Genomic DNA, 72089 nt, shown 5'->3' on the forward strand with positions numbered 1-72089 from the left:
CAACGCAGTAATAACCACAATATACTACCACCAAAATATAAAATATTACTTCAATCGACATATAAAATCTCCTTACAAAAACTGCTTTATCATACAAATACTAAAATAAGATAAACAAAAGCTTTTCGCCTTCACATATCTGTAAGTGGTAGAGATGATCAAAAACTTTGAGCCAGATATGAGGGAGCACAAGTTCAAGTATTGTGTAAACGAAGAATAATAGTACCAAGATCAACAAAGGGTATTGAAAAAATTAAACAACCCTCATATTGAAACTCAAATTTCCAAACTACAAAAGTCCTTCTTCAACTCACAAAATCAGAGAACTTTTGAGAAAGTTCAAGGTAAATATTTCACTTTTAGATTCCATTAAACAAGTATCCAGATATATTAAAATTTTAAAAGAATTATGCATTTTTAAAGAGAAATTAGAAGGTAGTTGAAATAGTGCCCGTTAGATCATGACGAATTCAAACCAATGTCTTCTCCTATGAGCACTTCACAAACCATTGGAGCCCTTCAATATGTCACTTCAAGAGATCACCTTTGTTGTGAACAAAGTGTGTAAGTTCAAGCACGCACCAACTGAAAACTATTGGTCTGCAGTAAAACAATTCTACAATATTTGAAGGGCATGCCAAAATTTGGTCTCTTTATCCGTCATAACCCTGGATCCTCGCTTCAAGCTTTCATAGATGCATCTTGGCAAACACAAGGTTTCCCTTGTTGAAGCCTACTCTGATGTTGATTGGGCACGGGGTCCAAATGACCATCGGTCCATCGATGGATATGTTATGTATTTTGGCTCTAATCTTATCTCATGGACCACAAGAAAACAACATATTGTTTCTCGATCTTCTACTGAATCAGAGTACAAGGCTCTTGTTGATATTGTTCCAGAACCCGTGTGGCTTGAAGTTCTTCTCAATGAAATCGGCATCTCTATCAAGGCAACCCCTGCACTTTGGTATGATAACTTAGGTGCTACAAATCTTATTGCAAAGGTTTATGTTTCTACGGTCCAAGCTGTAGGTCATTTCCCGTTCTCTGCTTGCGGGGGAATGTTAGACTATCAATTATATTTAGGTTAAGTTTAGTGTACTTAAGTGTAATATCAATCTCTCTCTCTCTCTCTCTCTCTCTCTCTATATATATATATATATATATATATATATATATATATATATATATATATAGTATCCTATACCATATTTTATAATTAGAAGCAATTACAATCTTCTTTTGTAATTTTTTGGAAGGTATGGACTATTTTGTAATTTTTCTGTTAGGTAGACTATTTTTAATTTTTTAAACACATTGGCATTTCTTTTTTTTAAAAAAAAGTCGCATAAGGACTTGTTAAATTACAGGGACAATTTTCGTAAACTATTTTTTATAGATGGATCAAACCTATCACATACAAAAATCTTAAATATATTGACTGTTTTTATATTTAAAAAAAATAGAAAAATAAAAATAAAAACCCTTATAGGGACCTTTTCTATATATTACAAAATTATAGGGGCTAAATCTACTAAATTTCAAAACTTTTGTGGCAAAACTAAAAAACTAAAAAAATATACTATTTATGAAGGACCAAAATTGTCAACTTTTAAAATTATCGTGGCGAAACTCCAAAACACCCGAAGATTATTATTCCTAACACTATACAGTTTATTATATTCTTCGTAATAACACATAGAGATGTTATAAGGAGGATCCATTAATATGACATTTATAACAGTTATTGAAAAGATGGTAACGTTAATTTCTTATGAATAACCAACTACAATATGTGAATAATTTATAATGGTTGCATGAAGAAGACGAAAATATAAATTTATCGCGCATAAAAACCGTAGTCTTTGATTGGATAGACCAGTGGCAGAGTCAGGTTCAAAGCAAAGGGGTATCCCGATTTTTTTTCCTGAGTATCACCATAACGGCTGAGCATGGGACGGGTCGGGTTAGTTTTTTCTAAAACCAAACCTAAAACCGACAGCCTCAGTTTTGAAAATTTAAACCAAACTGAACCCAATACTATTGGTTTTGTTTTTCGGTTTTCAATTTGTATTTGGGTTTCCTGGTTTGGTTTTCGTTTTAAACCCAAATCTTAATCGAATCGTTAGCTAACTTCAAGTATTGTTATATAAACATGAAGTTGAAGTATATTTTGAGACTTCAATCGATGTGGACTTAAAGTAGATATCAAATAAAGCATCTAGATAACAAGCTTATATAATAAATGAAAATAACTAATGTGTTTGGTGATGTGGAATAGAATAGTTGGGAAAATAAAAGAATAAAATAGTTGGAAAAATAAAAGATACGTAAACAAGGGATTTGTAAGGACCAACCTGAGACATTTATTTTATTAAGCCAACACCTTAACCAGTAGACTAACTATTTTTTTGTGCTTATAGGTGAATGGATGCGTATATATACACTACATAAAACGATTTTCTTTTTTACACTACCGAATTTTTTTTGAGGGGTATCCCTTGCTACCCCCGGATACCCCTTGGATCTGCCCCTGAGATAGACGATAGTGATAGAACATTACTAAGACATTGATAATAGTTGCATGCAAAAAGATGGTAATTGCTTCCTCACGAATAACAACTGCCGTCATCGAGTACATGGATATGATCTTTACTACACATCCAAAACAGAATTCCTCACGAATATGAATATAGTGTCGGTAGATACATAGGTCCCAATACTATGACATTTACAGTTGCTGCATTGATAGACTTTTTTTTAATGGCAAAACTAAGTCTAACCACAATATTCCAATGATAACCCATGATATAAACTTTTTTACAGGGCAAACCCAACCTATATATAAATGATTTCCAATGAAAACTTTTCATATATAGGATATAATTACAAGAGGTAAATTTAACAGGTTCACAAACTTGAACTCTTAACCTCAAGCACATATGAATATCAAACCCGATGTGTCAGTCCAACCAGAGCTGATCCTGAAGAATTAAATATCCTCAAAGGCCCAGAACGAATAAGAAAAAATGGCTATTGTCGTTATTATAAGTTGTTATTCTTAAATAAAAATATATAATAAAAAAATTGGTCCTATGCAGCTGCTCATTTTACCCTCTCTCAACGCCCCTATGAATCCAACTAGAAATAGTTGCACAGAAAGATGGTAATATAAATTCTTCATTGATAACTATAATTCGCGAGTAGACAACGACGGTTCTTTAATATGACATTTATAACGGTTGCATGCGAGATATATTGATATTATTTCCTTGCGAAAGATATAAGTACTTATGAAAATACTTCGGTTTTGCTTTTGTTTGACAACATACTAGATTATAGCCCGCGTTAAACGCGGGAAACGCATAAAAAATCATATAATCGTTTATAGATATTGTATAATGATTATAAAAAAATATATGGTTATTGGTATTATTGAAATATGTAGAAAATACATTGAAAACGATATATATATATATATATATATATATATATATATATATATATATATATAATCATTGAAAGATCTCTTTGTAGACATCATTTTTTGTTTTATTAGTTGAACGATTTTCCTCGTCTTATATAGTTATGATATTTATATATTTATAAGCATTTTAATTAGACGTTCATTGCATAATAATGTTACCTAATTTAAACATATATTGACAATCAATATACCGTTTTTTCTATTGCATTAAATATTAACAACTATTTCATTTATTCAAATAAAGTTATGTAATATAATTTATAAAATGTTAAATGTTATATAGGTTTAATTTTAGTATATCATCAATGGAGATTCTTTTATAAATCATGATTGATTTATTTTAAATAGATTATAAATATAAATGCTAGCTTTTATGTTTGTTCTTATTTATTTAGTATTCACAAAAATTTTGCATTAGTTTTGGTGCAACTTTGAATAATTTTAGTATATCAATTTAATTTGATATATCTGTCAATTATATGAAATATCAAATAATGACATTTCATTACTATTATGATAATTTAGTTTATATATTGTATTTTCACTAATCTTAACAGTCTTATTTTTTCTAATAACCGTAACGCTTTTACTAAATGTACTTTTTACAAATCTCCTAATATCTTATAATTTCAATCCTACTTTATAATTTTTCATAACTATGTTATTTTCAAGATTGACTGCTTTAATAGTGTTTTTTTTTTCAGTCTATTCAATTTTATATTTCATTGTACAACATTATCGTTTGTATGTATTCTGAAATTTCACTTTAAAAATGTTTAATGTTTACACCTTGATGTTAATTTTTTTAATAAACTCATGTAATAATTATAGAATATATATCTCATTTTAATTAACATTCACTTCCTTTATTATATCAAATTTCTCATTAAACGGATATACTTTTGGAAAATAATAATTATAATAGGGCAACATTATCTAAAACGTAAATGTTTGATATACTTTTGGAGAAAAAAAAGCAGGATCATTAAAAAAAAATTATATAAAGAAAATACAAATTTAAATTTGTTGAAATTATGGATGAATTTACTGACGAAAATTTATTTTGGAAGCAGTTGTATTTTGTAAGGTATAATAATATTACAAAATTTGAAATATCTATATTTGTTGTGTAAATTAATAAATTTTATTGTTACTATACGAAGATAAAAAAGTAGGTTGATATGATATATAAAAACATAATAATTTCAATGATATTTTAAAATCATGCCAAAATTAACCAGATTCTTATGACATAAAAATTAAAAAAAAAATCATAATCATCTCTAATATATAAAAGTAACATTTTCGTAATTAATATCAGTTACCAGGATAGTTAATTTTTGTTTTGTTAAAGGTACCTAATACCTTTTCATGTTTGTTTGAAAAGTTTCAGAAAAGTAGTTAACTGATTTCATGTAATTTGTGACAAAGAAAATCGAAATATATGAATACATACATTTGATATAGGAACAAAAAATGATCGAAAAATATATAAAAAGCGAAAGAAGCTACTGACCTTCTAGCACATAAGAGCGAATGTTGATAGCAGAGAATGATGATGGAAATTATAAGCAATATTAACGATGTTGTAGGAGAATGTTTGAAGAAAAGAAATTATTGAAAATAAATGTGAGTCGCGGATTCAATGATGAATCGTATATCTATGTGATAATTTGAATATGATTTTTCGGTATTAATGATTTCCTAATAAAAAAAGATTTTATATTACTGGTTTACTAATATAAACAGATTTATATTAATGGTTGATATTAAGGCCTTGATTGAAATGATTTGTTAGTAATATATTTTTAAAATTAATCATATTAAAATCTTCATAACTGAAAATTCAAGATGTAAAATATGGAAAGCTTTTGTTGAAATTAAATACATTCCATTTCACCGAATGTAAGTTATTGATTGATGATTGGAAATCATTTATGGAATTAAATACATTCCATAACAGAAGATTATGTCAGCAATTTGATCTAAGGGTGGAAAAAATGAGATTGAAATACAATCAATGGTCCAAATTATTTAAGATGATGTCATAAAGTTTCTCTTTTAGTAATATTTAAGATTCGCAAATGAATGAGCAAAAGTTCGGAGCCAATTTGTTAAAATCCAAAAATATATGGTACCACTTGTTATGGTAGAATAACTATTATATCTCAAAACAACCAATTAAGATTTTGGTTTAGCTGTAAGGAGTCATCCTATCCTCTCAATTGAGACGAGTTTTTTTTTTTTTTTTTTTTTTTTTTTTTTTTTTTTTTTTTGTAAAAGTAGGGCTGTTTGCAAAACCTTTTGTAAAAATAGGGTTCTTTTAAAATATTAGTAAAAATGGTTTTTTTTTTATTTTTAATATTTGGGTCCCACCAAACATATATAAGTGATTTCATTAATTTCAAAAAGGACCTTCAGTTATCGTTTTTTTTTTTAATCGTTTTTTATTTGTTTCTTTTAATTTTAATTTAGCACTTTAATAAGAATAAAATATAGTATCTTAAAAATAAAATTTTATATCAAATTAAATACAACAGAAAATATTATTTTAGTTTAAAGTTTAGTATTGTATTTTACACAAATTGTTTTTACACCAAATTTGATTTTAATTTATATTGTATTTTCCACCATTTTTTTGTTTACTAACATATAAATGTGCTTGAATTTGGATCGTTTCAAATATATTATAAAATCCATTAATTATTTTCAATAAGATATATTGTGAAGTAGATTGTTTTTTAATGATAGATATACTATACCTAAACTACTTTTAATATAAGGGACTTAAACTCTCGATATAACTATACCTAAACTACTTTTAATATAAGGGACTTAAACTCTCTGATATAAAAGATTGTCATCTTTTTTTTATATAAATATTCACAAGTACATTGTTATTTCTGTCGATCTTATCTACAATTTTATTGGATAAAACCTACTACACGAAAGGAATTATGACGACTAGAAAAGTGAGAAGGTGAACTAGATGATGCCCAATTAGTCTTGATGACGAACTTAATGATGTCATGACAGATCCTTAGAAAGAACCAGCTCCTATGTTTCATTCTATTATATACCATTATAAATTTTGGTTACATTGGGTGGATATTGTATCATCGATGAAGCCTATTTTATTTTTGGCGAATAATGCATTTACCATCTCACCTTTTTAGTCATTTTTCGTTGCAAAATATCCATGAAGGTTTTATTACTTGTAAAATACAAAAAATTATGTATGAACATTTATATCCAATGTTAATTAAGATGACAAGTCTTGGTATTTGATCATAACTAAAACAATTTTACTTAATAGCACACATGTAAATAATGATCTCAACATTTTATTTAATAATATAACTTATTAAAAAAATTAATGCATCTTATAGTTTATTTTGAGAACACATACATCTTATTAAATAAAATTTGGTGTAAAGTTTGAAATTAAATTAAAATCAAATTTGGCGTAAAAAGTAAGTTGAGTAAACTACAAATACTAAACTTTAAACATAAATAATAATTAATTGTATTTAACATTATAAAAAGATTATGATACTATATTCTATTATTATTAAGATGCAAAATAAATTTTAAAAGAAAAAAAAAATCTAAATTAAATGTTAAAAAAGTGAAAGTTAAAAGACTGTTTTGAAACTTATTAAATCAGTTATATATGTTTGGAGGGATTAAAATAAAAAAGACCCCATTTTTACCAAACATTTTAAAACAACCCTATTTTTACAAAGGTTCTCTCAAACTACCCTATTTAAAAAAAAAAAAAAAAAAAAAAAAAAAAACCCCTCCAATTGAGAGGGGTATAGGTGGTAGACCATTCATTTATTTGTTTAATAAATAAAAAAATAAATAATTAGAAAAATAAATAAAAAGAAATTAGAAAAAATAAAATATTCATTTTATGTCGCTCAACCAAAGAAATTGAAAAAACAAATAGTAAAATAGTAAAAATATAAAAATTAAAAAGAACTAAAAATGAAACAATACAGTGACAATCCGAATTAATTTTTAAATTATCTTCTAAACATAAAATTTAACAATTAAATCAAAGAATAACCAATATATAATTTTCAAAGTAATCCATTATTCTAGAAAATTCATAACTTTAATTAAAATAATTGATGTATAAGAAATTAATAAGTATTTTTTTTCTCTATTATACTTGAATTTTAAGATTTGATGGTGATTTTGCGATTAGTTCAATTCAAATCTTCTCATAAAACCAAACAAATCTTCTTATAAAACCAAACAACATGCTTGAAAAACTTGTCATATAAACAAAATCAATCAACAATTCTACTAGTTTCTTTTCTATTTCTTTGTATCTTTATTATTATCAAACAAAACATTTATTAATTCTCTCTAATTTCCTATCAATCTCTCAACTTCTTCTCTCCTCTCCACAACTACAAAGTACAAACCCACCCTCCTCTCTCTTTCTTCCTACCCCTCCACCTCCACATCAGCCTCAACTGCCTCTGCCCGTTTGTCCACAACCACCACATAAAACCCCTTCGTCCTAATAAACAACACCAAAGATACAAACATCCCGAAAACACAAACCACAGCAAACACAAAAAACGAATCCCTAAAGCAATGAATCCCATTGCAGGAACCCCCTCCTTTTGCTTCTTTATCATAAACTAGATTATAGCCCGCGTTAAACGCGGGAAACGCATAAAAAACATATAATCGTTTGTAGATATTGTATAATGATTATAAAAAAATATATATATGGTTATTGGTATTATTGAAATATGTAGAAAATACATTGAAAACGATAAATATATATAATCATTGAAAGATCTCTTTGTAGATATTATTTTTTGTTTTATTAGTTGAACGATTTTCCTCGTCTTATATAGTTATGATATTTATATATTTATAAGCATTTTAATTAGACGTTCATTGCATAATAATGTTACCTAATTTAAACATATATTGACAATCAATATAATTAGACGTTCATTGCATAATAATGTTACCTAATTTAAACATATATTGACAATCAATATACCGTTTTTTCTATTGCATTAAATATTAACAACTATTTTATTTATTCAAATAAAGTTATGTAATATAATTTATAAAATGTTAAATGTTATATAGATTTAATTTTAGTATATCATCAATGAAGATTCTTTTCTAAATCATGATTGGTTTATTTTAAATTGATTATAAATATAAATGCTAGCTTTTATGTTTGTTCTTATTTATTTAGTATTCGCAAAAATTTTGCATTAGTTTTGGTGCAACTTTGAATAATTTTAGTATATCAATTTAATTTGATATATCTGTCAATTATATGAAATATCAAATAATGACATTTCATTACTATTATGATAATTTAGTTTATATATTGTATTTTCACTAATCTTAACAGTCTTATTTTTTCTAATAACCGTAACGCTTTTACTAAATGTACTTTTTACAAATCTCCTAATATCTTATAATTTCAATCCTACTTTATAATTTTTCATAACTATGTTATTTTCAAGATTGACTGCTTTAATAGTGTTTTTTATTTCAGTCTATTCAATTTTATATTTCATTGTACAACATTATCGTTTGTATGTATTCTGAAATTTCACTTTAAAAATGTTTAATATTTACACATTGATATTAATTTTTTTAATAAATTCATGTAATAATTATGGAATATATATCTCATTTTAATTAACATTCACTTCCTTTATTATATCAAATTCCTCATTAAATGGATATATTTTTGGAAAATAATAATTATAATAGGACAGCATTATCTAAAACGTAAATGTTTGATATACTTTTGGAGAAAAAAAATCAGGATCATTAAAAAAATATATATATATATATATATATATATATATATATATATATATATATATATATATATATATATATATATATATAAAGAAAATACAAATTTAAATTTGTTGAAATTATGGATGAAATTACTGACGAAAATTTATTTTGGAAGGAGTTGTATTTTGTAAGATATAATAATATTACAAAATTTGAAATATTTATATTTGTTGTGTAAATTAATAAATTTTATTGTTACTATACGAAGATGATAAAAAAAAAAAAAAAAAAAAAAAAAAAAAAAAAAAAAAAAAAGTAGGTTGATATGATATATAAAAACATAATAATTTCAATGATATTTTAAAATCATGCCAAAATTAACCGGATTCTTATGATATAAAAATTAAAAAAAAATCATAATCATCTCTAATATATAAAAGTAACATTTTCGTAATTAATGTCAGTTCCCAGGATAGTTAATTTTTGTTTTGTTAAAGGTACCTAATACCTTTTCATGTTTATTTGAAAAGTTTCAGAAAAGTAGTTAACTGATTTTATGTAATTTGTGACAAAGAAAATCAAAATATATGAATACATACATTTGATATAGGAACAAAAAATGATCGAAAAAAATATAAAAAGCGAAAGAAGGTACTAACCTTCTAGTGCACAACAGTGAATGTTGATAGCAGAGAATGATGATGGAAGCTATAAGCAATATTAACGATGTTGTAGGAGAATGTTTGAAGAAAAGAAACGATTGAAAATGTGAGTCGCGGATTCAATGATGAATCGTATATGTATGTGATAATTTGAATATGATTTTTCGGTATTAATGATTTCCTAATAAAAAAAGATTTTATATTACTGGTTTACTAATATAAACGGATTTATATTAATGGTTGATATTAAGACCTTGATTGAAATGATTTGTTAGTAATATATTTTTAAAATTGATCATATTAAAATCTTCATAACTGAAAATTCAAGATGTAAAATATGGAAAGCTTTTATTGGAATTAAATACATTCAATTTCAACGAATGTAAGTTATTGATTGATGATTGGAAAGCATTTATTGGAATTAAATACATTCCATATGGGGAAGATGATGTCAGCAATTTGATCTAAGGGTGGAAAAAATAAGATTGAAATACAATCAATGGTCCAGATTATTTAAGATGATGTCATAAAGTTTCTCTTTTAGTAATATTTAAGATGCTTCCAAGCACTCTCACAGACAATATATACGATCCAACAGGATTAGCTGCAGCTATCGTATTGAAAATTGTCCCCATATGCTTCACCCCAAAAATTTCAGAAGTAATCGTAGGCATTAAAAAACCACTGTGATCCATAACATATGCCGATAACCGCTGTACCAAAGAGCAAATTCCCACCATAAGCGATCCAAAGATGGCCGACGACCATCGCCAAAAGTGTTATCGAGATCGATGAACATCGGTCTCCCCAGCCCCACTCGTGTAAAGAGAAATCAGACAGATATCCACCACTGAATCTTCCTAGAAAGTTCCAGATACTCCATAGAGACAAAATTCTGATGATTTTGGTTGTTGAGTAATTAAGAGACTGACCTATTTGAGTTACGTTGTTGATGGTGGCGAGACCAGAACCCATCGCACACACCATGGATGCCAAAAGGAGCCAGAAGTTGACGATGGTCATTGCTTGTAGCAGATTCATTTCAACCGCCGGTGAACCACCGTGACTCGCCACCACCTGACTCTCTGAAGCTACAATCAATGCTTCTCTAGCCTCTTGCTGTTCGTTGGTTTGAGTTGTGCATGCGATTAGAAGAAAAGGATTAGAATACCAAGAATGATGGTTGTAATGACGTGAGCCCGTGATGAGAAGACGATTTTGTTTTGAAGGTAGAGTGTGATGGTTAGATATCCGGCTATGGTGACTTCGTTGTGTTTGAGGGGTTTTCGTGAATGAGAAACATGAGAATGAGGGAGACGAGAGATGGAACCACGACAAGCATTAGTATGAATTTGGTTGGTTTGCCGTCGAAGAACGTCATGTAGATTTGTATTAGTATCGCTCCGCTTAGACCGAGAAAGCCCTGAGTAAATGAAAATTACGAAATTCTGTTATAACAGAGCATATTCATAAGATCATACATTCATACAGTTAATCAATGGCATGAAGCTGGAAAAATTGAATTAATGGATGTTAGGATAATAGGATGTATGAAGCTTTTGTTGATCTTAGCCAGCGTTCATGAAAATTCGTAAATTGAGAATGTAGTAGTACCGTATGAAAGTTACAGCGTATGGTACAACTTTCCAATGCATTTGATTCAAATGTTTTGTATGAGTATATGATTCACGCGGCGGTTTTACGTTCACCTTAATCTCTAACTTTTGATTTCACCGATCATCGGAATGTAGAATCAAACGAAAAACTGATGGATCGGAACAAACTGTAAACATGCCGATATGTAAAAATGCACAACCTGATTGATAATTGTATGAATTACCTTCATAATGCCGATGGTTGTTCCACCGTAATCTGGAAAATTCCTGACGGCGACCACGATATTTGCGGTATTGAAGAATGTCTGAGCATGTGACGCCATGAACATGAAGATGCACATGAGCAGGACGCTCGGCTTGTAAATGCGTCTGGTGATGGACAACCACATAAGGAAGTAACCGAAGAAGCACTGAGCCACTCCAAACAAGTAGACGATCGGAAGTCCGCATTTGAAACGAGAAGACGACGACGTTGAATCGCGGTGGTTATTAGTGACGGCGTGATAGAGGAGACTGGCTAAAACTCCGATATTAGCGCCGATGTCCTTGAAGACGGAGACGGTGTCGAGAGTCGATTGGTCGTAACCTTGGCTAGATTTGAGGGCGGCAGAGTAGATTCCGAAGGCGTAGGAGGCACCGCCGGTGCACTGGATCCATATGCTCGCCACTGTAGCTATCAATTTACTGTTTTCTATTTTTTTAATTTTCAGAAGTAGATTGTATGTATTTGAGATCATTTCCATTAATGCGTGTCTGTATCGATGAACAATATTCTGGATGTATGTTTATAATGGAAGACGGAACTACACGGGTCGAGAGTGCGTGGTCAAAACGCGCCACCGCTGATATGTTTGGGAATTATTTGGAGGGGCCCATACGTCATATGCCGTTAGTATGCGTGGACACATTAGAAACTCGTGGGTTTACATGATGTATAAACAATGGATATTTTCATTGTCATTTATAAGATACTAGGTTATAACCTGTGTACACCACGGATGAAATTTTAATATTAGAAAAATTAATCATATTATAACTTAATTATCGAGCAATGATAAAATCATGAGTTTGTATGATCTACGGAAAGGAAGTCAAAGAGAGAATGTACTCTTAATATGTTAGAACAAATTAAAACAATGTACTTTGCTTGGTTTGTTTATCGTAACAAATTAAAACAATGTACTTTGCTTGGTTTGTTTATCGTAAAATATGTATTTAAATATTGGATGTTTATTGTTTATTGAAAATCATGAGCATATTTTTATATTAGAAGATTATATATACATAAATATGATTCTGTTTATTATAAAGCATATTTTTTTTAAAGTTTTTTTTAGTTTCATTGCATGTAATTCCGGCTTTTTTATTTCTAAAGGGGTCAACTTTTATTCCATGTAATAGTAAGCTTTTAGATAATATACAACATTAAAAAGAGCAAATAAACTTGATGTTGAACAAAATTACAAGAACTTAGACAATTTCCACATTGACACATGGACTATAACTATAATTTATATAGGGACCATAACTTGACAATTTCTACATTGACACAGGAACCATACCTGTAATTTATAGAGGGATCATAACTGTAATTTACATTGGGACCATTTTTGTAATTTACACACGATCATTGAAGCTTTATCTCTTGTTTTATACACATTTATTTCAATCCCATTCATCAAGTACATCCGCATTGTTTTATAAATTTGATTGCTATTTCTTGCACATGTTACAACTTACAGGTAAGATCACTACAAAATCCATTTATTATGTAAAGATCACTACAAAATCCATTTTCATCTAATAAAATCTTGATAACCTGCTATCATCCAAAAGAAAATAGATAACCAAGCAAAAAGTAAGTAATAATGGTATGTGTTACGACTTATGTGGGTGGGTGTGGAAGAGGGGGGGGGGGGGGGGGGTGGTTCTAGAAAACAGATAATCATATAGGAAAAAAGGGGGAGATAATGAAGCTACATAGGTACAATCTTCATCACCAAATGCCAATAAGAAAAGTTGTTTGAGATTCATGAATAACCAAATGATATAATATTATTATTTGTCTTAGGCATTTCATCAAACACCTATTAGGTATCATCATAAAACATCAATTTCTTAACCACTTTTATCATTTACCTACTACAAGCATAAAACAATAAAGTTGAACACAACATTTGACCAAAATTTATATGATTTATCATAAAAAAAATCTTTTTTGATGAGCATATACTAGTAACAAAAAACCGAACAACAATAATAAGAAGCAACAAAATTTAAATCAATTAGATTTTTTACAAACCTGCTTCAGCTAGGAGATTGATGTGGCATATTTGGCCAAGATTGTTGATTTATGCATGCAACATGTAAGTAAATCTTTAAGAAAACATGTTTATTTTCTATGAGAATTAGGGTTCGAGAGGCAGCCAGATGGAGAGGAAAAGAATTTGGATTGCCCCGATTAGAACAAACAAAAAGGTAGAACATAATGCAAATCTGAACTTTTTTGAGGACGAAGGATCATTACACCAGGTTAATTGGTCTTTTCTACCTCTTAACACATCGTCGATGATGGAATGGAGATGAAAAACAAAAAAATTTAAAATTGCAGACGGCACACATTAAAAAAAAAAAAAGTCGTATATTAGGAGAGATACGCGGAAGGAAAATTGATTGTTGATTTCTTGCAAATTAAATTGGTGAATTGTAATTTAAACTGAATTCCTGATTAGTAGGAGGTGATGATGTAGAATTTACAGCAGAAGGAATGGGCGGGAAAAACAGGGAAAGGAAAGCCGCAGTAGTGACACGTGGCAAGTAAGAGGAGCAAAAGGATGACACGTGTAGTTTAAGGGAGTCTTTTATTAAGATTAAGATAAGATTAAGATTTTATTTAATTACCTTTATAAATGTATCAATTAAACTTTTTAAATGGTTTTTCCGTTGGGAAATCTGCGAAAAAGTCCCAATATTTTAGGTCAGTTTACGATTTAGTCCCAAATTAAATTTTGTTTACAAAAAAGGACAGATTACCGACTAAAACTTCGGATTAACCCTTCGTGGCCGGTTTCACAGATTTAGCCGGTATCTCGTCTTTTTTCGTTAATTAATCAAAATTTTGGGGCTTTTTCATTAATTAATCAAAATTTTAGGGCTTTTTCATTATTTATTACCAATAAACCAAAATATTTGGACTTTTCTGAAGGTTACCTTTAAACTAATATATATTATGTGATCTAATTTAATATGTACTATTCCATGTCTTCTTTCTTATGCTCTTCTAGGCTCTCTGTGTGTTTTTATCGGTGTCGTCAAACCCAACAACAAAAATCTCACTCACAAGTCTTGTTAACTCCATCGATTTTCCAAAATTATCCATTCACAACTCTATGATCATCTTTCAATCTCCAAATAAAGAACGGAGAAAATCGTTGTTGATTACGTGGATGTCCCTATTACCTAACCATGACTTAAACCGTGGTTCCAACACTTGGATGTTCCTATTACCTAACCATGACTTGAACCCATACACTAATGGCGTTGTCCATAGTGTTGTTAACAATAGAAGACGAATCTCACATGTTCAACCACTGATACATTGGCTCAAGTCTTACTTGGCCCTAGTTTCCTTACAACACTATAGAAGCCTCGACATAAGATAAATCCCACATGGTTCATCATTTATTGGTTTTTTTTTGTCAAAAAGTAAAGCATTTTAGAAGCCCCAAATAGACTAAAACGTAATAATGACAATTATTGTAATATTACAATAATTGTCATTATTACGTTTTAGTTTATTTGGGGCTTCCAGAATGCATTAGTTTTTGGCAAGACACAAACCTTGAAAATTAGGTTTTTCACACTCAGCTCCTACTCGTTGAGTTGGGGTCCTCCAACTCGTCGAGTAGACTCTAGAAATTACGCGACCATTAACACTCTCTACTCGGCGAGTTGGGGCCTCCAACTCGTCAAGTTGATCAGACAACAAGAATATAACTTAATTAAATATTATACCTGGGAGTCGGGATGTTACACCTATTGTAAGGAAACAAGGGTCAAGTAAGACTTGAGCCAAGGTATCAGTGGTTAAACCCTGTGGGATTTGTATTTTGTTGTTAACAAAACTATGGCCAATGCCGTTAGTGTATGGGTTCAAAATAAGGTTCGAGTCATGGTTAGGTAATAGGAACATCCGAGTGTTGGAACCGTAGCTCGTAGGTATACCAAATTAATATTTTAATAGTTTATGATGGATAGCTTGTTGACATTTTTTTTTTTACAATTAGAGTTAACATTCTTCATGGTTTTCAATACATCATATCGAGTTGATTTTTTTTACATATGTTGAGTTTTTTAAGATTAATGGTTCATTCTTCATGGTTTTCAAGCCCTATTATAAGGAAACAAGGATCATGTAAGACTTGAGCCAAGGTATCAGTGGTTAAACCATGTGGGATTCGTATTTTGTTGTGAACAACACTATGGACAATGCGACTAGTGTATGGGTTCGAAATAGGATTCAAGTCATGGTTAGGTAATAGGAACATCCAAGTGTTGGAACCACATTTGAAGTCATGGTTAGGTAATATGGGCATCCACGTAATCAATAAGGATTTTCTCCGTTCTTTATTTGGAGATTGAAAGATGATCATAGAGTTGTGAATGGATAATTTTGGAAAATCAATGGAGTTAACGAGGCTTGTGAGTAATATTTTTGTTGTTGGGTTTGACGACACTGATAAAAACACACAGTGAGCCTAGAAGAGCATAAGAAAAAAGACATGGAATAGTACATATTAAATTAGATCATATAATATATATTAGTTTAAAGGTAATCTTCAGAAAAGTCCAAATATTTTGGTTTATTGGTAATAAATAATGAAAAAGCCCTAAAATTTTGATTAATTAATGAAAAAGCCTTAAATTTTTGATTAATTAACTAAAAAAGACGAGATACCGGCTAAATCTGTGAAACCGGCCACGAAGGGTTAATCCGAAGTTTTAGCCGGTAATCTGTCCTTTTTTGTAAACAAAATTTAATTTAGGACTAAAATGAGTTCTAAAGGTTAATCCGAAGTTTTAGTAGTAAAGTTTTAGCCGGTAAACTGACCTAAAATATTGGGACTTTTTCGCAGATTTCCCTTTTTCTGTTAGGAGGAATATTTTTTATATGTACTTTGTTAAAAATCAAAATATCACATTTTTCCAATCAAAAATTAAAATATCATATTTATAATTCATAACCTTTCAAAATCGTTTTTATCTTAATAAACTTTCAAATGTCTTATTGTTCATAGACATCAAATTATATATTTGTTCAAAATCTTATTTTAAACCTTTAAAAAGTATATATATATATATATATATATATATATATATATATATATATATATATATATATATATATATATATATATATATATATATATATATATACATATATACTCTTAAGGGTATATAAGCTTAGGTGCCCAAACTCAACATACTTTATTGTTTTGTATCATATATGTACATTGTAATTGTTCAATGTTCTTATAATTTAACTTCTAACTTGATTTACTTCTAAGATTTTTATAAATTTCACATTTATCTTCTTCTTACATAATTTTCATTTTCAACTCTAATATATATAACCTAATAGGTGTTCGGCAAAAAGAAGTGATATAAGAGGAAAACAATAGTGAAATTTCAAAAATCTTCAAAGTAAATCAAGTTAAGGTTGAAGTTTAATAACATTATAATAAATATATCAAACAAAACGACTAATTATAGTGAGTTTGGGTACCTAAGCTTATATACCCTTAAGGGTATATTCACTTTTCCTATATATATATATATATATATATATATATATATATATATATATATATATATATATATATATATATATATATATATATATATATATATATATATATAATTTTTCTAAATCGATATATTTATCAATTTACTATTCTAACCAATGTTTTAAATAATGTGAGGCGTGACTTGACGGCAATGTCAAGTCTCAAGTTTTTTTGAGACATGGCGAGCCATATCGTTTGTAAAACGTGACTTAAGGTGACAATTTTGTATATAATTAATAATTTCATATGTATTTTCTACTATTATTTATTTTTATATACGTATGTGACTTAAGACAACATTTTGTCAAAGCTTGGTAGCAAGTACAAGTTTTGGAGTCATGATGTTTCATAGCGGAGCCATAGCGAAACATTGATTCTAACTTTAAATACTCATCTAAAAAAATGCTTGTTGAAGTGATTTTTGAAAAAGGAATAGTGATTTTTCTTTGTTTGAGATTTTTGCATATAGCATCAACGATTTTGATAGGACTTTGATTGTAATGGAGAAATTTTAAAATGCCTTTAAAATTGAATTATGTAAGACTTTAACAAGTAGTCGATTTTATGAATGATTTGAAAAAAAAGATTAAATTCACTGGACATTTAATTTATTACCTTTTAGTGGGATTTAATGTTGTCAAAATTCAAAACAAGAGAGTTGCATATATAATTTTGATTACTCAGATTCACCAATTCATGGAGCATGATTGGTTTTGTTCTAAAAATATATGTCAATTTTTTAGATGAGATTTTGAAGATCAATCAACGAGTTGATGTTGTGGAATTTCTAAAGACAATAATACTCTATTAAAAAAGTTTTTTTTTAGGGAAATATGACATTTGAAGTTTATAAAGGGTAAATATGATATTTATATTTTTGGTTGCGTAAATATAAAATTTAAATATTAGGTTAGGTAAATATAATTTTTTGATGTTTAACAAGGATATATATAAAATTATCCCTTTTTGTTAGAACGAGTCGGAAAAAATTATAATTTATGGGAAAAACTAATGTAATTACCCTATGTTCGAAATTAGATGTGACAATTTTATCTCATTCACTTATTCACACTAAAACGACTAGTGATGAACATCAAGTTGTACCAGACCGAGTACCGAAGAACTGAGAACCGATTTAGTGACAAATAAAGAACTGAAATTTGTATTGAATATCCTGGTTTCGGTTCGGTTCTACAAGGAAGTGTGATTTTTAGGGATGTTCAGTTTCAGACCCGCTCGAAACTAGACTAAGAACTATAGGACCACAAATCAACTTATTGCAAAATGGAGAATAAAGAACCAAACCGAGTCCCTCGGCTCTAATTATTTTCGATATGATCCAGCCCACCGGGCCAAATGCTCATTCCCTAAAAGGATCGTGTGAAACATTCCAAAAATACAAGCCAAAAATTTCATTTTAACTCTTTAATAAAACCATAATTATCTTTCAACATATAAAAATCGTAAACTGTGTATCTCAAGACTAACAAAACATCTATCAAATATATCATGGTATAAACATCCCAGGCTGAACAAATGGTGTGTGTAATGCAATCTTCCCGAGCTCCTCTTTTGAAAACTGAAGCACCTGAAACCAAAAACTGAAACTGTAAGCACGAAGCTTAGTGAGTTCCCCCAAACTATCACATACCATGCAATAACATATAAAGCACATACTAAAACTTGCCCACTGCATCAGAATGAAGTCCGAAACTGACTAGTGCCTCGCCCTCTGCATCGGACCGGAGTCCGGAACTAACTAGGGCCTTGCCCACTGCATTGGACCAAAGTAGAGACTAACTAGGGCCTTGCCCCCTACATCGGACCAAAGTCCGGAACTGACTAGGGCCTCACCCTCTGCATCGGACTGGAGTCCGGAACTAACTAGGGCCTCACCCTCTGCATCGAACTGAAGTCCAGAACTGACTGAACATAACATAACATAATCATAACATATAACAATAACACATATACAACATACTGCATCAGATTGCAGCTCAGAACACATAACACATAGACATGCCTGAATCACAAAGACATCAAGCATACTGAACTACTGCCATCTAAACAGGCCGACATTGTGGTCGTAGACCCATTCCTAATGGAAGGAAACTCACCTTGCACTGTTGAAACCTTGATGGTACACTTCTGGATGTTATCTAACAATCCCCGCACTGCTGCTCCTCTAGCTCCCCGAACTATCAATACCACAATAATACTTAGCCTAATACAATAATCCTCCATAGGGTAGAATGACCATTCTACCCCTCCTAGTCCAACTTGATACATATTCCAAGTCCAACACTGGGTAAGCTTCCCAAGCCCACTAGTGACCCACTAATGGCCCAATTTGCTACATTGGGCCCAATCCTTTAATGGGCCTTACCCTAAGCCCAATTATATATATTCATTGGTCCATATTAACTGAACCTGATGGCCCACTATGGCCCAAAGGACCAAAATCCAAAACACATCCCACACCGAGGCCCAATACGCATACAGCCCAAATCTGTTGAGTACGATGGGCATACTCCAATGTACGTTAAGCGTACTGGCCTGCTAGTGAGTACGTTGGGCTTACCTTCACGTACGCTCAGCGTAATCCTCCTATTAAGACACTTTTCCATTAAGTGCTTCATACTCCACTCTAGAGGCTACTAACTCATATCCAGGTCCTTACTGATGTCTTAAACCATAAAGTCACTAACTTGGTGACTTGCAATCCACCAAACAAGTCCAAACTCAAAAGGTGACAACATGATTTCATTCCAAGGGCTAGATCTCATGCATAGACATAAATGAGTTCTAAAGGTTGAAACTTTACTACTTATGGGACTCATATGACACTAAGGGTGGCAACCTTGGACCTAGAAGACGAGTTGTGACATAAACGTCAAATCTTGGAATCAAAAAGACCCAAAACTTCCATTAACATAGATCCAAGCATACATAAGGAAAGTTTCAGACTTGATACCTCACAATGGTCTAAAATGGAACCAAAATCTCATATCTACAGCTTCCTTTTCAATCGACCACCTTGCTAAACTCTTCTCTTGTTTTGAAATGGGTTCACAACACCCAAATACTCACTTAATGGCTACCAAAGCTTCAATAACACTCAAGGAGGGTTAGGGTTTCGTGGAGAGTGCTTAAGGATGAGATGGGGTTGGCCCCTTTAAGCATGATGTTCCTTTTATAGTGCCACAACCCCAAATTAGGGTTTTAGGAAAGCTGAGTGTACGCCTCCGCGCACCCGCGACCATGCACCGTATTATGCTGGGCATACCCACGTGTCTCTTTTATGCATACATGGCTCGTCTTGCCAACTTTCCCCATTAAGGGACCATTAATGTCAACAACTTCAAATCATCATAATTCCTTTGTTCTACGTCTGTTTCTGACGGACCTTATATCCACGAATAGGTGACGAGAAGCCATACGCTTCTAGCGACACATCCCGACCCAAAACCTCTTGAATAAAAACTTAAAACCCATAAATGACCAAAACGCCCCTAGCCTTGGCCTTCGAAATCCATAAACGTATATTTTCAGAACAGGGTGTTACAACTCTCCCCCCACTTAAACTAGATTTCGTCCTCAAAGTCCACCATGACCAACTATCCTACAATCTGCTCTCAACATTCCTGTCCCATGCACACATCACCTGCCGGATCCGATCCCCGAAGAACCTCAAAAGCACTTCTAATCACCAACAATCCTGAGAGCACGACTCTTACCCAACCGACAATCCTTTTGGTACTCCTTGAGTACTTATGTTGGACATCCTATGGGTTCACCCCTTTTCTCTTGCGCAATCATTGGCCTACCCAAGGCAAATTCTAAAAAAAACAATCCTTCCTTTCTCTGTGACGGACGTAGCCTTCACTGTATATACTTCTCCAGCCACTCCCAGTGCTGGTCACTTCACTGACACTTAGTGAGTGTTCTCTCTTGCTATATCTTGATGCTGAAAACCCCTCCCAGCAAATGGGTCAGATAATCCTTGATATTGCCATATTTATACATATTTTTAGGCAATATTTAATTACATTTCTATTGATATTTTGGTTATTTTCATAGAATAATGGTACTGATGAGTTTAAATTGTTATTTTGCAGCCAAATAGAAGCATCTTCGAAGATAGGGACAGAAATTGACAAGATGTGGAATTTTGGAGGATTGAAGAAAAGAAGAACGGAAAATCACCCAAAAGACATATTCACGACGTGAACAAGTCATGGTTGACGACATGAGTAGAGAGTTCTAGAAGATATGCATGCGGGTGGAAGAGTCCTTGCTGAACACGTTTATCTCATATTCACAACGTGAATCCTTATGGTTCATGACGTGAACTCGGGAAATCAGAAATCTATAAATTCCCTTGACCATTACGACTTGAGGACTTTTTGGCTGATTAAAGGGTTTCCAGAAGACGATTTTCATCAGAGGAGAAGTTCCAGAAAAAGGTTTTCAACACCAAGGGAGCAGAGGTTCATAATTTAGTTTACTTAGTTGATACTTATGAACATGTTTGTCTATTTAGTTTGTGTTTGCTTGTTAGTTGCTATTTGATGTGACATCCCCAAATTCACGGCCAGAAAAGACCGATTTGTTTATGCTTTATTTGAAAATCATAGTATATTTTTAAAGAAATATAATGCGAAATTTGTCCCAAAAATAATATGAAAAAGAATTTATCAAAGCATTTCCGTAGAAATGTATTATATTAAAAACTTTGGGATATCATTGTTAATACAGATCAAAGGCATAAACATAAACAGCATAGACATTATAATATCTATTTATTCTAGTAGCCTATAATCGATTGATCTCTCATTAGATCATCACTCCCGTGCTCTCTTTCCACTACCTGTATATGAGAAAACTGAGTGGGTCAGGCTTGGGAGCCTGGTGAGCACATAGAGCTTTCAACCCGTAATAAATAAGTTTATTAATTTCATTAACCAACAATAACCCGATTACCCATTCCCGTTATCCTCACTTTATATCCCTAAAACACCTATCGTAAGGGATCTAGCCTAAGGATTATCATCGGGATGGACACTACTGCTAAGGGGTTTCCTCAACAATGAATGTCTGTAAGGCAACCATGAGGGGGATAGAGTACACCAGTGAACATATCGTTCACAAACACCTACAGGTTGCAGGCCTGCTAGCGTTCCACTTGACTGTCTAGAATAGTCCGTGGTTGTCATCTATACTCTGCTAGATGACTAGATCAACAACAACATCGAGGCCTCTTGTCATTTTATTTCATCACACACCAACTATTTCATCTACCCATGTTTTACCCAAACATATTTGTAGATATAAAATACATATACAGTTTAAATCATTTAAAACATGTATAATAGTGTTCGTCTAACATAGATAACAAGTATACAAACAATATGCACACATAGCATGTAATTTATATAAAATACTTCATATCTATGAGTAAGATGAAAATAAATACGCACTTACTTTGGTAGCGGGAGTAGATAGAATCTAAAAACAGTCAACGGCTTGTGATCGTCGGGCTCGGGACGCGGAACGACTTTAGAAATCAAGAGAGAAAAGGAAGATTTGGTGTAAGAATAGAATGAGGTCGAACTTGCTATTCATAGGCTGATTTCGGCCCATTCACGTCGTGAGAATTCATTGCTCACGTCGTGAGCTTTTGAGTTATCGTTTCCATAGACTTCTAGCTTCGAAATGTGGCGTTTTGACTCCTCACGTCGTGAGAAAAGAGGCTTACATCGTGAGTCCAGTCAAATTAGGGTTTCTGACACGTGTCATGCTCTTAGACAGTTGTATCTTCGGAAGGTCATAAATTTTCCATACGAACTCCGTTTTTGACGTTCTTTATATCTACGCGTACGTGGAGACATACTCTACAAATTTCATTTAGACCCCTAAGGATAAAAAGTAGTTTACCATAAACTCAGTTTTTACTATTCCTAGTGTCGTGCCGGTTTTGATGCGAAACTTCGACAGGTCGTATCTTCTTCGTTATAACTCGGATTTCGACGTTCTTTATATCTCCGGAATCATTGTCCCGAACACTATAACTTTCTTCATAGATATTGGACCTATTTATTATTTTATTTTTGACGCTTATTTTTATTCTTAACTTATTATATCTTATAATTAAGTATAAGACACATAAAATCACATAATATTCAAATAATTCCTATTTATTATTTCAAAGTAGGTTATAAGTGTTGATCCTAACTATTACACCATTAAATTAAAGCTTAGCCTAGAAACACGGGCGTTACATATGAGCAACTGAATCTAGCTACTCTTGTTTAGCTAGATGAAACTTCTAACTTATGAATCGCTTGATTTTATATGGATTTATTTAGTTGGTAAATTGCTTGTGTTTGATTTATAGTTACCTAGCATGCTTATGTTTGTTTCTTTAGTTACTTAATTTCATGTTCTGTGTAGCTTAGTGACCATTAACTGCATGAACTTTTTTACCTAATGATTTAGTGAACATTAAATCGTTAGAACTAGGATTGACCAATCTAGTTAGTAATTAAAGTAAATAAACTTAGCTGTGATAGAGAACGTAGATTATGACTATAATTGCGTTTACATAATAATTTTTACATAGCGTATTCATAATCATAATTGGTTCTATGTTTAATTGTGTGTCACCATACATAGTTTTACATGAATTAATTAATTATTGGTAAAGTTAGACTTAAATTACTAATATAATTATAACCAACTTGATAATCCATAATTATTAGCTGGCCATAAGGACGAAGTGGATTCGAACTAAACAAGAGTGTTTTTACTTATTGATTGAATTTGAGTTAGGTTCGTCTGATCTTGTAAAATCAGATAAAACCCTTTTTATAATTAGGTTAATTTGATAGCAAGTAGATTAATTAGTAACACCGTTCCTTGTGATCGATACCCAACTTACCCAAGCTATACTGTAATCCAACTAGGTACACTGCCTATAGGTGTATAGTTAGTCTAAGTTTGTTAGGTTATAAATATTAAAATTAGTGAGTACTTTTGTGCACATCAAGTTTTTGGCGTCGTTACCGGGGAACGGACTAGTTAATTATTAGTTTGTTTGATTTAAATTAATCAATCCTTTTTGTAGGGTAAAACCTGCAAGAAGTTACTTTTTTGTTTTAATTTTTTTCTGCATTACAGGACTCACGACGTGAATTTTTAAGATTCACGATGTGAGAACTGAAGTTCTTAATTTTGTTTATTTTAGTTCGTTTTTCTTAGTTCAGTTTTATGTTTTATCTTTTTGTTTTATTTCAGGAGTTCATGACCAGAGGTTCTAACACACCTTTGGTGCCACCACTTGAAGATCCCGAGTCTGCAATTCACAAAAAGAAGGATAAGAGTGTGAAAGAAGATAAAACACCAAAGAAAACGCCTTTACAAGAATTCAAGTCAGTGTTCTCAAAGAAGTCAGGGAAGGAAATGGGGAGTCAAGTTCATCTTCAAAGAACAAGAGCAAGCTTGAACATTTAGATCAAATACCCATCCAAACTGAGTCCGAATACGATACCGAGCGTGAATTTGAAGAACATACAAGTGAAACTGAAAGCGAGCAAAGAAACGAGATGGAGAATATTGAAGAAATATCCATGGGAGCTTACAGAAAGAGAATTCGAGATGATGTTGGTCCAGGCTTAATACAACCCGCTATTCCTGCCACTGCCACATTCGAGCTGAAAGGACATATCCTTTCTGCACTAAAGGATATCCCATTCTATGGAAAAGATCATGAGGACGCGTTCAAGCATTTAGATGAAGTGAACGACATTGATGATTACTTTAATGTCCCGAATGTTAACAGAGATACCGTCTTGCTAAGGATGCTTCCCGTTACCTTTAAAGGAGCTACAAAGGATTGGTTAAAAGCACTTCCACCTGGTACAATCACTACTTGGGCTCAAATGCGTGATCAGTTTCTCAACCAATTCTATCCACCATCCAAGATACCTAAACTCAAGAGGCAATAGCTAATTTTGAGCAAAACCTTGGGGAGTCACTTTACGAAGCATGGGAGCGTTATAAAGGGTTGTTATGGCATTTTCCTCAACATGACCTTAACATGCAACAAGAAGTGTCCATATTCTATGACGGGGTCAATGTAATGACAAGACAACTCCTTGATTCTCAAGGACCGCTTACGAAGAAAAATATGGGCAAGGTCAAGGAATTAGTTGAAGAATTTGCAAAGCATTCTCGTGAATACCACAATCCAAGGAATGAAAGTGTGAAATGAGTTGGGGTGCACATTCTGATTAAATGGCTGCTATGATGGCAATGCTTAACACTATGGATAGGAGATTTACCCAAATGGACCAATCAATTCATGCAATTCGAGTTGGTTGTGAGAGATGTAGTGGACCACATTTGACAAAAGATTGCAACATGGATGAATATGGGAACAAGAAAGCTCAAGTTTGATATTCAAGTGGAGATAAATACGATGAAGACTGGAGAAAACCAAAGAGAGAGTGGCTGCCATACGAAGAATACAAGAAGCAAAAGGAAGATAAATATAAGCAAACTGGTTGAGGCTTCTACCAAAAATAGCAGCCACCAACCGAGAAGAAAGTGGACTTAGAAACCATGTTGACCCGATTCATGGAAGCATCCGAGAGAAGGCACGAAGATACCGATGCAGTGCTAAAAGAACACATGAATATGATGAAGGAACAACACAAAATGATGATTAACCAGCAAGCTTCATTAAGAAATCATCAAGCATCGATTCAAAATTTAGAAGTCCAAGTTAATCAACTCGCTACTTTGGTGAATAGCACATTATCTTCACATCTCCCGAAAAGAAAGTTCAATCTCACGTCATGGCCATTGATACTGAAGAAGAGGTGATTTCTGTGTTTTTAGAAGCATTAGAAGTGGAGCCAAAGCCATCTGAACCAAAGCCAAAGAAGTCTAAGATCAAAAACGAAGAAGCTGCTGAAATGCCAGATTCACATCGTGACCCGATATGTTCACGATGTGGGATCGGTCTGCACAAAAAAATGTATTTGTTCCACCTTATAAACTGCCTTTTCCATTCCCATCTCGAGCACATCTTAGCCTACTGGAAAGGAAACATCTAGAGTTTATTCAGCAAATAAAGGGAATTCCTATTAATGCTCCTTTTATTGATTCACTTGTTAAAGTTCCAGAATATGCTAAGTTCCTCCAAGATTTAATAGACACTCAACATGAATTGAAAAAGAATTCTAAGGTAATTCTAAGTGAGCAAAACTTAAGGGCTGTGTTGGGAGAGATACCTAAGAAGATGGGGGATCTTGGACACCTCACTCTTCCATGTGAGTTTGGTAATAAGTTGAAGACATATGCTTTAGCCGATTCTGGGGCTAGCATTAATTTGATGCCTTTCTCGTTTTATCAAAAGTTAAATATTCAAAAAATGAAGGGTACCAAAATGACAATTCACATGACAAACCGTTCAGTAACACAACCTCAGGGCATTATGGAAGACATCGTAGTTAAAATTGGGAAATTCGTTTTTCCAATAGATTTTGTGGTGTTGGACATGAAAGAAGATCTCGATGTTCTGATTATTCTTGGTTGCCCATTACTAAACACTGCTGGGGCTTTGGTTGATATACGCGAATCTAAGCTAACCTTGAGAGTTGGAGATGAGAAGTAAATTTTTGGAATGGAAGATGGATTTCAAGGATATGATGTTAAGGGTGAAGTGTTCAATATTGATGAAGATAATGCACTTGAAGAATTGGAAAAGCTTATGGAAGAAGAAATCAAGACAAATGATCAAGTCAAGCGCACTAAACCAAGGGCATCCGTTCCATTTTTCATTGAAGTCATTGCTTATACAAAACCAACATCTTGGATGAGTAAGGAAGATGATGACATGTCTAGTGATGAAGAGGAGGTTATATCAAAGGAGACTACCCCAGTGGTGAAGGGGGAGGAGGATATTGTGAAGCTTAAAAATAATGAAAAACTAAAGACTCAAGGGATCAAACGCAAGCTCGATGGAAATGAAGTCAAGGATAAAAAGGATAATTCTAAAAAAGCTTATATTCGTCGAGTGCAAGCTTACAAGAGGCGTTTCAAGGAGCAGAAGATATTGGTGGTGGACTCATCTGAAAATACAACGTAGGATGCACGGAGTCCGGCTCATGACTCTATCAACAAGAAGCACTTCTCGGGAGGCAACCCGAATTTGGTTTTCATTTTCTTTCTTTTTCTTTTTAGTTTTTGCATTTTTAGTTCTAGAAACATCGATCATATCATCCAACTCACTTTATTTATAATTAAACACTAAGTGTGGGGTCCTAAAAATGAAGTGGTAAAATTTATGGAATATAATAAAATATTTAGGATTAATAAAAAATTTATTATCATACAGTATTCACGATGTGAATTTGGAATTAACCGGAAAATATATCATTGATACATATTAGCCCATTTTCTATTAAATTAATTGGCCCAAGACTAATCCATTTCTGATATAGAATGAATGGCCCAAAATTAAGCCCAGATTGGACTCACGATGTGAATCGTTAAATATTCACGACGTGAATAGGGACAAACTCGGGACCACAGACTAAAGAACATAGATCCCTCTTTGACCAACTCATTCTTTATTCCCATGAAGTGAAAGCGAAAAACTGGTCCCCATTGCTTCGATTTAGGCCGACATACACTCTATTTTCGTTTTTGCTTACGTAATCTTCCGATCTAAGGTAATATTTCTTTATTCCCATGTCTAATTCTTCTTTAATAGTTGGAACTTAGGGTTAGGGTTTGTAATTAGTTGAATATCGAAATTGTTCCCTAAAAATCTCGTAATAGCCTCGGAATGTTGATGATTTGTGGTTAGAATTACCATAGGAGTAAACCCCAAACATTGTATTGGCCCGATTTCTACAAAAAGTAGACAGTTTTCGTTGCCGATGATGAACTCACGACATGAATTCCTAGGAATTCACGACGTGAATCCTGGACTGGACAGTTTCTTGTTTCTTTTATTTCTAATATTATGGGTTGTGTTTGTTGGCTGTATTTTGTGTTTACTTATTCAGAAATGGCTCCCAGAAGAGAGGTTCCAACTGGAGTAGCGGGTTTACACCCATTTTACAACTTTCCAACAACCATGCCCGGAGAAGTTTTGACACGATGCAACAATCGGTTGGGGTGTCTTTACAACCGGGAGTTTGCTATTGCCCCCACTATTCAGTGGGCACGTTTGAGGGAAATCAGGCTTATGGATAGGTTATCCTTGTTCTTTACTAAAAATTTTATTGGGAATGGTTTTTCATTCACTTGCTTGGGATGGCTCAATATTTTCCGTGTCCAAGAGTGGGTTTATAAGGAGTTGTGTGTAGAGTTTTTCGCCACAGTGACATTCCACGAGAATGTCCAAGATCCACATTATCAGCAAGCACCGGTCTTTCGTCTCGGGGTGAGTATCGTGAATGTAGCCTCATGAAATTTTCTTGGAGGGTTGGTATATATGATCACCAAGAGGTGATGACTCCTGAATTTGGAATGTTTTTTTAAGGAGGCAGCTAGATCTTATGCGGGTGGTGTCACAGGATTTGATTTTTGGCATTCTATTGCATCCGGGATATTCAATTTTGGAGTGTCCCCCGAGAGCAGCATTCACTCTCCTATCCACCGTTTTCTCTACCGACTGATCACTTTCTCCATCCATCACAGACGACATGGGGATAAAGTGACAAAGCATAATCTCTTCTTTTTATGGTGCATTTTGCAGCCAGGAGTGTGTTGCAACATTCCCTACCTTTTAGCATGCTTCTTGGCTGACTCTGCTGCTAGTTCTCATCCCTGGAGCCCTATTTGAGGAGGGCATTTTATTACATGTCTGGCCCGGTCTTATGGAATTCTCATTCCTGGAATCAATCGTTCTTTGACTTGCATGGAGGGGAATGAGTTTACTATGGGGTATTTGGAGACGATGAGAGTTGTTGGGAGCTTTGGATCTCATTGGGGTATTTTGCCATCAGATGATGAGGGTGGTGAGCAGCAGGGTGACCAACCCAAACCACAGCAAAGGCCAAGGCGGAGGAATGTGAGAGGAAGAAGAGAAAGAGAGCAGCCAATGCATCTACCCGCACCCATGGTAGGATCACATATTGGGGACGATATGGCTAGGTATTTCGATCAGCTTTCATTGAGCGTTAATTGGATTGGAGGGACGATAGAGAATATGGTGCAACATTTCCACGTGGATAAGCCTCCTCACCTAAGGTATCATTACCTAATTGCCCGAGGTGGACGGAGTATCGTGGCCAAGGAGGAGATGGGGTAGTCCCTAGTGGAGCTCGGGATGAAGAGGAGGATGATTGATTGCTAGTTACTCTTGTTTATTTTAGTTTTTAGTTTTTATTATGTTTGGTTTTGATTTATTGGTTTGAAAACATTGTATGAATTGTTAAACACTTGGATTACTATTATGTTACTTTTGTTTCCTTTTAGTTGTTTGAACTACATTTTTCTAAGGAATTTTAGGAAGGGAGTAAAGTCGAGTCAAGGGTTGTGAAAGTCTAGTCAAGAGTGTTACGAGTCTAGAGTTAAGAGCCGAGACCTACAATTAAAAATAAGTTTGGGGTGAGTCAAGAAAGAGGATGAAACTAGCAAGGAGTCATACAACTTTTGCATTCAAAAGTGTCTTTATTAATTTGGATATTGGAGTGGGATTCTAAAAGTAATAAGAAGATTGGACAGTTTCATTTTTCAATTGCTCAGTTTTCACGACGTGAGCATCTATTATTCACGTCGTGAGTTAGGTTCCAAGGGATTTTTGAATCTGCATTCTTGCGAATTCACATTGTGGGCCTATCTTATTCACGTCGTAAATTTCCCATTTTCACAAAATTCGGTGTTTTATGACGAGCATTCTGGCTATTTCCTCTACTATACACATTTTGAAGACTTACACCATTCTTATGGGAGATTGAAGTTTCGATTCATTGCATTTTCGCTTGTTGGCTTACTTACATCTTTCACGAGTACAAGTCTAAGTTCCTATTTAGATGAAGTTCAATATTCAAGATGCACATGTCAACTACACGTTTGGAGTTCGATCTTGCCACTTCTATCCCAGGGGAGTCTGTTCCTTTTTCTCCCTTTTATTGTTTTTGATTTAGTATATGCATACAATGAGGGCATTGTATGAAATAAGTGTGGGGTAGGGGTAGAAAAAGTAAATTGCTAGCTAATTTGGTAAATCTTAATAATTTGGTAAATTTAATTTTTTTTTTACTAATTGGATCTAGTAGTAATAATTTGAGTTTAGTTGTTAGTATTATATGAGATGATCCGATAAGAGCTCAAATGTTTAGTTGAGCAAATACATGTTATAGTGCATTTGTGGCCTCCTTTATTCTAGTGAAATCATGGGACAAAAACATAACCCCGCTTAGTTTGAGGGACGCAATATGTTTAGTAGCCTAAACCTTAAATGTATCCAGGCTAGCTATGTCGTAACAAATAAAGGTTGAAGTTAAGCGCCACTGCTTAATCATGTAGGGCTTTTAGTGATATATATATATATATATATATATATATATATATATATATATATATATATATATATATATATATATAAAGTAAGTTATACATGTAAAAAAAGAGAGAAAAAATACCAAAAAGTGAAAAATTGAAGAATTTTTGGAGCAATCAAAGTCAAAATATGAAGATCAAAGAAAGAAAAAAAAATTCTGAAGAAATTCGAAAGTGGAAGATGCCAAATATCAAAGAAGAATTCAAGAGCTCCATTGTGGTATCTAAAAGTTGTAATTCTCTAGTTTATGTATGCTTGGGTAGCTTTACAAAAATACCTCGAGGCTAAGGTAGTCTTCTGCGGATGGATTCGGAGGGTTGCATAAAATGAGCATTGTTCAAAAGAAGTGGGCAAGTGTTTATGAGGATTGTGAGTAATTAGAATTGAGAGGGGTTACTTAGGAAACATTTTAGACTCAAATGCATGCGTTGAGGTTTACCATAATGGTTGAGCTTGAGTTGGATCATTCTATGTGATATTGGTAATGAAGGTTTGATTTAATACTTAGATTTGCTTGAGGGAAAGTAAAGAACAAGTGTGGGATATTTTGATATTGCCATATTTATACATATTTTTAGGCAATATTTATTTACATTTCTATTGATATTTTGGTTATTTGCATAGAATAATGGTACTTCTGAGTTTAAATTGTTATTTTGCAGCCAAATAGAAGCATCTTCGAAGATAGGGACTGAAATTGAAGAAAAGAAGAATGAAAAATCACTCAAAAGATATATTCATGACATGAACAAGTCATGGTTCACAACGTGAGTAGAGAGTTCTAGAAGATATGCATACGGGTGGAATAGTCCTTGCCGAATGCGCTTATCTCATATTCATGACGTGAATCCTTATGGTTCACGACGTGAACTCGGGAAATCAGAAAACTATAAATTCCCTTGACCATTAAGACTTGTGGACTTTTTCGCTGATTGAAGGGTTTCCAGAAGACGATTTTCAGCAAAGGAGAAGTTCCAGAAAAAGGTTTTCAACACCAATGGAGTAGAGGTTCATAATTTAGTTTACTTATTTGATACTTATGAACATGTTTGTCTATTTAGTTTGTGTTTGCTTGTTAGTTGCTATTATGGGCAGTTGAATCTAGCTACTCTTGTTTAGCTAGATGAAGCTTTTAACTTATGAATAACTTGATTTTATATGGATTTATTTAGTTGGTAAATTGATTGTGTTTGATTTATAGTTACCTAGCATGCTTATGTTTGTTTCTTTAGTTGCTTAATTTCATGTTCTATGTAGCTTAGTGACCATTAACTGCATGAACTTATTTACCTAATGATTTAGTGAACATTAAATCGTTAGAGCTAGGATTGACCAATCTAGTTAGTAATTAAAGTAAACAAACTTAGTTGTGCTAGAGAACGTAGATTATGACTATAATTGCGTTTATATAATAAATTTTACATAGCATATTCATAATCATAATTGGTTATGTGTTTAATTGTGTGTCACCATACATAGTTTTACATGAATTAATTAATTATTGGTAAAGTTAGACTTCAATTACTAATATAATTATAACCAACTTGATAATCCATAATTATTAGCTGGCCATAAGGAGGAAGTGGATTCGAACTAAACAAGAGTGTTTTTACTTATTGATTGAATTTGAGTTAAGTTCGTCTGATCTTGTAAAATCAGATAGAACCCTTTTTAAACTTGTTAATAATTAGGTTAATTTGATAGCAAGTAGATTAATTAGTAATACCGTTCCCTGTGATCGATACCCGACTTACCCAAGCTATAATGTAATCCGACTAGGTACACTGACTATAGGTGCATAGTTAGTCTAAGTTTGTTAGGTTATAAATATTAAAATTAGTGGGTACTTTTGTGCACATCAATCCTTCGAGTAAAAGATTCATCTCTGCGACAGTTAGACTCATACGAGAGCTGCGCAACAAGTTCAAATCAACTACTCTAAGATTATTTAATCCTACTAGAAACGACAAGTCACTTCCAAGTCATTCAGTTGCTTTGCCTGCACCGGAAATCCTTAGACACCAATACTGTCTGATAATCTGAAACTACTCGCCACACAGAATTGCCTGAAATGCTGAGTTGTCTGATATACTGGACTGCCTGAAACACTGGACTTTCTGAAACACTGAATTGCCTGAAACACTGAACTGCCTAAAACACTAAACTTTCTGAAACACTGAATTACCTGAATCACTAACTTATCTGAAACACTGAACTGCCTGAAACACTGAACTACCTGAAACACTGAACTGTCTGAAACACTGAATTGCATGAAACACTGAACTGCCTGAAACACTAAACTACCTGAAACACTGAACTATCTGAAACACTGAGTTGCCTGAAACACTAAACTGCCTAAACAATACCCTGCTACATGGCTGCTTCCATAAGGTCCAATGGGAGCTCCCTGGTTCCAGTCTATCTGGAATATGGACGCCACGTCCGGTTGCTAAGTCAAGAGTAATCTCACAGTCTCCCTACATGACTTCCAAGTGTAATCCTTTTTATCAACAATTGCCACAGGTTCTCTTTCCACCGTGGCTCTAACGACCCGGTGATGTACTGATCGAGTCCATACAATGAGTCATAACATCAACAAATTCCAAAGCTAAAAGTGACTCCTACGCGACCAATGATAGCCTTATATCTCAAACAACCTTAAACGACCCATTTCTTCCTTGATCTCATGATTTTAGTGGTGATCCCACGGTCTCATCACTGGCTTAAACAAGCCTAATTCATCTGGAGAAATCTGTAACCAATTTGTGGATTTACCACACCCTCACTGCTGCACCCGACTGGTAGGTACTACTATTCTTCTCGTGATCTACCATCACTCCGATGCTACCTGCCAACCTATTAACATCCATGCCAACCATCGCAGGTTTACAAAACTCTAATATTATCTAGCTGCTCCACCAGGAATTCTCTTATCGCTATCCCCGACCGAAGGTCCTGCTATCCTCTGTCCGCTTTCTAGACGAATCGAGACCACCTTGGCCCTAACTAATCTTCCATAATCTGGGTTACCGGACTCCCACTGATTACTGAACCCAATCTCAATTGCTCTGTCGCTCCCAGCATGTCCCGAAGGAAACTTCAGCTATTTACAACTTTTCTATCTACCTTGCCATTCTGACTCTATATGCTCTGGGATCCTTGATCCCCTAACCTGACCCTAAGGTCACTACTAGGTCCCACCTGCGCTGCTACCAACATACGAGCCTCACCCATGGGTCTCACCCGACTATATCTTGGAGCGGCCTCTCCCAAGGTCTCACCTCTCTAGGGCTATGCAGGCCAACTCCATACTGAATCTCATCGATCTATCCTTTACTAATTTCTATTATACTAACTAGGAGACACGGGCCTTGCCCAAACTCCGATAACTAGGAGATACAAGCCCACGACCCACACTCCTCTACCAGGCTACTAACAAATGTTGCGGCTATCCCACAGTCTTACCACACTCTCCATGATGACTATACTACTGACTACTAATCCGAAAGTATCTCATGCCAGGCGTTCACATAATTTACATCCTGACTCACTCGAGTCCTACTGGCGATCCACCGACCTGGTTTCCCAAACCAGCCAGCAGCTAATCATGAAAATACGAACTCTACATTGGGAAGTTTCCTAAACCCCCAGCTCACGTGCTCCTTAATCCAACCAGCCATCAGCTAATCATGAAAATATGAAGTCTACATTGGGAAGTTTCCTAAACCCCCAGCTCACGTGCTCCTTAATCCAACCAGCCACTTGGGCTAATTTCCTTTTCAACGAGGATGCGCACTCATCTCAGTTTTGTACTTACTTCTGCTTCTGACCACTCGGGTGGTTCTCCCCCACTTTGATTCCACTAGCTCCTTACAGCTTACAGCTTGAAAAGGATTCTCAATCCATTTCTCCATCTAATGGTTGATCTGGTGACAACTGATACTTACTATTGCTAGTGCTCTAAAACTAACCAATACCAAATCTGATCCACTCTGAAAGACTAACATAATACGTCCTGTGTCCCTCTCACACTTGCTACAGTGACTGCATCCTGAGAACCAGCGGTCTATTGCGGCTCAATCTTGACTTCCTGCGGGACCATGGGTGCTGGAACTTGAACTACCCCTCCATGTTGGAGTATCTGCTATGAAACCAGAGCTACCTTAACCCCTATACGGGGGCAATTCGCTTTGATGTGTCCATGCTGATGACAACGATGGCATAACTCTTCCTCCAATATGCATTCTTGACGCTTGTGACCCTTCCACCCTCACTTTCCGCACTTAGACCTGTTACAAACATCTTTTTGTACCACTTCACCCTTTGTGGAACGACCACGACCCTTTGGGTTTTTGACTCCTGCTACAGTCGAACTCAACTGCTCGGTTGGTTGACTCAGACCATGTTCCTGCTTTCTCTTTCCTAGGTGCACATCTAACTCGATTGCTTTCTCCCAAGCTACCCCGACTGCCCCATCAACGGCCTACACCATCGCTGTCTGACCCTAGAACCTAGCGGTTACCTTGCCAGTAACACGCTCAATAATGTCTAGTAACTTCTCGCGTACGACTCGCAAAACCTCCACAACGATCCAATCTTGTAGTGAACTCTCCTGGAGACAAGGTGCATAACCCACCCCGATCCCTGATGACACAAGCTAATAATAGGACCCTCCCTTCCGAGGGATCCTAGAGATCCATAAACATTAGGTCCTAAAGGACCCCTAACATGGACGCCATCTTAGCACGAAAGGCTCCCAGCCTCTCGTCTAAAATCTCCAATATACCCTCCTTGACCGTACCAAAGATCACAGGAGTCTGATCCAGGATACTACATGTAATCTCTGTTGATACTAACTGGCACCTGAACTGCCCACTAGCCTACCCCATAGAGTCACCATACTGCATGAGTCATAACATAACTATCATCAAAATACTCATCACTACTAAGGAATCACACACTCACTACAAGTTCCCCAATCTTATCTTAGCCCTTCTTGAATCGAGTATGCATCCTCTGCTTTCAGTAGTACATGCCCATACTACCTTCCATATCTATCCATACTTTCCTTGAGAATTGCCTCGACTACACCAAGTCCCTTCTACTACTACTGATCTCTGCGACTCTCATCCTAGGCTTACCCTAGGGAACCTCCAACCCGCACCCAATCCTTATATACTGAAGGTGTCTTTGTAATGCCAATTAGCCGCTACCTGAATACCATCACATGTGATGAGGCTTGAATAATCCTTTGAGTAAAGGACTTATCCCTACAATGGTTAGACTCAAATGAGAGCTGGACAATAGGGCCAAATACAGCACTCTGAGATTATTCAACCCTGATCACATGTAACGTGACATATTCACCTAAGGACTAACTCCCATCACTTAAAGTCCCACAAAGCACTAAGCAAGTATCATTCAGACAAAAGGGAAATCTAACTCAAGCAATTCTATTCAAAAAAGAATCTATACTAACATACGATTCTAAGCTCATACTATTAGGCATAACATAAACAGGCTATCCTACTACTATTTACTCGATACTAGCATGAAATTCTCATAAGCTGAAACACATATAGTAGGAATATAAGGCATCCATCCTAGATCCTTAGTCCTATTCTAGCATGTTGTTTTACTGAGACTGATAATCATAACATAAACTTGTATTGGTAATTTGGGAGTACTTACTTGAGCTGGGCTGATTGCATACACCACACCTTTTTCTCTTTTCCAAAATTGATTTCCCTTTTTTTAATTTCTTTTCGCTTTTCTAAAACTCTTTTCTTTTATCAAAATTCCTTTTTACAAAAGTTGATTTTCCTTTTGAGAATTTTGTATATCAATTCATTAGTTTGAGTTCAGACACACCCGAAAGTCTGTCTAAATCCCTCAAACCAAGACTCTGATAGCAACTTGAAACATCCCAAAAATATAAGCCAAAAATTTCATTTGAACTCTTTAATAAAACCATAATTATCTTTCAACATATAAAAATTGTAAACTGTGTATCTCAAGATTAACAAAACATCTGTCAAATATATCATAGTATAAACATCCTAGTTTGAACAAATGGTGTGTGCACTGCAATCTTCCCGAGCTCCTCTTTTCAAAACTGAAGCACCTGAAACCAAAAACTGAGACTGTAAGCACGAAGCTTAGTGAGCTCACCCAAACTATCACATACCATGCAATAACATATAAATCACATACTGGGCCTTGCCCACTGCATAAGACCGAAGTCCAAAACTGACTAGGGCCTCGCCCTCTGCATCAGACTGGAGTTCGGAACTAACTAGGGCCTTGCCCATTGCATCAGACGAAGTCAGGAACTGACTAGGGCCTTGCTCCTACATCGGGCCGAAGTCCAGAACTGACTAGGGACTCGCCCTCTACATCGGACCAAAGTCCGGAACTGACTGAACATAGCATAACATAATCATAACATATAACAATAACACATATACTGCATACTACATCGGGCCGTAGCCCGGAACACATAGCAGATAGACATGCCTGAATCACAAAGACTTCAAGCATACTGAACTACTGCCATCTAAACGGGATGACATTGTGGCCGTAGACCCGTTCCCACGGGAAGGAAACTCACATCGCACTGCTGAAACCCTGCTGGTACACTTCTGGCTGCTATTTGACAATCCCCGCGTTGCTGCTCCTCTAGCTCCCCGAACTATCAATACCATAATAATACTTAGCCCAATACAATAATCCTTCATAGGGTAGATTGACCATTCTACTCCTCCTAGTCCAACTTGATACATATTCCAAGTCCAACACTGGGTAAGCTTCCCAAGCCCACTAGCAACCCACTAATGGCCTAATTTGCTACATTGGGCCCAATCCCTTAATAGACCTTACCCTAAGCCCAATTATATATATATATATATATATATATATATATATATATATTCCTTGGTCCATATTAACTGACTTTTATGGCCATCCAAAACACATCCCACACCGAGGCCCAATACGCACAAAGCCGAACTATGTTGTGTACGCTGGGCGTACTCCAATGTAAGCTAAGCGTACTAGCCTGCTAGTGAGTACATTGGGCGTACTTGCACTTACACTCAGTGTAATCCTCCTATTAAGACACTTTTCGATTAAGTGCTTGATACTCCACTCTAGAGGATACCAACTCAAATCCAAGTCCTTACTGATGTCTTAAACCATAAAGTCACTAACTTAGTGACTTGCAATCCACCAAACAAGCCCAAACTCAAAAGGTGACAACATGATTTCATTCCAAGGGCTAGATCTCATGCATGGACACAAATGAGTCCTAAAGGTTGAAACTTTACTACTTATGGGACTCATATGACACTAAGGGTGGCAACCCTGGACCTAGAAGACGAGTTGTGACATAAAGGTCAAATCTTGGAACCAAAAAGACCCAAAACTTTCATTAACATAGATCCAAGCATACATAAGGAAAGTTTCAGCCTTGATTACTCACAATGATCCAAAATGGAACCAAAATCTCAGATCTACAGCTTCCTTTTCAATCCACCACCTTGCTAAACTCTTCTCTTGTATTGAAATGGCTTCACAACACCCAAATACTCATTTAATGGCCACCAAAGCTTCAATAACACTCAAGGAGGGTTAGGATTTCGTGGAGACTGCCTAAGGATGAGTTGGGGTTGGCCCCATTAAGCATAATGTTCCTTTTATAGTGCCACAACCTCAAATTAGGGTTTTAGGAAAGCTGAGCGTACGCTGGGCGTACCTCTCGTACGTTGGGCGTACGCTCCACGCACCCGCTACCATGCACCCTATTACGTTGGGCGTAATCCAACTTACGTTGGGCGTACCCATGCGTCTCTTTTATGCATGCATGGCTCTTCTTGCCAACTTTTCCCATTAATAGACCATTAATGTCAACAACCTTAAATCATCATAATTCCTTCGTTCTAAGTCCGTTTCTGATGGACCTTATATGCTTGATTATGTGTAGTCGATGTCCGAATGTTGCTTGCTTTGTGCTTTTAGGAGTTCTAGTTGTCTTTCACTAACTAGTAAATGAATATGTTATGTTACATATTGCTAGGATTAAATAATTCTAGAAGGTTAGGTGTAGCTCTATTTCGTAGCTCTTGTTTGAGTCCAACCGTTGTAGGGTAGGATCTCTTCTTCGAAGAATTACCTAGTCTGAGTAATATGTAATAGTATTTGCAAGCTAGTTAGGGGAAGAAAGCAGGAACTTCTTATGCAGCTGATGGCAGAGAGTGGAATGGTGATTACCCTGGGGCAAGCCTAGGATGAGAGTAGCAGAGAATAGTAGTAGTAGAAAGGTCTTGGTGAAGTCAAGTCAGTTCGTGAGGAATGTACGGATAGATGTGGAAGGTAGTATGGGCCTGTACTACTGAAAGCAGAGGATCTGTACTCGAATCAAGGAAGGCTGAGACAAGACCAGGGAACTTGTAATATATGTGATCCCTCGAGTTATATTATTATTTTGACGTTTGTCATTACGTGTTTTCAGAAAGGTGGTTTTACACACGAGACCAACAGTCAACTGTTTAGGTGTCGGGGAGGGATCAGGTTCAGGCTCTAGAGTTGAGCACTTGGATGAGCAGACTAAGGAGTTTATCTCCTCAGAGATCACGTGTAGCATACTTGAGCAGACTCCTGTGATCTTAGGCTCGATCAAGGAGGGTATTATGGAGCTCATGGATGGGAGGTTGAGTGCATTTTTCACTGAGGTGGCGACCATGATAGGGCCGCGCCCACTCACATTCAGAGAGTTCAGGGCATGTGGAGCTCCTAATTACCAGGGGGCGTGAGACCCCATTGCTAGTACCAGATGGTTGGCAGACGTCGCCAACGCATTCCGCACCAGAAAATGTCTCGAGGGGGACAATGTTAGGATCGCGTCCTGTCTTCTGAAGGGCGGGGCACGTGACTGATAGGAGGAGGGTGGTAGGGCCATTGGAGATGATACTGTGTTGGATACTATTACCTGGGGTGATTTTACAACCAGGTTCAGAGCCGATTTCGCACCTGTTATTGAGGTGCAATAGCTTGCTAGGGAGTTTCAGGACCTCCGGCAGATGACAAAGACCGTGGTGGAGATTACCGCTAAGTTTAAGGAGAGGGCCCTCCTTGTTCCACAGTATGCGGTGGACGAGGAAATGAAAAAGGCCCGATACTATGAGATGTTGCGGAGCGATATCTGCTAGTTTGTGAGCCAGTACAGATGCAAAACGCTAGAGGATATGATAGTGAGGGCTCGTGAGAGGGAGATTGATTTGGAGATGGAGAGAAAGAGGAAGCCAGAGGTGACGTCTGGCGCAACGAGTTCAGGAAAAAAGCCCAAGGTGTCTGATCATTGGTCGAGGGGACAGTAGAGCCCCAGTCGGTGTGGCAAGTGTGGTAGATTGCACACTAGGGTGTGCAAGGCAGGGAGTTCCGGCTGCTTCAAGTGTGGTCGGACCGGGCATATGAGTAAGGATTGTACAGCTACCACCACCACAACATCTGATCTGATCTGCTTTCAATGCAATCAGAGGGGACACAAAAAGTCTCACTGTCCGAGTTTAGCATCGGCAGGACATGTGATGGCACCTGCTCCTGCTACCTTGAGGATCACAGACGGCCAACAAGGTTGGGACGAGGCGCCAGTGGCGAAGAGCAGAGCTTTCTAGCTGACAGTGAAGGAGGCACGAGCGACTCCTGATGTTGTTGTGGGGCCGTTCTCAGTGAACAACATTCAACTATGGTATTGTTTGATTCGGGGGCTACCCAATATTTTGTGTCGCTCACTCTTAGCAAGCGGTTTAGCAGAGCTCCGGGGGAGCTAGATTGCCCACTTAATGTCGAGATAGATGATGATAGGATCGTCAGGGTCACAAGAGTTCATAGAGGTTTTACGCTTCGATTATTTGATGATTAGTTCCCAGTGGATTTGGTTCCTATTCCCCTACGAGGGAATAAGGTCATAATAGGTATGGACTGGTTGAGCCCCAATGGGGCAGTGATAGATTGTGAATAGCAGTTGGTTAGAGTTCACACTCCCAGTAGGGGAGAGTTAGTGATTCAGGGCGAGAGGCCACAACGTGGACTAGTTTTCTGCTCTGCAGCAAGAGCGAGACGTCACATTCAGCAGGGTTGTGTGGGATATGTCGCGTATGTTATGATTACCCAGGATAAGGGTAAGGCGACAGTTGATGTGTAAAGACCCGTCTCTGGTATGTTGCTTTTATAGTATTTATTTTAGAAGTTTGTAGAGGGACTCGACGACTCTATGTCCCGACTCGTCGAGTAGGTTCGTGATCTTGATCAGCTAATAGATCGGTAACTCAGCGAGTCCATATTCGGGACTCGGCGAGTTGGCCTGCCAGGTAGAAACCCTAAATCCCCGGGTTTGCACCCTATTTAAACCATCTTATGAGCCCCAAACTCGTCTCCTTCACCCTCAAAGCACCATTTAGCAAACCCTAATCATTCCATTGAGTATTTGAGCATTCTTTGTGTAATCTTGAAGTTTTGAAGAGAAGGAGAAGGCTAGATTCAAAGAAGAAGAAGAATATCCAAGTCTTTGCACCCATCTCAGAGTATTTTGAGGTAATAATCGGTTTCTTACTGTTTTGATGATTGATTCTCCTTTATAAGCATATTTAGCCCATTCTTTAGCTTGTTCATAGTTGAGAAACCATGTTGGATGGGTTAGCTTCCGAATCTAGCCATGTTTTAGTTCCAAAAGCATAGATCTATTAACTTTATGGAGCCATTTTGCATGTTAGCCCTAGATCTACTCTTCCAAGTGCCTTTTTAGCCTTTATATCCTTTTGTATGCATTTGTACACGTAAAGTTGGGAACTTTACATGGTAAACCAGCCTTAGGAACTCAGATCTACATATTGTATGCAGTGGTTTTGAGCAGAATCGAGTTTTTAGTGATTGCATGCATGGGACTTGGCGAGTCGTTCTTCGGACTCGGCGAGTCAAGTCGCGAGTCCCCGATTCTTCCCCTTTGAGTGATTCCGAGTGGGAACCAGTGAATAGTGGAATGAACTCAGTGAGTTAGAGGTTAGACTCAGTAATGGAAGGACTCGATGAGTTGTTCATACAACTCGGTGAGTCCAAGGCAATCTTCTTAAGATTCAAGAACAACTCGTCGAGTTGTTCATACAACCCGGCGAGTTGGATGCAGATGACCTGAGTGTTGGAATAGAATGGGAACTCGTCGAGTATATGCCATACTCGACGAGTAGCAGCGAGCAGGGTTGATAAATGAGAGTAGAGACTCGGCGAGTTGGCGGCCCAACTCGGCGAGTCAGGTCAACTGAAAGTTGACTTTGACCAGGAGAGTTGACTTTAGCCAGGGGTAAAAGAGTCATTTTACCGCAATGCAATTATTAGTACTTGATTGAGTATATTTGTGGAATTGTAGCCGGGGAGATACCGGAGCAGCAACAGATAGTTTCCAGAGCCACACACTCAGCAGCCAGATCACGAGGTGAGTTTCCTTTCAGTAGGAACGGGTCTAAGACCACAATGTCGGCCCGTTTATCTAGTAGTAGCTTCCGGACTTCGATCCGATGCAGATTTTAGTATGTTTGATGCCTTCGTGGCTCAGACAGGATTTATGTGTTATGTGTTCCTAGTTACAGCCGGATGTAGTATGCTATTATGTGCTCATGTTAGTTGACATGCTTATGTTATGCTATGTTCAGTAGTTCCGGACTTCTGTCCGATGCAGTCAGTTCCAGACTTCGGTCTGATGCAGTTAGTTCTGGACTTCGGTCCGATGCAGTTAGTTCCGGACTTTGGTTCGATGCAGGAGGCAAGGCCTCAGTAGTTCCGGGTTTCGATCCGATGCAGAGGGCAAGGCCCTGGTTAGTTCCGGACTTCGGTCCGATGCAGTGGGTAAGGCCCAGTATGTGTTTATATGTATTGTATGGTATGTGGTAGTTTGGGGGAGCTCACTAAGCTTCGTGCTTACAGTTTCAGTTTTGGTTTCAGGTACTTCCGCAAGCAAAGGGAAGAGCTCGGGTTGATGGCATCGCACACACCACAACTTCAGTTGTCCTGGGAGTTGTTTGTAGTTTTTCATAGATGGGATTTGATACAGTATTGATACAATTTACTCATAACACTTTGCTATTGTTTTTGAGATATTGACGTACGAGTTTTACCTTATGATATTATCATGGTGTTTTTAGTAATTATTAAACAAAAAATTTTGGGTCGTCTTTTGGGATGTTTCAAGTTGGTATCAGAGCCTTGGTTTGAGGGATTCGGATATACTTTCGGGTGTGTCTGAACTCAAACTATGGAAACGGTAAAGATCTTCAAGGGAAAAATGTTTTTGAAAATGATTTTGAAAAAGAACTTAGAAAAAAAATAAATAAATAAAATAAAAAATAAGAGGTTTGATAAAAGGAAAATGGTGTGGCGTATGCGATCAACCGAGCTCAAGTAAGTACTCCCAAATGACCCATACATGTTACTTTATGTTTATCAGTTTTAGTTTCAGTAGAACAACATGCTAGAATAGGACTAAGGATCTAGGAGGGTGCCTTATGTGCATGCTTTATGTGTTTCAGCTTTACGAGATCTGCATGATAGTATTGAAGTAGACAGTATTAGGATAGCCTGTTTAGGTTATGCCTGATAGTATGAGCTTAGCATTGTATGCTAGAACAGTATTTCGTTATGAGAATAGATTTGCTTGAGTAATTTCCTGTATCCGAATGTTGCTTGCTTCGTGCTTTGTGGGACTCTGAGTGATGGGAGTTAGTCATTAGGTGAATACGACACATTACATGTGACCAGGGTTGAATAATCTCAGAGTTTTGGATTTGGCTCTATTATGCAACTCTTGTTTGAGTCTAACCGTTGTAGGGACGAGTCCTTTACTCGAAGGATTATCTGAGCCTCATCACATGTGATGGTATTCAGTTGATGACTAATTATTGTCACAAGGAGGCCTTCAGCAGCTAAGGACTGTTTTGAATAGAGTTAGAGATTTCCCTAGGGCAAGCCTAGGATGGGAGTAGCAGAGATCAGTAGTAGTAGAAGTGACTTGGTGGAGTCAAGGCAGTTCTTGAGGAAAGTACGGATAGATGTGGAAGGTAGTATGGGCCCGTACTACTGAAAGCAGAGGATCCGTATTCGAATCAAGGAAGGTCGGGAAAAGACCAGGAAACTAGTATTGGTATCAGTGATCCCTTGAGATATTTCAGTTTTCTGATGTTGCTATGATTTGTTTCAAGATGGTAGTTTTGCGTTCGAGGCCAGCAGTCGGCAGTTCAGGTGCCGGAGGGGGATCAGGATCAGGATCAGGCCCGGAGGCCGGGCCGTTGGATGAGCAGACCAGAGAGTTTCTTTCTTCTGAGGTTACCCGCATCATACTGGAGCAGACTCCTGTGATCTTCTGTTCGATCAAGGAGGGTATTCTAGAGCTGATGGATGAGAGATTGGGCACCGTCCGTGCCGAGATTGCGGCCATGATGGGGTCACGCACACTTACGTTCAGGGAGTTCAGGGCATGTGGAGCTCCAGATTACCACGGGGCGCGAGACCCCATTGCGAGTACTAGATGGTTGGCGGATGTGGCCAACGCTTTCCGCACGAGCAGGCATCCCGAGGGGTACAAGGTTAGATTGGCGTCCTGTCTTCTGAAGGACAGGGCACAGGATTGGTGGGAGGAGGTCGGACATACCATTGGAGATGACGCAGCGTTAGATGCCATGACCTGGACTGATTTCTCCACCAGGTTCAGGGCGGAGTTTGCACCGGTTATCGAGGTGCAACAGTTAGCCAGGGAGTTTCAGGACCTCACCCAGACTACAAAGATAGTGGTGGATATCACCATCAAGTTCAGGGAGAGGGCTCTTCTCGTTCCTTAGTATGCAGCTGATGAGGAAATGAAGAAGGCCCGTTATCATGAGATTCTACGGAGCGATATCCGCCAGTTTGTGAGCCGATCCAACTGTAAAACACTGGATGACATGATTGCTAGGGCTTGGGAGAGGGAGATTGACCTTGAGATGGAGAAAGAGAGGAAACCGGAGGCGGTTTTGGGTACAGGCAGTTCGGGCAAAAAGCCCAAGGTTTCAGATCACAGATCCAGGAGTCAGCAGAGCGATAGTCGATGTGGCAAGTGTGGGAGATTGCACGATGGGGTGTGCAAGGCAGGGAGTTCTGGCTGCTACAAGTGCGAGCGGACTGGGCATTTAAGTAGGGATTGTACGGCTCCTGCTACCGCTATTGCAGCATCAGATCTAATTTGCTTTCAGTGCAATCAGAGGGGACATAAAAAGTCCCAGTGTCCGAGTTTAGCTGCAGCAGGGAAGGTGGTTGCACCTGCCCCTGCTACTTTGAGGATTACAGATGGCCGGCAGGGACGAGTAGAGGCACCAGTGGCAAGGAGTCGAGCTTTTCAGATGATAGCAGAGGAGGCACGAGCGACTCCTGATGTGGTGACGGGTATGTATTTTTCCCTTCATCTCTTTATTATTATTATTGAATATTGCTTATGGTTATATGTTTTGTATAGGGTCGTTCTCTATGAACGGCATCTCTGCTACAGTATTATTTGATTCGGGGGCTACCCGATCGTTTGTATCGCTAGCGCTTAGCAAGAGATTTAGTAGAGCTCCAGGGGAGCTGGATTGTCCACTAGAGGTCGAGATAGCAGATGACAGGACCGTGAGGGTCGCCAGGGTACATAGAGGATGTTCTCTTCAGTTGTTCGATGAACAGTTTTCGGTGTATTTGGTCCCTATTCCCCTGCGAGGGAATAAGGTTATAGTGGGCATGGATTGGTTCAGTCCCAACGGGGCAGTGATTGATTGCGAGTTACAGCTAGTGAGGGTTCGCACTCTCAGTGGGGGAGAGTTAGTGATTCAGGGCGAGAGGCCACAGCGTGGACCAGTTCTTTGTTCAGCCGCGAGGGCGAGGTGCTATTTTCAGCAGGGTTGCGCCGGTTATGTAGCTTATGTTATGGATGCCCTGGAGAAGGGCAAGACGATAGTTGACGATGTTCCGGTAGTGCGAGACTTTCCGGATGTATTCCCATAGGATTTACCAGGAATACCTCCCGAGAGGCAGGTCGAGTTTGGGATCGACCTAATTCCTGGTGCGGCTCCGATAGCCAAGGCACCGTACCGGTTAGCTCCCCCTGAGATGCAGGAGTTGTCTACGCAGCTGCAGGAGTTGTTAGACAAGGGTTTTATTCGGCCCAGTAGTTCACCTTGGGGAGCGCCGATCCTGTTTGTGAAGAAGAAGGATGGGTCGCACCGTATGTGCATTGACTACCGGGAGCTGAATAAGGTAACGGTGAAGAACCGTTACCCCCTCCCGAGGATAGGTGATTTGTTTGATCAGCTTCAGGGGGTGTCTTGGTTCTCCAAGATCGATTTACGCTCCGGATATCACCAGATACGAGTTAGAGGCGAAGATGTGCAGAAGACTGCTTTCAAGACCAGATATGGTCATTATGAGTTTTTAGTGATGCCTTTTGGGCTCACTAATACTCCAGCCGCATTCATGGATCTCATGAATCGCGTATGCAGACCGATGCTGGATCGGTCTGTGATAGTATTCATACATGATATCTTGGTGTATTCCAAGACTCAGGAGCAGCATGAGGAGAACCTGAGGGAGGTGCTAGAAGTTTTGATAAGGGAGAGACTTTTCGCAAAGTTCTCCAAGTGCGAGTTCTGGTTGCGTGAGGTGCAGTTCCTAGGTCACCTCATCAACCAGAAGGGTACCTTGGTAGATACGGCCAAGATAGAGGCCGTGATGCAGTGGGAGGTCCCGAAGTCTCCATCCGAGATTCGGAGCTTCCTAGGTTTGGCAGGGTATTACAGGAGATTCATTCAGGATTTCTCCAAGATAGCAGTACCGCTCACCCGACTGACTAAGAAGTCGGTGGTGTTTCGTTGGGGACCTGAGCAGCAGGCGGCATTTGAGACCCTCAGGAAAAGGCTATGCAAGGCTCCGATTCTTTCCTTGACTGAGGGAATAGAGGATTTTGTAGTCTACTATGATGCCTCAATCATAGGTATGGGAGCAGTGTTGATGCAGCGGGGACATGTGATAGCTTGCGCCTCGAGACAATTGAAGCCTCACGAGGCTAACTATCCTACACACGATTTAGATCTGGGAGCAGTGGTGTTTGCCCTCAAGATTTGGAGACATTATCTTTATGGGGTCCGTTGTACCATCTACACAGATCACAAGAGTTTGAGATACCTTATTGATCAGCCGAGTCTAAACATGAGGCAGAGGAGATGGTTGGATGTGCTGAAGGATTATGATTGTGAAATCCTTTACCATCCAGAGAAGGCCAACGTAGTGCCCGACGCCTTGAGCCGAAAGGTGACAGCAGACCCTATCAGAGACTTGTGTTTGAGGATGACAGTGATTACTCCGTTGTTGGAACAGATCAGGGAGGCTCAGGTTGAGGGCCTCAAGGAGGAGAGGTAGAAGTGTGAGAGGATAGTGGGCCGAGTAGCTTCGTTTGATTATGATAGTCGGGGGTTGTTGACCCTTCATGGGAGAGTGTGGGTACTGTATGGAGGCGGAGTACGGCAGGTGTTGATGGACAAGGCTCATAAGTCTCGATTTTCTATCCATCCAGGGGCAACGAAGATGTATAGAGATCTTCGGCCCGATTATTGGTGGCCCTACATGAAGCGGGATGTTGCTTGGTATGTAGAGAGGTGTCTAACCTGCAGGAAGGTCAAGGGAGAACACCAGAGGCCTCATGGTAAGATGCAGCCATTAGACATTCCCGTGTGGAAATAGGAGGACATCACCATGGATTTTATCACTAAGCTTCCCAGGACCCCACGTGGGGTGGATTCGATATGGGTGGTAGTGGATCGGTTGACGAAGAGTGCTCATTTCATACCGATCCAGGAGAGCATATCAGCGGAAAAGTTAGCCGATATCTATGTGCGGGAGATAGTTGCACGTCATGAAGTGCCGGTATCAGTGGTGTCAGACCGAGACGTCCGTTTTACATCCAGATTCTGGAAGCGGTTTCATGACGAGATGGGTACTCATCTCCATTTCAGCACCGCTTTCCACCCCAGACGGACGGGCAGAGTGAGAGGATGATTCGGACTCTCGAGGACATGCTCTGAGCATGTGTTCTAGACTTCGGGGGCAGTTGGGATACGTATCTTCCGTTAGCGGAATTTTCGTATAACAACAGTTATCATGCGAGGATTGATCGACCTCCCTTTGAGATGCTCTATGGGAGGAAGTGCAGGACCCCGATTTGTTGGGGCGAGGTCGGTCAGCGGTTCATTGGGAGCACGGAGGTGGTGCTCAAGATGACTGAGTTGATTCAGCAGGTTCGTAGTAGACTGCAGACTGCGCAGAGTCGGCAGAAGAGCTACGCCGATAGGAGGCGTTCAGATTTAGAGTTCCGGGTAGGCGACATGGTCCTTCTGAAGGTCTCACCTTGGAAAAGTGTCATCAGGTTTCGGAAGAGGGGCAAGCTGGGCCCCAGGTTCATTGGTCCTTTCAGGGTTTTGGCCTGGGTGGGTCGGGTTGCTTATCGGTTGGATCTTCCGGCAGAGCTTAGCCAGATCCACAACACTTTCCATGTGTCTCAGTTGAGGAAGTGTTTGGTGGATGAGTCAGCAGTTGTTCCTTTAGAGGATATTCAGGTTGATAGTAGCTTGAATTATATTAAGAGGCCGATCGCGATTCTGGAACGGAAGGCAAAGACCTTGAGGAACAAGGTAATTCAGCTAGTGAAGGTGCAGTGGGAGTACCGGAAAGGGTCTGAGTGGACGTGGGAGGCTGAAGATGAGATGAGAGCGCACTACCCCGAGTTATTTGCAGATTCAGCAGTAGCAGACTTCGAGGACGAAGTCTGAGTCAAGTGGGGGAGAATTATAACGACCCGTCTCTGGTATGTTGCTTTTATAGTATTTATTTTAGAAGTTTGTAGAGGGACTCGACGAGTCTATGTCCCGACTCGTCGATTAGGGTCGTGATCTTGATCAGCTAATAGATCGGCGACTTGGCGAGTCCATATTCGGGACTCGGCGAGTCGGCCTACCAGGTAGAAACCCTAAATCCCCGGGTTTGCACCCTATTTAAACCATCTTATGAGCCCCAAGCTCGTCTCCTTCACCCTCAAAGCACCATTTAGCAAACCCTAATCATTCCATTGAGTATTTGAGCATTCTTTGTGTAATCTTGAAGTTTTGAAGAGAAGGAGAAGGCTAGATTCAAAGAAGAAGAAGAATATCCAAGTCTTTGCACCCATCTCAGAGTATTTTGAGGTAATAATCGGTTTCTTACTGTTTTGATGATTGATTCTCCTTTATAAGCATATTAAGCCCATTCTTTAGCTTGTTCATAGTTGAGAAACCATGTTGGATGGGTTAGCTTCCGAATCTAGCCATGTTTTAGTTCCAAAAGCATAGATCTATTAACTTTATGGAGCCATTTTGCATGTTAGCCCTAGATCTACTCTTCCAAGTGCCTTTTTAGCCTTTATATCCTTTTGTATGCATTTGTACACGTAAAGTTGGGAACTTTACATGGTAAACCAGCCTTAGGAACTCAGATCTACATATTGTATGCAGTGGTTTTGAGCAGAATCGAGTTTTTAGTGATTGCATGCATGGGACTCGGCGAGTCGTTCTTCGGACTCGGCGAGTCAAGTCGCGAGTCCCCGATTCTTCCCCTTTGAGTGATTCCGAGTGGGAACCAGTGAATAGTGGAATGAACTCAGTGAGTTAGAGGTTAGACTCAGTAATGGAAGGACTCGATGAGTTGTTCATACAACTTGGTGAGTCCAAGGCAATCTTCTTAAGATTCAAGAACAACTCGTCGAGTTGTTCATACAACCCGGCGAGTCGGATGCAGATGACCTGAGTGTTGGAATAGAATGGGAACTTGTCGAGTATATGCCATACTCGATGAGTAGCAGCGAGCAGGGTTGATAAATGAGAGTAGAGACTCGGCGAGTTGGCGGCCCAACTCGGCGAGTCAGGTCAACTAAAAGTTGACTTTGACCAGGAGAGTTGACTTTAGCCAGGGGTAAAAGAGTCATTTTACCGCAATGCAATTATTAGTATTTGATTGAGTATATTTATGGAATTGTAGCCGGGGAGATACCAAAGCAGCAACAGATAGTTTCCAGATCCACACACTCAGCAGCCAGATCACGAGGTTAGTTTCCTTTCAGTAGGAACAGGTTTAAGGCCACAATGCCGGCCCGTTTATCTAGTAGTAGCTTCCGAACTTCGATCCGATGCAGATTTTAGTATGTTTGATGCCTTCGTGGCTCAGACAGGATTTATGTGTTATGTGTTCCGGGTTACAGCTCGATGTAGTATGCTATTATGTGCTCATGTTAGTTGATATGCTTATGTTATGCTATGTTCAGTAGTTCCGGACTTCTGTCCGATGCAGTCAGTTCCGGACTTCGTTCGCATGCAATTAGTTCCGGACTTCGGTCCGATGCAGTTAGTTCCTGATTTTGGTCCGATGCAGGAGGCAAGGCCTCAGTAGTTCCGGGTTTCGATCCGATGCAGAGGGCAAGGCCCTGGTTAGTTCCAGACTTTGGTCCGATGCAGTTTCCGGACTTCGGTCCGATGCAGTGGGCAAGGCCCGGTATGTGTTTATATGTATTGTATGGTATGTGGTAGTTTGGGGGAGCTCACTAAGCTTCGTGCTTATAGTTTCAGTTTTGGTTTCAGGTACTTCCGCAAGCAAAGGGAAGAGCTCGGGTTGATGGCATCGCACACACCACAACTTCAGTTGTCCTGGGAGTTGTTTTTAGTTTTTCATAGATGGGATTTGATACAGCATTGATACAATTTACTCATAACAGTTTGCTATTGTTTTTGAGATTTTGATGTATGAGTTTTACCTTATGATATTATCATGGTGTTTTTAGTAATTATTAAACAAAAAATTTTGGGTCGTATTTTGGGATGTTTCATGATGACGTAGCGGTGGTATGAGAGTATCCGGATGTATTCCCGGAGGATTTGCCTGGGATACATCCGGAGAAACAGGTTGAGCTTCAGATTGATCTGGTCCCTGGTGCGGCTCCGATAGCCAAGGCACGATATCAGTTGGCTCCTCCCGAGATGCAGGAGTTGTCTATGTAGCTGCATGAGCTGCTAGACAAGGGTTTTATCTAACCGGGTAGTTTGCCATGGGGAACCCCGATCCTGGTTGTGAAGAAGAAGGATGGGTCGCACCATATGTGCATAGATTACCGGGAGCTATATAAGGTAACAGTGAAGAACCGTTACCCACTCCCGAGGATAGATGAAACATCCCAAAATACGACCCAAAAATTTTAGTTTAACAATTACTAAAAATACTAAGATAATATCATAAAATAAAACTCATACATCAATATCTCGAAACAGTAGCAAAGTGTTATCTAGAACTGTATCAAATCACATTTATGAAATAATAAAACATCTCCCAGGACAACTGAAACTGTGGTGTATGCGACGCCATCAACCCGAGCTCTTCCCTTTGCTTGCGGAAGTACCTGAAACCAAAACTGAAACTGTAAGCACGAAGCTTAGTGAGCTCCCCCAAACTACCATATACCATACAATACATATAAACACATACTGGGCCTTGCCCACTGCATCATATCGAAGTCCGGAAACTGCGTCGGATCAAAGTCCGGAACTAACCAGGGCCTTGCCCTCTACATCGGACCGAAGTCCAGAACTACTGAGGCCTTGCCTCCTGCATCGGACCGAAATCCGAAACTAACTGCATCGGACCGAAGTCCGGAACTAACTGCATCGGACCGAAGTCCGGAACTGACTGCATCGGACAGAAGTCTGGAACTACTGAACATAGCATAGCATAAACATATCAAAGTTAACTTACAGTTGACCTGACTCGCCGAGTTGGACCGCCAACTCACCGAGTCCCTACTCTCATTTCTCAACCCTACTCGCTGTTACTCGTCAAGTATGGCATAAACTCGATGAGTTCCCATTCGATTCTAAAACTCAGGCTATCTGCATCCGACTCGCCGAGTTGTATGAACAACTCGACGAGTTGTTCTTTGTGACATCCCCATTTTCACGGCCAGAAAAGACCGATTTGTTTATGCTTTGTTTTATAAAATCAGAGTAATCTTTTAAAGAAAACGGTTGCGGAATTTGTTCCCAAAACAAGATATGATAATAACTTATCAAAACATTTCTCAAAGAGAATGTATTTTCATTTAATAATAAAACCTCGGGATGTCATGTTCCGATACAGATATATAAGCATAAACAGAACTTACATTCAATTACACTAATGATTTACATCTCCTTTAATCTCTCAGTGCAAAGCAGCTTCGTATCGATACATGTGATACAATTAAACTGAGTGGGTCAGGCTTGGGAGTCTGGTGAGCATATAGGGTTTTCAACCCACAATAATATAATTATTATATTCAATCATCAAACAATCAACCCAATTACCCATCCCCGTTATCTCCATTTATTTCTTAAGTACCTTCCCTAAGGAATTATCCTAAGGGTCATCTCCTACATCATATTTACCTCTCATCTCCTTACATCACATTTCCTTGTATGTTTGTTCCTAAGTACTTTTTCCTAAGGATCATCGCATGAATACATAGTCACAACATCTCCTGGACTAGTAAGTCATAATAAGGGTTAGACTATCATCGCATGAATACATAGCCACAACATCGCCTGGACTCTTAATTCATAGTAAGGGTTAGAGTATCATCGCATGAATACGTAGCCACAACATCGCCTGGACTCCTAATTCATCACCTACAGGTTATGAGCCTGCTGGTGTTTCCACGAGGTCATCTAGAATAGTCCGTGGTCGCCATCTATACTCTGGTAGATGACTACATCGCCAAATTTCCACATCGCCGGTCAAGGTTATGGTATCTCCTCTCATCGCACATCACCTATTTATCATTACCTAATTATCATCACCTAATTATCATCACTTGTTTCTCATCACCTAATTATCATCACCATTATATCCTCACCTTTCTCTTATCACATTCGTTCAACACACATCAACTATTTCATCTACCCATGTTCTACCCAACATATTTGTAGATATAAATTACATATATAGTTTAAATCATTTAACACCCATATAAAAACATCAATTCCAAGCCCATCTCATATAGACAATTCATATATAACACATAGCACGTATTTCATAGCTAATGTTTTATATTTATGTGTTTAGAAGAGAGTAACCGCACACTCACACATATAAACCACAATATATATACACATAACACGTATTTCGTATAAAATACTTAATAATTATGCGTTAGAAGAAAGTAACTACACACTCACTTGATCAGAAGATGATCGGACAACACTACGGCTTGTAGAAGTAGTAATCTTCGGTAGATCTGGAAGATCTTCACAAAAACCGGACTCCTCGCGGGCAGAGCTTCGGCTCGGGAATTGCACTTCTCGGGATCTTCGGGGCCTCGGGACTTGCTTCGGGGCTCGGGAATGATACCGGGGCTTCGGGATATTTCTTGCACGAAAAACGATGAAAAAACGCGAGAAAACGGGAAGAAATGAGCAACTGAATCGGCTGCACTCGACTTCCTTTTATTGGGGGCTGAAGCCCGATTTACGTGGGGCGTAAATTTCATTACGCAGGGCGTAACGACGATAAAGTCCCTGACTCCCCCATGGATAATATCGGCCAATTTTTATTTAAATTAAATATCGAAATTATTAAATAAAATTCAAAAATTCATATATTCCTCATACGAACTCCGTTTTAGACGTTCTTTATATCCACACGTAGGTGAGACTACGATCTACAACTTTTGTTTAGACTCTGTCGGCTAATTTTGACTTTATTTTTATTATTTATTTTTAGTAGGTCGGGACAAGATAACTCTGTTATAAAATCATAACTTCTTCATCCGACGTCCGTTTTCGCCTATCTTTTTATCGTTTTACTACAATTAATGAGATCTTCAATTTTCATTTAGATTGTTTCGGCTAAAAACCGCTCGGTCTCAAATCGAGCATTCGGGCTGCATACTGCTAAGGCGAAACTTCGAAAAATCATAACTTCCTCATACGAAGTCAGATTTGGGCGTTCTTTTTATGCACGCTCATGGTTTAATGTATTCTACGACTTTCATTTAGATTGCTAAGGTTAAATATCGCTCTAACATAAATTCACTTTTTACGTCGCGCTGTGTCGTACCGGTTCTGTCGCGAAACTTCGACAGGTAATAACTTCTTCGTTATAACTCGGATTTCGGTGTTCTTTATATGTACCGAAACCTTGTAACATATACTATAACTTAGTTAAGATTATTCATTCTAAATAATCTTTCATCAAAAATTCATTTTTGACACCTATCGTCTCTAAATTGACTAACCCGAATCTACGGGCGTTACAATTATCTCCCCCTTAGGATGATTACGTCCCGGAATCATCAACGAAATAGGATTCGTATACTGACTCCATAAGTTATCTCTCCATCCTAATTAATAACCTTGATGCTCAATCCTGCATCTACTCTTCGTACTATGTTGGACTTTCAATCGAAATTTTAAAGTTACAAAAATAAATCCTTATTGTGGACTCCTTCTTCTTCTTAGGGTAAATACATTCATTTATCTATTTTAACTAACCGATGGGTCGAGTCCCGATGACCTCTCATCGTAGTCGGACTCAATTTAATATGACCACTAGGGTCGGAATAACCATCATCCCACTAGCCATTACCGAAACAAGGGTAATGACAAACTTGAATAAAATGAAATCAATTACTAGCTTCTTGGTAACCTTGCGACTTTCCCTGATCCAAGTGCGAGTTCTGTGTTTCCGGTAGTATAGATCTCTACTACCATTCACACCTACTTATACTCGTCCCAAGTATTCTCTCGCAGTTAACCAAGTCACCATACATAAATCATATAATCATTCAACACACCAGATAACAAAACCAAGGTTTATATTAATTCTTGAAACTATTACACAAAAGTTCAAGTTCACCCTATACTATGCCTCTAATAGGCTACATCATAAGTTACTATTCACACTGTTACTTCATAACTTGATCGTTGGATATAAAATCCTCATCCTTGATTCGCTTCGTCGAGGATCATGTGGAATGCCCTTGGCTGTGGCAGTACATTTTTCTTTGCAGCTTTGTCTTTCTTTGGGCAGTTCTTCGAAATATGACCACCATCTCCACATTCGTAACACTTCCTATTGTCGAACGTACAATCTCTGGAATAGTGACCGATCCTACCACACTTATAGCAGGTCACTTCTCTATCGCATCTTCCGAAGTGCTTCTTCGTGCACTTTTCACACCATTTGGTTTCATCTTTTCCTCCAGATTTCGAGAGTTTGGTTTCTTTGTCGATCATTAAAGACCCCTCGTGTTTCCTTTTCCCTCCAACTTCAACTCTCTCTAGACCCTTTTCCCTTATTTGGGTCTCAACATTCTTGGCTGCCCAGATGGCGGCTTTCAGAGTGGTTGCTTGCTTGACTATCGGACCAAAGTCCGCTGGTAATCCATTGGCAAACTTGTTGACCTTGGAAAGTTCAGTTGGAATTAGTTATGGAATAAGCTTCATCTTCTCCGTAAAGCTTGTAGCGTATTCAGTGACGCTCAATTTTCCCTTCTTTAAATTCTGGAACTCATTGTTGATTTCCAAAAGATCCTGCTCAGAGCAGTATTGCATTTTCATTTGCTCCACGTACTCTTCCCAAGATATCTTGCTAGCTTCCCCCTTGGGCATTGAACCAGCCAGTAAATTCCACCCGCTCAGTACTACAGTGAAGAACCGTTACCCACTCCTGAGGATAGATGAAACATCCCAAAATACGACCCAAAAATTTTTGTTTAACAATTACTAAAAATACTAAGATAATATCATAAAATAAAACTCATACGTCAATATCTCGAAACAGTAGCAAAGTGTTATCTAGAACTGTATCAAACTGTATCAAATCAAATTTATGAAAAACTAAAACATCTCCCCGGACAACTGAAACTGTGGTGTATGCGATGCCATCAACCCGAGCTCTTCCCTTTGCTTGCGGAAGTACCTGAAACTGTAAGCATGAAGCTTAGTGAGCTCCCCCAAACTACCACATACCATACAATACATATAAACACATACTGGGCCTTGCCCACTGCATCGGACCGAAGTCCGGAAACTGCATCGGATCGAAGTCCAGAACTAACCAGGGCCTTGCCCTCTGCATCAGACCGAAGTCCGGAACTACTGACGCCTTGCCTCCTGCATCGGACCGAAATCCGGAACTAATTGCATCGGACCTAAGTCCGGAACTAACTGCATCGGACCAAAGTCCGGAACTGACTGCATCGGACAGGAGTCCGGAACTACTGAACATAGCATAGCATAAACATATCAACTAGCATGAACACATAAACTGCATACTGGATCGGGCTGTAACCCGGAACACATAACACATAAATCCTGTCTGGGCCACGAAGGCATCAAACATACTAAAATCTGCATCGGACCGAAGTCCGGAAACTACTACTAGCTAAACGGGTCGGCATTGTGGCCTTAGACCCGTTCCTACTGGAAGGATACTCACCTTGCTGCTGCTCCGGTACCTCCCCGGCTACAATTCCACAAATACACTCAATCAAATACTAATAACTGCATTGGGGTAAAATGACTCTTTTACCCCTAGCTAAAGTCAACTCTCCTGGTAAAAGTCAACTCTTCTGGTCAAAGTCAACTCGTCTGGTCAAAGTCAACTTACAGTTGACCTGACTCGCCGAGTTAGGCCACCAACTCGCCGAGTCCCTACTCTCATTTCTCAACCCTAGTCGCTGCTACTCGTCGAGTATGGCATAAACTCGACGAGTTCCCATTCGATTCTAAAACTCAGGCTATCTGCATCCGACTCGCCGAGTTGTATGAACAACTCGACGAGTTGTTCTTGAATCTAAGAAGATTGTCTTAGACTCACCGAGTTGTATGAACAACTCATCGAGTCCCTCCATTACTGAGTCTAACCTCCGACTCACTGAGTCCATTCTACTACTCACTTGTCCCCACTCGGAATCACTCTTAGGGGAAGGATCGGGAACTCGCGACTCGACTCGCCGAGTCACATGCATGCAGTTACTAAAAACTCGATTCTGCTCAAAACCACTGCATACAATTTATAGATCTGAGTTCCTAAGGCTGGTTTACTACGTAAAGTTTCCAACTTTATGTGTACATATGCATGAAAAAGGATATAAAGGCTAAAAAGGCACTTGGAAGAGTAGATCTAGGGCTATCATGCAAAATGGCTGCATAAAGGTGATAGATCTACGTTTTTGGAACTGAAACATGGCTAGATCCGAAGGCTAATCAATCTAATATGATTCTCTACTATGAACAAGCTAAGGAATGGATAAAATGGGCTAAATATGCTTATAAAGGAGAATCAATCATAGAAACAGAAGGAATCCGATTATTACCTTAATAAACTCTAAAATGGGTGCAAGACCTTGGATCTTCTTCTTCTCCTTTGGATCTAGCCTCCTTCTTCTCTTCAAAACTTCAAGATTCACACAAGAAATGCTCAAATACTCAAGGGAATGGTTAGGGTTTGCTAAATGATGCTTTGAGGGTGAAGGAGATGAGTTTGGGGGCTCATATGATGGTTTAAATAGGGTGCAAACCCGGGGATTTAGGGTTTCTACGCGGCAGGCGGACTCGCCGAGTCCCAAATATGGACTCGCCGAGTCACCGATCTAAACGCTACTCAAGATCCCATCTCTACTCGACGAGTCGGGCAATAGACTCGCCGAGTCCCTCTGCAAACTTCTAAATAAATAATATAAAAACAACATACGATAGATGGGACGTTACAATTCTCCCCCACTTGACTCTGACTTCGTCCTCGAAGTCTGCTACAGCTGAATCTGCAAATAACTCTGGGTAGTGCTCTCTCATCTCATCCTCAGCCTCCCAAGTCCACTCAGACCCCTTCCGGTGCTCCCACTACACCTTCACTAGCTGAATTACCTTGTTCCTCAAGGTCTTTGTCTTCCGGTCCAGAATTGCGATCAGCCTCTCAATGTAATTCAAGCCGCTATCAACCTGAATATCTTCTAAGGGAACAACTGCTGACTCATCCACCAAACACTTCCTCAACTGAGACACATGGAAAGTGTTGTGGATCTGGCTAAGCTCTGCCGGAAGATCCAACCGATAAGCAACCCGACCCACCCGGGCCAAAACCCTGAAAGGACCAATAAACCTGGGGCCCAGCTTGCCCCTCTTCCGAAACCTGATGACACCCTTCCAAGGTGAGACCTTCAGAAGGACCATATCGCCTACCCGGAACTCTAAATCTGAATGCCTCCTGTCGGCATAGCTCTTCTGCCGACTCTGCGCAGTCTGTAGTCTACTACGAACCTACTGAATCAACTCGGTCGTCTTGAGCACCACCTCTGTGCTCCTAATAACTCGCTGACCGACCTCGCCCCAACAAATCGGGGTCCTGCACTTCCTCCCACAAAGCATCTCAAAGGAAGGTCGATCAATGCTCGCATGATAATTGTTGTTATACGAAAATTCTGCTAACGGAAGATACATATCCCAACTTCCGCCGAAGTCTAGGACACATGCCCGGAGCATGTCCTCGAGAGTCTGAATCGTCCTCTCACTCTGCCCGTCCGTCTGAGGGTGGAAAGCGGTGCTGAAATGGAGACGAGTACCCATCTCGTCATGAAACCGCTTACATAATCTAGATGTAAAACGGACGTCTCGATCTGGCAGCACCGATACCGACACTCCATGACGTGCAACTAACTCCCGCACATAGATATCGGCTAACTTTTCCACCGATATGCTCTCCTGGATCGATATGAAATGAGCACTCTTCGTCAACCGATCCACTACCACCCAAATCGAATCTACCCCATGCGCGGTCCTGGGAAGCTTGGTGATAAAATCCATCATGATGTCCTCCCATTTCCACACGGGAATGTCTAACGGCTGCATCTTGCCGTGAGGCCTCTAGTGTTCTGCCTTGACCTTCCTACAGGTTAGGCACCTCTCTACATACCAAGCAACATCCCGCTTCATGCAGGGCCACCAATAATCGGGTCGAAGATCTCTATACATCTTCGTCGCTCCTGGCTGGATAGAAAATCGAGACTTATGATCCTCGTCCATCAACACCTGCCATACTCTGCCCCCGTATGGCACCCACACTCTCCCATGAAGGGTCAACAACCCCCGACTATCATAATCAAACGAAGCTACTCGGCCCACTATCCTCTCACACTTCTGCCTCTCCTCCTTGAGGCCCTCAACCTGAGCCTCCCTGATCCGTTCCAACAATGGAGTAATCACTGTCATCCTTAGACATAAGTCTCTGATAGGGGATGCTGTCACCTTTCGGCTCAAGGCGTCGGCCACTACGTTGGCCTTCCCTGGATGGTAAAGGATTTCACAATCATAATCCTTCAGCACATCCAACCACCTCCTCTGCCTCATGTTTAGACTCGGCTGATCCATAAGGTATCTCAAACTCTTGTGATCTGTGTAGATGGTACAACGGACCCCATAAAGGTAATGTCTCCAAATCTTGAGGGCAAACACCACTTCCCCCAGCTCTAAATCATGGGTAGGATAGTTAGCCTCGTGAGGCTTTAACTGTCTCGAGGCGTAAGCTATCACATGCCCCCGCTGCATCAATACTGCTCCCATACCTGTGATTAAGGGATCACAGTAGACTACAAAATCCTCTATTCCCTCTGGTAGGGTAAGGATCGGAGCCTTCACAACCTCTGCCTGAGGGTCTTAAATGTTGCCTGCTGCTCAGGCCCCCAACGAAACACCACCGACTTCCTAGTCAGTCGGGTGAGCGGTACTGCTATCTTGGAGAAATCCTGAATGAATCTTCTGTAGTACCCTGCTAAACCTAGGAAGCTCCGAATCTCGGATGGAGACTTCGGGACCTCCCACTGCATCACGGCCTCTATCTTGGCCGGATCTACCAAGATACCCTTCTGGTTGATGAGGTGACCTACGAACTGCACCTCACGCAACCAGAACTCGCACTTGGAGAACTTTGCGAAAAGTCTCTCCCTTCTCAAAACTTCTAGCACCTCCCTCAGGTGCTCCTCATGCTGCTCTTGAGTCTTGGAATACACCAAGATATCATCTATGAATACTATCATAGACCGATCCAGCATCGGTTTGCATACGCGATTCATGAGATCCATGAATGCGGTTGGAGCATTAGTGAGCCCAAAAGGCATCACCACAAACTCATAATGACCATAACGGGTCCTGAAAGCAGTCTTTTGCACATCTTCGCCTCTAACTCGCATTTGGTGATATCTGGAGCGTAAATCGATCTTGGAGAACCAAGACGCCCCCTGAAGCTGATCAAACAAATCATCTATCCTTGGGAGGGGGTAACGGTTCTTCACCGTTACCTTATTCAACACCCGGTAGTCAATGCACATACGGTGCGACACATCATTCTTCTTCACAAACAGGATCGGCACTCCCCAAGGTGAACTACTCGGCCGAATAAAACCCTTGTCTAGCAACTCCTACAGCTGCGTAGACAACTCCTGCATCTCAGGGGGGGAGCTAACCAGTACGATGCCTTGGCTATCGGAGCCGCACCAGGAATTAGGTCGATCCCAAACTCGACCTGCCTCTCAGGAGGTATTCCCAGTAAATCCTCTAGGAATACATCCGGAAAGTCTCGCACTACCGGAACATCGTCAACTATCGTCTTGCCCTTCTCCCAGGCATCCAAGACATAAGCTACATAACCGGCGCAACCCTGCTGAAAATAGCGCCTCGCCCTCACGGCTGAACAAAAAGCTGGTCCACGTTGTGGCCTCTCGCCCTGAATCACTAACTCTCCCCCACTGGGAGTGCGAACCCTCACTAGCTGTAACTCGCAATCAATCACTGCCCTGTTGGGACTCAACCAATCCATGCCCACTATAACCTTATTCCATCGCAGGGGAATAAGGACCAAATCCACCGAAAACTGCTCGTCGAACAACTGAAGAGAACATCCTCTATGCACCCTGGCGACCCTCACGGTCCTGTCATCTGCTATCTCGACCTCTAGTGGACAATCCAACTCCCCTGAAGCTCTACTAAATCTCTTGCTAAGCGCTCGTGATACAAACGATCGGGTAGCCCCCGAATCAAATAATATTGTAGCAGAAATGTCGTTCACAGAGAACGACCCTATATAAAACATATAACCATAAGCAATAATCAATAATAATATAGAGATGAAGGGAAGATACATACCCGTCACCACATCAGGAGCGCTCGCGCCTCCTCTGCTGTCATCTGAAAAGCTCTACTCTTTGCCACTGGTGCCTCTGCTCGGCCCTACCGGCCATCTGTAATCCTCAAAGTAGCAGGGGCAGGTGCAACCACCTTCCCTGCTGCAGGTAAACTCGGATACTGGGACTTTTTATGTCCCCTCTGATTGCACTGAAAGCAAATCAGATCTGATGCTGTAATAGCGGTAGCAGGATCCGTACAATCTCTGCTCAAATTCCCGGTCCGACCGTACTTGTAGCAGCCGGAACTCCCTGCCTTGCACACCCCATCGTGCAATCTCCCACACTTGCCACATCGATTGTGGCTCAGCTGACTCCTGGATCTGTGATCTGAAACCTTGGGCTTTTTGCTCGAACTTCCTGTACCCGAGACCGCCTCCGGCTTCCTCTTCTTCTCCATCTCAAGGTCAATCTCCCTCTCCCGAGCCCTATCAATCATGTCATCCAGTGTTTTACAGCTGAACCGGCTCACAAACTGGCGGATATCGCTCTGCAGCATCTCATGATAACGGGCCTTCTTCATTTCCTCATCGGCTGCATACTGAGGAACAAGAAGAGCCTTCTCCCTGAATTTGGCGGTGATCTCCGCCACGGTCTCTGTAGTCTGGGTGAGGTCCTGAAATTCCCTGGCTAACTGCTGCACCTCGATAACCGGTGCAAAATCCGCCCTGAACCTGGTGGAGAAATCAGCCCAGGTCATGGCATCTAACGCTGCATCATCTCCAATGGTATGTCCGACCTCCTCCCACCAATCCAATGCCCTGTCCTTCAGAAGACAGGACACCAATCTAACCTTGTCCCCTTCGGGACACCTGCTTGTGCAGAAAGCGTTGGCCACATCCGCCAACCATCTAGTACTCGCTATGGGGTCCCGCACCCCGTGGTGATCTGGAGCTCCACATGCCCCGAACTCCCTGAACATAAGTGTGCACGACCCCATCATGGCCGCCACCTCGGCACAGAAGGTGCCCAATCTCTCATCCATTAGCTCTAGAATACCCTCCTTGATCGAACTAAAGATCACAGGAGTCTGCTCCAGTATGATACGAGTAATCTCAGAAGAAAGAAACTCTCTGGTCTGCTCATCCAACTGCCCGGCCTCCGGGCCTGATCCTGATCCCCCTCCGGCACCTGAACTGCTGACTGCTGGCCTCGAACGCAAAACTACCATTCTGAAACAAATCATAGCAACATTAGAAAACTGAAATATCTCAAGGGATCACTGATACCAATACTAGTTTCATGGTCTTGTCTCAGCCTTCCTTGATTCGAGTACGGATCCTCTGCTTTCATTAATACGGGCCCATACTACCTTCCACATCTATCCGTACTTTCCTCAAGAATTGCCTTGACTCCACCAAGTCACTTCTACTACTACTGATCTCTTCTACTCTCATCCTAGGCTTGCCCTAGGGAAATCTCTGACTCCATTCAAAACAGTCCTCAGCTGCTGAAGGCCTCCTTGTAATAATAATTAGTCATCACCTGAATACCATCACATGTGATGAGACTCAGATAATCCTTCGAGTAAAAGACTCGTCCCTACAACGGTTAGACTCAAACAAGAGCTGCGCAATAGGGCCAAATCCAACACTATGAGATTATTCAACCCTGATCACATGTGATGTGACGTATTCACCTAATGGGTAACTCCCATCACTCAGAGTCCTACAAAGCACAAAGCAAGCAACATTCGGATACAGGAAACTACTCAAGCAAATCTATTCTCATAACGAGATATTGTACTAGCATACAATGCTAAGCTCATACTATCAGGCATAACCTAAATAGGCTATCCTACTATTGTCTACTCAATACTAGCATGCAAATTTCGTAAAGCTGAAACACATATAGTAGGCACATAAGGCATCCTCCTAGATCCTTAGTCCTATTCTAGCATGCTGTTCTTCTGAAATTTAAAACTAGAAATCATAACATAACTTATATGGGTAATTTGGGAGTACTTACTTGAGCTCGGTTGATCGCATACGCCACACCATTTTCCTTTTATAAAAACTCTTCTTCTCTCTAAGTTCTTTTTCAAAAATCATTTTCAAAAACATTTTTTTTCTTTTGAAAATCTTTACCTTTTCCTTAGTTTAAGTTCAGACACACCCGAAAGTGTATCCGAATCCCTCAAACCAAGGCTCTGATACCAACTTGAAACATCCCAAAATACGACCCAAAAATTTTTGTTTAACAATTACTAAAAATACTAAGATAATATCATAAAATAAAACTCATACGTCAATATCTCGAAACAGTAGCAAAGTGTTATGTAGAACTGTATCAAACTGTATCAAATCACATTTATGGAAAACTAAAACATCTCCCAGGACAACTGAAACTGTGGTGTATGCGATGCCATCAACCCGAGCTCTTCCCTTTGCTTGCGGAAGTACCTGAAACCAAAACTGAAACTGTAAGCACGAAGCTTAGTGAGCTCCCCCAAACTACCACATACCATACAATACATATAAACACATACTGGGCCTTGCCCACTGCATCGGACCGAAGTCCGGAAACTGCATCGGATCGAAGTCCAGAACTAACCAGGGCCTTGCCCTCTGCATCAGACCGAAGTCCGGAACTACTGACGCCTTGCCTCCTGCATCGGACCGAAATCCGGAACTAATTGCATCGGACCTAAGTCCGGAACTAACTGCATCGGACCAAAGTCCGGAACTGACTGCATCGGACAGGAGTCCGGAACTACTAAACATAACATAGCATAAACATATAAACTAGCATGAACACATAAACTGCATACTGCATCGGGCTGTAACCCGGAACACATAACACATAAATCCTATCTGAGCCACCAAGGCATCAAACATACTAAAATCTGCATCGGACCGAAGTCCGGAAACTACTATTAGCTAAACGGGCCGGCATTGTGGCCTTAGACCCGTTCCTACTGGAAGGATACTCACCTCGTGATCTGGTTGCTGAGTGTATGGTTCTGGAAACTATCTGTCGCTGCTCCGGTACCTCCCCGGCTACAATTCCACAATTACACTCAATCAAATACTAATAACTGCATTGGGGTAAAATGACTCTTTTACCCCTGGCTAAAGTCAACTCTCCTGGTTAAAGTCAACTCTTCTGGTCAAAGTCAACTCTTATGGTCAAAGTCAACTTACAGTTGACCTCACTCGCCGAGTTGGGCAGCCAACTCGTCGAGTCCCTACTCTCATTTCTCAACCCTACTCGCTGCTACTCGTCGAGTATGGCATAAACTCGACGAGTTCCCATTCGATTCTAAAACTCAGGCTATCTGCATCCGACTCGTCGAGTTGTATGAACAACTCGACGAGTTGTTCTTGAATCTAAGAAGATTGTCTTAGACTCGCCGAGTTGTATGAACAACGCGTTGAGTCCCTCCATAACTGAGTCTAACCTCCAACTCACTGAGTCCATTCTACTACTCACTTGTCCCCACTCGGAATCACTCAAAGGGGAAGGATCGGGAACTCGCGACTCGACTCGCCGAGTCCGAAGAACGACTCACCGAGTCACATGCATGCAGTTACTAAAAACTTGATTCTGCTCAAAACCACTGCATACAATTTATATATCTGAGTTCCTAAGGCTGGTTTACCACGTAAAGTTTCCAACTTTACGTGTACATATGCATGAAAAAGGATATAAAGGCTAAAAAGGCACTTGGAAGAGTAGATCTAGGGCTATCATGCAAAATGGCTCCATAAAGGTGATAGATCTACGTTTTTGGAACTGAAACATGGCTAGATCCGAAGGCTAATCAATCTAATATGATTTCTCTACTATGAACAAGCTAAGGAATGGATAAAATGGGCTAAATATGCTTATAAAGGAGAATCAATCATAGAAACAGAAGGAATCCGATTATTACCTCAATAAACTCTGAAATGGGTGCAAGACCTTGGATCTTCTTCTTCTCCTTTGGATCTAGCCTCTTTCTTCTCTTCAAAACTTCAAGATTCACACAAAAAATGCTCAAATACTCAAGGGAATGGTTAGGGTTTGCTAAATGATGCTTTGAGGGTGAAGGAGATGAGTTTGGGGGCTCATATGATGGTTTAAATAGGGTGCAAACCCGGAGATTTAGGGTTTCTACCTGGCAGGCGGACTCGCCGAGTCGCCGATCTAAACGCTACTCAAGATCCCATCTCTACTCGACGAGTCGGGCAATAGACTCGCCGAGTCCCTCTACAAACTTCTAAATAAATAATATAAAAACAACATACCATAGACGGGACGTTACAATAGATGATTTGTTCGACCAGCTTCAGGGAGTATCTTGGTTTTCTAAGATTGATTTGCGGTCCGGATATCACCGGATGTCGTTTGTGCTCACCAACGCTCCAGACGCATTCCTGGACCTCATGAACTGCATGTGCGAACCGATGTTGGATCATTCTATGATAGTATTCATTAATGACATCTTGGTTTATTCAAAGACTCAGGAGCAGCATGAGGAGCACTTGAGAGAGGTGCTAGAGACCTTTAGGAGGGAGAGACATTTCGTAAAGTTCTCCAAGTACGAGTTTTGGTTGCGCGAGGTTCAATTTCTGGGACACCTCATCAACCAGAAGGGTATATTAGTTGACTCAGACAAGATAGAGGTTGTGATGCAGTGGGAGGTCCCGAGGTCTCCATCCGAGATTCGGAGCTTCCTGAGTTTGGCAGGGTATTACAGAAGATTTATCTAGGATTTCTCCAAGATAGCAGTTTCGCTAACCTGAATGACCAAGAAGTCGGTGGTGTCTCGTTGGGGCCCTGAGCAGCAGACAGCCTTTGAGATGCTCAGGCAGCGACTATGCGAGGCGCCGATTCTCACCCTGTCAGAGGGAATAAATGATTTTTTAGTGTACTGTGACGCTTCGATCAAAAGTATGGGAGCAATGTTGATGCAACAGGAGCATGTGATAACTTATTCCTCGAGACAGTTGAAGGCTCACGATGCTAACTACCCGACACATGATTTAGAGCTGGGGGCGGTGGTGTTCGCCCTCAAGATTTGGCGGCATTACCTCTACGGGGTCCGGTGTAATATCTACACGGACCACAAGAGTTTGAGGTACCTCATGGATCAGCCGAGTCTAAACGTGAGGCAACGTCGGTGGTTAGATGTGGTTAAGGATTACGACTGCGAGATCCTTTACCACCCGGGCAAGGCCAACGTAGAGGCCGATGCCCTGAGCCGCAAGGAGGTAGCAGCTCCGATCTAGGATATATGTCTGAGGATGACAATGATGTTGGATTAGTGTGTAAGGCTGTAACTATATTTGATAAGTACTTGACCCAGTTGTGCATGATCCTTTTGGGTTGCCTTCACCATAGCAACTTGGCAAGATGATTTGTAAAGAGAGAAGAGATATTATTGTTAATATATTATGAGAATAATATATTAAAGGAATAATAATATTATTTGATTAATATAAGTCATATATTAATTAAGAATTAATTTGGTGACTTAAAGAGATTAATTGAATAAAATGACATAAATTGTCAAATGTGTGATAGTTGTGTTTTGGGCTATGAATCCTTATGGATATAAGGGTGGACGATTTTTAGGGATTGGATATCTTAAAATCGTCCAAGCCTAATATCTAGGAGGATCTTTGGATTGCTTAGCGGCTAAGTTATATATATATATATATATATATATATATATATATATATATATATATATATATATATATATATATATATATATATATATATATATATATATATATATATATATATATATAAAAGAATTGATAGGTTATTTTAAAATTTTAAATTTTTCACGAATCTCGGATGTTAGATCATAGTTGTAATTTCGCAAATAGAATACATTGCTGAGTAAAAAGGAACCAAAAGTGGCTAAAACTAGAATGAATTCAAAGAAGCCAAAAAAACGAATGTTGACGAGTTATATGTCACTTCAAGCTTCCCTACGCATCTTGTGCCACATCAGATGATTCATAATCCTCGAAGACATTCACTTTATGCAACGTATCCGTGAGACATATGCGACGGGTTTTTCATGGTGGCAAAATTATATAAATAAGTTAATATTTTTGACCTTAACATATCATATTCGGGGATACGTAGTAGAGAAGTCGTTTTGAGAGTCCAAAAAATAGTCAATATGCTACTGTTTGTAATATATTTTAAACATATTTAACATATCTTTCAAGTCATGTATCATAACAAGTTTCTAATTACATATTAAATTTCCAAAAAAATTCATTATTTCATAGTCTGTTTTCAATCTTTTAAATCTACTTCCATAGAAATATAAACATATAAAACCATCTTAGTACAATTTCCTTCTCGTATATTCCACATGCCAAAACTAAAATGATTAAAAAATGGTTAATGTTATTAAATAGCATCCAATATTAATAGTATTTTTTTTTTCTAAAATTTATCTTTTAATTATATCCAATTGGCCACTAAAATTTTTTGGTCGTAGTTCTCATACACCATTAGATAAATCAAGCCTACTAAATCGACATTTACTTTTACATGGTCTCCACTGTGACATTTAATATGACGGTATTTATTCATTTAGGTGGCATCAGATATGGCATAATTTCCTAATTAAAATACACTATAGCAGTATAATGAGGACCCCAAAAAGAGTTTAGTGGCCTATTGAATACAACTAAAGATAAATGACCTAAATAGCAAATTCCATGGTATTTGTTTTAATAAAAAAAAACCGGAATGGAGGCTTGGGCTAGATGAATGTTAACCCGCGTTTTAATTTTGGGGCGGGTGTGGGCAGTTGTTCCTAAACCCCCATAAGGCCCTAATTAAAAAAAATTATATATATATATATATATATATATATATATATATATATATATATATATATATATATATATATATATATATATATATATATATAGTGAAGATCAAATAAGAAAGAAATATTTGGTAGGAAGGTAAGAAATATTTTATATACATATTTTCTTAAGAAAAAATGAAATGAATCATTAGATGATTCAAAAGTAAAATGATTCACAAGAAAAAAATCCGGAAAAAACAATTTTATGATTCATTTTTAGGTAAATCAAGAAAAAAAATTCACTTTTATGACAATTTTAGTGAATATCAACAAAATCATCGTAAAAATGAATCATTGAAATTTTTTTTCGGGATTTTTTTTTTGTGAACCATGTTATTATTGATTCATATAATGATTCATTTATTTTATTCGTCAAAAAATTAAGCTGAAAAAATTTTCTTACCTTCCTACCAAAATTTTTTTTTACCAGATTTATATATATATATATATATATATATATATATATATATATATATATATATATATATATATATATATATATATATATATATATAAATAAATAATAACATGATTTTGAGCTATCAAAATTCAACAAAAAAATATATAAATAAACATGTTTTTAAATGTTAGTATAATGTTTTTGAGATATTATTGTATTTTTGTTTTTAACATGTAAAATTCTATTATAAATAAGTATGTATTACTTAAAAAATAATTTCTTTTAGTTCAAAAACACAATCCAAAATTAACCAAAGACGAAGGTAAGGGGAATTTAGAGGCGGGGTAACGGATGAATTTTGGGGGTAGGAGTAAGGGATGCAATCTCCGTTTTGTTTGCCACCCTTGACATCTCTATTTTGTCTAAATGGTAACTTGCATATCTTTCTTTATATGTAACTTCTAAAAGTATTATTTAACGGGTATAACCAACTTGTCAATATTAACATCTACTTGAATTGTTAAAATATCACGATCATATTCAAATTTCCAAATTGTCAAGTATTTACACCTATGTTCCACGAGTCTTTCCATGGACAGGAATGACATAACACAAATGACATTACTAAAATTCATCATCTTTTCACATTGAACTTACACTTCATCCTCTATTAACATATTACATGTCAATTTTATATAATTCATCATCAACCTCAAGTTGACAAAAAGTCCGCAAGTCAAAATTGCGATTCTAGACTCAAGAAACCATAAACACATAAATCCTTTACGCTTATTAACTTCATCACGAAAGTTTATTTAGAACTCTTAAAACCTATTAACATTCACTGAGAACTAAGTAGTGCAATAAAAAATAATAATTTCTAAGCTTTAGAACGTTAACGTTATCTTTTAAGATATAGTTGCAATAGTTAAAACAAGTTGTCAATACACATGAAATCCAACCACCGACGCCATTATCTGCGCCAAAACCATCTCTTCTTCCAACCTTGGCACCCATCATAATGAAAAAATAAAAAAGAATTTTATCATTTACTTTTATTTTATTTTTAATAGCCCATAAAAGATTAAAAGTAATATTTTTTCTCTGATTAATTAATTGGACTCAGTTTAATTATGTAAACTGGACAAGCAATTTCCTATCCAAACACCCTCAGCTCCCATAAAAGATTAAATGTAATATATATATATATATATATATATATATATATATATATATATATATATATATATATATATATATATATATATATATATATATTTTCTGTTCAAAGAATACAGCAACAATAAAATCCAAGTCCCATAAAATAGGAGAAAAGGAAAATTAAGAGGAAAATTAGATGATTGTGAGTCTTAACTGTTTACAAATAAGACATCCCACTTCCCACTAAAAAAAAATAAAAAAAATAGGTAAAGTAAAAAAAAAAAATAAAAAAAATAGGTAAAGTAAAGTAAAAGAGACAGAGCCAACTCGTTGATTTAAAATCTCGTGCAAATTACACCATCAAACGATATTAAAAAAATGAAAACGTGCAAATTACACCATCAATCGATATTAAAAAAATGAATAATTACATAAACTAAATAGCAATGACTATTTATTCACTCATTCCCCTTTAACGAATAAACTCAAAAACAATCCTTAAAACATTTACATATTTCAACTCGCCCGATCATTTTACTTACCATTTACCTAAAATCACGAAACTCAAATACATTTTCTATATATTTTGCACTTAACACAAATCTACAAACAATTTACAAATACTCAAAACTCCTGTACAATTCAAACATCTTCTCGAGTCATATTACTCAAGGTGCTTCGACCTTCTTTCCATAAGCAACACATAAAACCCCTTTGTCCTAAAAAACAACACCAATGAAACAAACATCCCAAAAACACAAACCCCAGCAAACACAAAAAACGAAACCATAAAGCAATGAGTCCCAAAACACAAACCCCCTTCTTCTCTTGCTTCTTTATCATAAATACTCCCAATCACTCTCACAGAAAATATATAAGATCCAACAGGATTAGCTGCAGCAATCGTATTAAAAATCGTCCCCATATGTTTCACCCCAAATATTTCAGAAGTAATCGTAGGCATTAAAGACCACTGTGCTCCATAACAAACCCCTACAATCACTGAACCAAAGTATAAACTCCCACCTAATGCTATGATCAAATGCCCAATCACCATTGCTGCTAGTGTAAGAGAGATGAACAGTGGTCTCCCCCAACTGTATTTGTGTAGAATCAAATCAGATACAAATCCACCTCCGAATCTTCCGAGAAAGTTCCATATACTCCATAGAGACACCATTGTGTTGATTTTAACTTTTGAGTAGTTAAGAGACTCGCCTATTTGAGATATGTTGTTGATTGTCGCTAACCCTGATCCCATTGCACAAATCATGGCTAGAAATAGGAGCCAGAAGTTGACTGTGCTCATTGCTTGTATCAGGTTCATTTCAACTACTGAATGTGAATCCACCTGAGCTTCTGAAGCGACAATCAATGGGGTTATTGTTGGTGAGGTTGATGATTCCTGTTGTTCGTTTCTTTGAGCTGTGAGTGCGATTTGAAGAGGTGAGGAGATGAGGATGAGAAGAATTATGGTTGTGAGGAAGTGAGCCCATGATGGGAAGATGAAGATGTTTTGGAAGATGAGGATGATCATTAGGTATGTGGCTATGGCGAGTGCGATTAGTGAGAAGTTGTTTAGATGGTGTTTGTCGTGAGTTGTGTTTGAGGGGTTTTCGTGAACGAAATTCATGAATAGTAGAGAGACGATGGTTGGAAATAAAGCAAGCATCAGTAAGAAGGTTGTTGGTTTGCCATAAAATAGAGTTTGGTAGATCTGAATTAGGATAGCTCCGCTTAATCCAAGAAACCCCTGATTGATTAAAATATGAGTAGATTTGGTTAAATAGTGGATGAAAATTTGTACGTTGAGAATATTTTAAACATATACAGTGATGAAACTTAAAAATATATGGTACAACTGTCCACTGCATTTGATTTGAATCTTTGGATAAGTTTGATTCATCATTCATGTGTCCTATGTTTATCTTAATTGCTTTTAACTTCTTGCGATTGAGAGAAAATTCTACTAAAAACATTCACAGATCATCGAAATTTGGAATCTAACGTAACGATTTAATCGGAGTTTTTGTAAAATGATGTGAGCGGAGTAAAATACCGATTAATAACAATCAAAAACAGAAATTGAATGAATTACCTTCATAATGCCGACGGTTGTTCCACCGTAATCGGGAAAGTTCCGGACGGCGACGACGACATTTGCGGTGTTGAAGAAAGTCTGTGCGTGTGCCGCCATAAACATGAAGAGGCACATAAACAGGACATGCGGCCTATCGATAACTCCGGTAACGGACAACCACATAAGGAAGTAACCGGCGAAGCACTGAATCGCACCAGCCAAGTAGACGAGCGAGAGTCCGGATCCGAAACGAGACGACGGCGGCGTTGAATCGCGGTGGTTATTGGTGACGGCGTGGTAGA

At 38.4% G+C, this 72089-nt stretch overlaps 2 protein-coding genes, 1 non-coding gene and 1 pseudogene across 3 annotated transcripts in view; 1 reads left to right on the top strand and 3 right to left on the bottom strand.

The window, feature by feature from the left end:
- Positions 1–7945: 7945 nt before the first annotated feature.
- On the bottom strand, positions 7946–12307 carry LOC145040312 (protein NUCLEAR FUSION DEFECTIVE 4-like; annotated as a pseudogene).
- Positions 12308–25398: 13091 nt separating this feature from the next.
- On the bottom strand, positions 25399–25504 carry LOC145044479 (small nucleolar RNA R71). Its single transcript, XR_013681428.1, has one exon. It is a non-coding gene; the product is annotated as a small nucleolar RNA R71 (small nucleolar RNA).
- Positions 25505–26268: 764 nt separating this feature from the next.
- LOC145040313 (uncharacterized) lies at positions 26269–27089 on the top strand. Its single transcript, XM_078988257.1, has 2 exons — positions 26269–26434; positions 26593–27089. Exons 1-2 carry the CDS (start codon positions 26269–26271, stop codon positions 27087–27089), a joined length of 663 nt encoding a protein of 220 aa, XP_078844383.1.
- Positions 27090–70154: 43065 nt separating this feature from the next.
- LOC145043022 (protein NUCLEAR FUSION DEFECTIVE 4-like) overlaps positions 70155–72089 on the bottom strand; it is a 2225-nt gene continuing 290 nt past the window's right edge. Inside the window, exons 1-2 of the mRNA XM_078991554.1 lie at positions 71806–72089; positions 70155–71460 (exon numbers count right to left, since the gene is read on the bottom strand). The exon at positions 71806–72089 is cut by the window's right edge and continues 290 nt beyond it. Coding sequence (XP_078847680.1) covers positions 70372–71460; positions 71806–72089 — 1373 coding nt within the window. The 3' untranslated portion in view covers positions 70155–70371. The remainder of the gene's footprint in view (positions 71461–71805) is intronic.

The sequence above is a fragment of the Lactuca saligna genome, chromosome 4 (assembly GCF_052625555.1).
Source record: "Lactuca saligna cultivar CGN05327 chromosome 4, ASM5262555v1, whole genome shotgun sequence".
NCBI lineage: Eukaryota > Viridiplantae > Streptophyta > Magnoliopsida > Asterales > Asteraceae > Lactuca > Lactuca saligna.

What these genes read in the sequence shown, in the direction of transcription:
- LOC145040313 (XM_078988257.1), top strand. Translation starts at nt 26,269, where the DNA reads ATGGCCATTGATACTGAAGAAGAGGTGATTTCTGTGTTTTTAGAAGCA. An exon ending in ATGTTCACGATGTGGGATCG is followed by an intron (nt 26,435 to 26,592) that starts GTCTGCACAAAA and finishes CACTTGTTAAAG; the next exon opens with TTCCAGAATATGCTAAGTTC.